The sequence below is a fragment of the Pongo abelii genome, chromosome 14, assembly GCF_028885655.2.
Source record: "Pongo abelii isolate AG06213 chromosome 14, NHGRI_mPonAbe1-v2.0_pri, whole genome shotgun sequence".
Taxonomy (NCBI): domain Eukaryota; kingdom Metazoa; phylum Chordata; class Mammalia; order Primates; family Hominidae; genus Pongo; species Pongo abelii.
Genome location: NC_071999.2, coordinates 96,911,769 through 96,983,857, shown reverse-complemented (window position 1 = coordinate 96,983,857; position 72,089 = coordinate 96,911,769).

The following is a 72,089-nucleotide window of genomic DNA, read 5'->3' as shown; positions in this document are numbered from 1 at the left end:
GAGGCCAAGATGGCCAACTAGACTCAGCAGCAATTGCAGGCTCCCATAGAAAAGAACAATAACAGTGTGCAAATCCTGCACCAGTAACTGAGGTATCTAGATTCTGTCATCAGAACTGACTAGGTGGCTGGTGTGACCCATGGATAGGAAGGAAGAGCAGTGTAGTGCGGCGGCCCACCTGAGGGCAACACAGGTCAGGGGAGCCCCCACCTGCCAGCCAAGGGAAGCAGTGGTTGAGCCTGCTACCCAGCCTGGGAAATCGTGTTTTTTCCACGGAACTGTGCAACCCATGGATCAGAAGATCCAACTCATGAGCCCAACCAAGCCACCGAGGCCTGGGGTCCCAACCACCGAGCGGTGCAGATTCTCAATAGCTACTAAGCTAGAATCTGCTTAAGCCTGCCCAGCTCCCAGTGGGAAGGACGACAACACCACAGCTGTGGCTGCCTGCTATCTAAGCACTTTGTGCTCTTTGCAGGAGGGGCAGCAGCCAACACTGGGACTGATAACTGCTTAACATACTAAGCTCCCACGGGAGGGGAAGGGTGGTAGCCATCTCTATAGCTCCACGCTGTGCTTTTGCTCTGCTGGAGCCAGGGAGGCTGGATAGCTTGGTCCCAAGAGGTATCCCCCACAGCCCAACAAACTGGTTGTGGGAGACTGCGGCCAGAGTGCCGCTTCAAGCCTGACCCTCCTCACTGTGCGGGGCCTCCCTGCAGAAACTCCAACAACTCCAGCCAGCGTCTCAGGGACAGAACTCTCATCTCCCTGGGCCTGAGCCCCTAGAGGGAGGGGTGGCCGCAGTCTCCATGGACTAGCAGACTTAGTCTTTCCTCCTGCTAGTTCCGAGGAATTTGCGCAGCCCAGATGAGTGGGTTTCCCTCCAACGAAGCACACCCCATCCACTAAGGAACAGTCAAAGTGCTCTGTTAAATGGATCCTGCTCCCTGTTCCACCCAACTGGGTGAGACCCTCCAAAAGGGGTTGTCAGACACCCTATAAAGAAGTGTTCCTACTGGCATCAGGTAGATGCCCCTCAAGGTCAGAGATATCAAAGGAAGGAGCAGGCACCCATCTGTGCTGTTCTCCAGCCTCCTCAAGTCACATCTCCAGGCACCTGAGTGAACCAGATGAATATGGCCTGAAGGGAACTCCCAGGAAACTGCAGCAGCCCTACAGAAGAGGGACCTGACCATCGAAAGAAAAACAAACAAACAAACAGAAAGCAACAACAACAGCATCAACAACAAAAAAATCCCAACAAAAAGCCCATCCAAGGGTCAGCAGCCTCAAAAACTGAAACTAGAAAAACTCATGAAGATGAGAAAGAACAAACGAAAAAATGCTGAAAACCCAAAAGGCCAGAGTGCCTCTTATCCTACAAATGATTGCAACACCTCTCCAGCAAGGGTGCAGAAGTGGACAGAGGATGAGATCGATGAATTGACAGAAGGAGGCTTCAGAACGTGAGTAATAACAAACTCCACTGAACTAAAGGAGCACGTTCTAACCCGATGCAAAGAAGCTAAGAACCTTGATAAAAAGTTACAGGAGATGCTAACTAGAATAACCAGTTTAGGGAGGAACATAAATGACCTGATGGAGCTGAAAAACACAGCACAAGAACTTCATGAAACATACACAAGTGTCAATAGCCAAATCGACCGAGCAGAAGAAAGAATATGTGAGTTTGAAGACCATCTTGCTGAAATAAGGCATGCAGACAAGATTAGAGAAAAAAGAATAAAAAGAAATAAACAAAACCTCTGAGAAATATGGGACTATGTAAAAAGGCCAAACCTATGATTGGAGTACCCGAAAGAGACAGGGAAAATGGAAATAAGTTGGAAAACACACTTCAGGATATTATCCAGGAGAACTTCCCCAACCTAGCAAGACAGGCCAACATTCAAATTCAGGAAATACAAAAAAAAAAAAAAAAAAAAAAAAAAAAACAAACTAAGACACTCCATGAGAAGATCAACCCCATGACACATAATCATTAGACTCTCCAAGGTGAAAAAGAGGAAAAAATGTTAAGGGCAGCCAGAGAGAAAAATCAGGTCACCTACAAAGGGAAGCCCATCAGACTAACAGCAGACCTCTCAGCAGAAACCCTACAAGCCAGAAGAGAGTGGGCACCAATATTCAACATTCTTCAAGAAAATAATTTTCAAACCAGAATTTCATATCCAACCAAACTAAGCTTCATAAGCAAAGGAGAAATAAAATCCTTTACAGACAAGCAAATCCTGAGGGATTTCATCACCACCAGGCCTGCCTTACAAGAGTTCCTGAAGGAAGCACTAGCTATGGAAAGGAAAAATTAGTATCAGCCACTGCAAAAAACACACCAAAATACAAAAACCAATGATACCCTGGGGAAACTGCATTAACTAGTGTGCAAAATAAGCAGATAGCATCATGATGACAGGATCAAATTCACACATAACAATATTAACCTTAAATGTAAATGGGCTAAATGCTCCAATTAAAAGACACAGACTGCCAATTGGATACAGTCAAGAACCATTGGTGTGCGCTATTCAGGAGACCCATCTCATGTGCAAAGACACACATAGGTTCAACATAAAGGGTTGGAGGAAAATGGAAAGTGAAACAAAGCAGGGGTTGCAATCCTACTCTCTGACAAAACAGACCTTAAACCAACAAAGATAAAAAAAGACAAAGAAGGGCATTACCTAATGGTAAAGGGATCAATTGAACAAGAAGAGCTATTTTAAATATATATGCACTCAATACAGCAGCACTGAGATTCATAAAACAAGTTCTTAGAGACCTACAAAGAGATTTACACTCCCACACAATAATAGTGAGAGCCTTTAACACCCCACTGTCAATATTAGACAGATCAATGAGACAGAAAATTAAAAAGGATATTCAGGACTTGAATTCAACTCTGGATCAAGTGCACATAATAGGCATCTACAGAACTCTCCACCCCAAATCAACAGAATATTCAATCTTCTCAGTGCCACATGGCACTTATTCTAAAATTGACCACATAATTGGAAGTAAAACACTCCTCAGCAAATGCAAAAGAAGGGAAATCATAACAAATTGTCTCTCAGAACACAGTGCAATCAAATTAGAACTCAGGATTAAGAAACTCACTCAAAACCGCACAACTACATGGAAATTGAACAACCTGCTCCTGAATGGCTACTGGGTAAATAATGAAATTAAGGTAGAAATCAAGAAGTTCTTTGAAACCAATGAGAACAAAGAGACAATGTACCAGAATCTGTGTGACACAGCTAAAGCAGTGTTAAGGGGGAAATTTATAGCACTAAATGCCCACATCAGAAAGCTAGGAAGATCTCAAATCAATGCCATAACATCACAATTAAAAGAACTAGAGAAGCAAGAGCAAACAAATCCAAAAGCTAGCAGAAGACAAGAAATAACTAAGATTGGAGCAGAACTGAAGGAGATAGAGACACGAAAAACCTTCAAAAAATCAATTAATCCAGGAGGTGGTTTTTTGAAAAGATTAACAAAATAGATAGACTGCTAACTAGACTAATAAAGAAGAAAAGAAAGAAGAATCAAATAGACACAATAAAAATCATAAAGGGGATACTACCACTGACCCTACAGAAATATAAACTATCATCAGAGAACACTATAAACATGTCTACATAAATAAACTAGAAAATCTAGAAGAAATAGATAAATTCCTGGACACATACATCCTCCCTGGATTTGACTAAACCAGGAAGAAGTCAAATCCCTGAATAGACCAATAACAAGTTCTGAAATTGAGGCAGTAATTAATAGCTTACCAACCAACACAAGCCCACGACCAGATGGATTCACAGTCAAATTCTACCAGAGGTACAAAGAGAAGCTGGTAACATTCCTTGTGAAACTATTCCAAACAATTGAAAAGGAGGGACTCCTCTCCGACTCATTTTATGAGGCCAGCATCATCCTGATACCAAAACCTACCAGAGACACAACAAAGAAAGAAAACTTCAGGCCAATATCCCTGATGAACACTGATGCAAAAAACCTCAATAAAATACTGGTAAACAAAATCCAGCAGCACATCAAAAGCTTATCCACTACGACCAAGTCAGCTTAATCCTTGGGAAAAAAGGCTGGTTCAACATATGCAAATCAATCAACTTAATCCATCACATAAACAGAACCAATGATAAAAACCACATGATTATCTCAATAGGTGCAGAACAGGCCTTCAATAAAATTTAACATCCTTTCGTGTTAAAAACTCTCAATAAACTAGATATTGATGGAAAGTATCTCAAAATAATGCTATTTATGACAGACCCACAGCCAATAACATACTGAATGGGCAAAACCTGGAAGCATTCCCTTTGAAAATTGGTACAAGACAAGGATGCCCTCTCTCACCACTCCTATTCAACATAGTATTGCAAGTTCTTGCCAGGGCAATCAGACAAGAGAAAGAAGTAAAGGATATTCAAATAGGATAAGAGGGAGTCAAATTGTCTGTTTGCAGATGACATGATTCTATATTTTGAAAACCCCATCATTGCAGCCCCCAAACTCCTTAAGCTGATAAGCAACTTCAGCAAAATCTCAGGATACAAAATCTCAGGATGCAAAAGTCACAAGCATTCCTATACAACAACAATAGATGGGTAGAGAGCCAAATCATGAGTGAACTCCCATTAACAATTGCTACAAAGAGAATAAAATACCTAGGAATACAACTTACAAGGGATGTGAAGGACCTCTTCAAGGAAAACTACAAACCACTGCTCAAGGAAATAAGAGACACAAACAAATGGAAAAACATTCCATGCTCATGGATAGCAAGAATCAATATCATGAAAATGGCCATACTGCCCAAAGTAGTTTATAGATTCAGTGCTATTCCCATCAAACTACCATTCGACACTCTTCACACAATTAGAAAAAAACTATTTTAAATTTTATATGGAACCAAAAAAGAACCCATATAGCCAAGACAATTCTAAGCAAAAAAAACAAAGCTGGAGGCATCACGTTACCTGACTTCAAACTATGCTACAAGGCTACAGTAACCAAAACAGCATGGTACTGGTACCAAAATAGATATATAGACCAATGGAACAGAACGGAGACTCAGAAATAACATCACACACCTACAACCTTCTGATATTTGACAAACTGGTAAAAAAAAAAAAAAACAAGGAATAGAGAAAGTATTCCCTATTTAATAAATGGTTCTGGGAAAACTGGCTAGCCATATGCAGAAAACTGAAACTGGACCCCTTCCTTACACTTTATACAAAAATTAACTCAAGATGGATCAAAGACTTAAATGTAAAACCCAAAACCATAAAAGTCCTAGAAGAAAACCCAGGCAATACCATTCAAAACATAGGCATGGTCAGAGGCTTCATGATGAAAATGCCAAAAGCAATTGCAACAAAGCCAAAATTGACAAATGGGATCTAATTAAACTAAAGAGCTTGTGCACAGCAAAAGAAATTACCATCGGAGTGAACAGGCAACCTACAGAATGGAAGAAAATTTTTGCAATCTATCCATCTGACAAAGGTCTACTATCCAGAATATACAAGGAACTTAAACAAATTTACAAAAAAAAAAAATCAAAAAGTGGGCAAAGGATATAAACAGATACTTCTCAAAAGAATACATTTATGTGGCCAATAAACATATGAAAAAAGCTCAACATCACTGATCTTTAGAGACATACCAATCAAAACCACAATGAGATACCATCTCCCACCAGTCAGAATGATGATTATTAAAACTCAAGAAACAATAGATGCTGATGAGGCTGTGGAGAAATAGGAACACTTTTACACTGCTGGTGGGAGTGTGAATTAGATCAACCATTGTAGAAGAGAGTGTGGCGAATCCTCAAGGATCTAGAACCAGAAATACCATTTGAACCAGCAATCCCATTGCTGGGTATATACCCTACAGAACAAAAATCATTCTACTATAAAGATACATGCACATGCATGTTTATTGCAGCACTATTTACAATAGCAAAAACAAAAACAGGGAACCAACCAAAATGCCCATCAATGATGGACTGGATAAATAAAATGTGCTATACATATACCATGGGATACTATGCAGTCATAAAAACGAATGAGATCATGTCCTTTGCAGGGACATGGATGAAGCTGGAAGCCATCATCCTCAGCAAACTAACACAGGAACAGAAAACCAAACACCATAAATGGGAGTTGAACAATGAGAACAATGGACACAGGGAGGGGAAATACACACACTGGGGCCAGTCGGGGGATGGGGGGTGAGGGGTGGGAGACTATTAGGACAAATAGCTAATGCATGCTGGGCCTAAGACCTAGATGATGGGTTGATAGGTGCAGCAAACCACCATGGCTCATGTATACCTATGCAACAAACATACACATTCTGCACTTGTATCCCAGAACTTAAAGTAAATTTAAAAAAATTTAAAAATTGCTACTTTTCTGTATAAGACTTGCAATACAATTTTTAAAAACTAGCTACAGATAATTACATGATAAAAATAAAGTTTGAATTTAAAGAATTTTTTTGAGTATGTTGGTAAATTTATTCTGGTTATTGCTTATTAAGTTTGAAGTTTCAGTTGTATAACATAAGGGCAATACATACATAATTTTGAAACTCAGACCTTGAGATGTATTGGTTGAGAATTAAAAGCCCCACAGAAGGACAGGAGAATAAAAAATTAGAAAAATAAAGTGAAATGAAACTTAGTAATAAAGGAATTTACTATAAGAGAAAGTAATTTGTCCAAATAAGTGCTTAAAATTATACTGTGTATTTGTCAAACATTTAGTCATTGGTGAATTTGATAATAGGAGTTGTAACCTGAGTTCATCTGACTACGCAAGAATGTTATAAATGCACATAATAAATCAAATGCAGATATCTTTGAAATATATGAATCCTCTCTCTTTTTCTCTCTCTCACTCTCTCTCTTAGGTTTTTCAAAGACTCTTAAGCAAGGAAGTTGATGATGAGGTTTTGAATGTAGAAAGCTCACTCTGACAGTACTGCACAGCTAAGCAAAGGCAGAAGCAGTCAAGAGGCTTAAGAATTCAACTAGGAAACTGACACGGCTTGAACCAGGTTTTCTCTCTGGTTCTAGTACACTCTTGCTGTCTGTCTTTCTTGCCTTCTTTCTACACATTTTCCTCTTAGGAAATCAAGACATATTTCACTACCTTGACGGGGTTTGAGATTGATAAAAAGAAATGGGAAGAGAAAGAAGATAATTTTTTTTCTTTTTCCAGTCCATGTAAAGATGATGCTCTAACCCTCCTCCCTTACAAGCATGTGTACCTATCAAAAGAAAACTTAGAAATTTGAACCTTGAGTTTACATTTAAGTCATAGCATGGAGAGGATTGAGAATGTGGCACAATGGAATTCTCATCCCTACTATCTCTAAATCTCTCAGCAAACTGAAGCTAGGTCTCTTTGCATGGTTTCCAGAGGAGTCATGATGGAATGCAGACAGAAAAAGGACAAAATACTCAAAATTTATGTCTTGGTTGTCACCACTCACTCATGGTTGAGACTCATTGTCTACCTGTGCAGATATATTATGGCATTGATGGAGGCTGGTGTGTAAGTGAAAAAGCCACAAATAACCATACTTCCCTGTTGACTTCTATTAATACACAGTCAATCTGTAAGTTATTCAGTAACACCACTGAGGGAGCAAAAATGTAGCCGAGACAAGAGCTTTTATGCCTCCCACTAAGCTGCACTTTCAAGGGGGCAAGGTAACCCTGAAGGTGGAGTTGGAAATTAGACATTTTAACTGAGGAACCATGCAGATTGTGCCCAAGAATCAGAGAAGTACATTTTCTGCTAATAAAGAAATGGAGACAATGAATCAGGGAAAATAACTATGATCCTGGGAGCTAATAAAATCACAGACTGCCAGTGCTAAGACAACATCCCACATCTTTCAACAGCCTCTAAATTCATCAGCAGGAGGCCATACCAGGTACACAGGATGAGCAAAACCAGAGACTTACACTCAGAAAATGAACTGTGACCACGTTTTCTTCTTGAAATTAGATGCCATATTAGGGAGTAAGAAAAGTTAGGGAGAAACAACCGTGATAGGAACTTGAATTTTCAATGGTTTAAATACTAATATAAAAGAGATTAAGTTAAACATTTTTTTAAACAATGATTTTCACTTTGTCTTTTCTTATAGGTTGGTGGCCTCTGATGAAGGTATTCCAAATATAGACATTAAAAAAAAAAAAACTTTTGTGTTAGTTATTTTAGTTGCTCGATCCTGCTATAATATGTTAGGTAGGAACTCAACAAATATAGGAAAAATTGAAGAAATGACGTGTGTCCTCATTTATATATTATTCCTCACTTTCTCGAGTACCTCTTTCAGGATTCAATTTCCTTTTTAAATTTTAAGATTTCTCTAGGTCCATGACTTCTAGAGATCAGCTGTGACATTAAGTTGTAATACTGTTAATATTAACTAAACATGCCTGTGAAAAGTCTAGCCAAGCAAAACTCACTTACCTAAGAGCTGGAGTAAGTTCCAAGTTTATACTTGTTAAAGTCAAGTGGCTATTAAGAAATCAGGAGTGAATCCAAATGACCATGTCATCATTTTAGGACCTACTGGCTTCTCAGTTGCCAAATATATTCATGTTCTTTCTATTGAGAGACACATTACTTCATCAACATAATTCCCATGTCTTGTTCCAGGCTTAGGACCAAGCCTGACTTTAGTTAAGAGGGATTTAAGATGCTCCGACAATCAGGAGACTCAGGAGCAAATTAGTCTTTCTACTACACTAATTCCAATTCTGTCTCCAGTTTTACATCTCTCGTGACCTTTACTCAGACCAGGTTCTCCTTCCACATCCGCTTTCGGTTATTTTGAGTGTCCAAACTCCTGCTTTTGCTATCTGATTAGTACCAGAGTCTTCTAAGGCTGGATTTCTGTTTTGCTCTTATTTGTCTCTCTTTCTAAGAATTGGCTAATTCTTCCTAAATACTGGCTCTGTAACTGGGATGGAAAACTGTGACAGATTTATCATTTGCTCCACTGAGTTTCAGAGTACTGCCTGTAGAGGCACCTTCACTACATTGTGTTGGGCAGTCAGGAGGCCAAATGTTTTCCTGCATTACCATCTGTTGTCTGTATTCTTCCTACTGAGTTTTACTTCAACTCATCAGGTGTCATTGACTCTTTATACCTAGAGCCAGTTCACAGTTCCAGGTACTTGCCTCTTCCTGTCTAGCCTGCACCACATGCTTTGGGACATAATGATTATTCATTTGGGAAAAAACTGTAGACCAATTAGGCTATATGCAGCTTTATATAATGGAAAATCTGCCTCAAGCTGGCACATACAGTGAGAAATGTATCAGTTTTCAAATTTTGAAGTGCAGGGATACATCGACTTCAAGGTTGAGATCAACTAATGATTCCTTATTTATCCATGTAGTTATGGAGACATGCAGTGCCAAGGTACAATTTTAAGACATCATTCAAGAATAAAAACTAGGTTCTAAAAATAAACTATATCAAGATTACCTACTTTTTAGAGAATATGGTGTCGTTTCTTCTTGTCATTAGTATACACATAAATAGTTGGAGACAGTCATGTCTATAACTCACATTTAGATTTACTGAATGAAATAAAGGTTTTAAAATACAAGAAGCCAAACTAATAGTAATGTAAGCACAGTTTTTATTTATTACCTTGACTTGGGAAAGGGTGCTTTAAAGATAGCCAATAGAAAAGGATAGACTCAAGTACCTTTTCTTGGGAATATTTATTCAGAAGGTTTTCTGAAAGAAGATAGTGCATTTTCCTTAGTTCTCAATCTACACAATTCTGTATTCAGGTACAATTCTTTGGATTCAGCATTTATTAGATTAATCCAGATCAACTGGCTCTTTCTAAACAGGACTTTCCAGGATAAGCTTATTTTTGATATAATTTATTTTTGCCTTATTCAATTTTACCTTTAAATGTACTGGTCTTAAACCAAAATTAATATTTATTATATCATCATTATCTTGTTTTCCTGTTTTCTTCAATTATATGTACTTCTCTCAAAACACCCATTGCCCAGGTCCCATCACATACATACATATTTTTATTTTATTTATTTATTTATTTATTTATTTATTTATTTATTGAGACAGAGTCTCACTCTATCACCCAGGTTGGAGTGCAGTGGTGCAATCTCGGCTCACTGCAACCTCTGCCTCCCAGGTTCAAGTGATTCTCCAGCCTCAGCCTCCCAAGTAGCTACTACTACAGGCACAAACCACCATGCCTGGCTTTTTTGTGTTTTCAGTAGAGTCAGGGTTTTGCCATGTTAGCTAGGCCTGTCTCAAACTCCTGACCTCAAGTAATCCACCTGCCTCGGCCTCCCAAAGTGTTAGAATTACAGGCATGAGCCACTGTACCTGGCCACACCAAATAATTATTTAGATTAAAGGTCATTGTCATATTTTAATTTCAATATTTTGAAAATAATAATGTTGACCTTAATAGGAAGATTTTTTTTAAAATTTTATCACAAAACTATTTATTAGGGGCTGGAGGCAAGGGCAAGAGACTTTCTACGAACGAAACAGTCTTGAATAGTCTTATGTGCAAAAACCACTTTCATGTGTATCATTACTTGTGATCTTTACAACAATGCCATAGACTAAGTTCTAAGTTTGGAAGTTATGTTGTATGACAATGAGATATAATAAAAAATGTGCTGGAGTTGAATTATAACACATTCCTTTACATCTCTAATCTGTCTCTTACCTGCATGGAGACTTCAGATAATTTTCTTAATCATCTATGGCAGAGTTTCCTCAATCTAAAATGGGAATCAAAACATATTTTGTTCCATTTCTAGGAGTTGAGTGAATCAACTGAAATAATAAGAGATCTTAGTATCAAGGTATTCTACTAATGTAAATAAGAGCTTTACACTGAAGGAGAACAGACATGCATGACTGAGGTAAATCAAGTGTGTTTGCTTATTTAAAGGATGCAAGAAGAAGCCAGCTAGTTGGGTTATAAAGCAGGGAAATCCACACTATTTTAAGTGATAGACAGAGGATTAAATTCATAGGCACCCTATAAAGCCCTCAGAAGTAAACACCAATTGCAAATGATAAGTCTGAGTGAACGACAACCATATCAGATCTTTTGAGAAAGCTCAAAGGCTTCCTTTTGTGGCCAGGCTTATACACAGATGGCTGCAGATATTCATTGCATCTACTGGGAGCCATCTTACTTTAGGCAGGTACACCTTATGGGTCTTGGTGTAATATAATAAACATTGTGAACACAGACTGGTTGACCACAGGGCAGTGCTCTCAGGAACAAGTGGTCCTCATTTATCCCCCAGTATTCCCAGTACTTGCTTAAACTTAGAACTGCCAAATTAGAATAGACTTAGTTACCAAGATGTCGTTACTCCATAGTCTCTTAGCTCAGCCCCAGAATATATTTTTCAGTTCACTACATTACTTAATACTTTCTGTGTATGTGATCTTAACCAATCTAAAGAATTTGATATTTAAACTTTCTTCTCTGTGTCAGGGAGTCAGATATCTAAATTAGGCCTCAAGGGTTTCAAGAAGCAGTAAGGGACAACTGTATCTAATATCCTGTTACCTAACGTACAGGATGACAGTTGCTGCTGAATTCTTGCCTATTATGACAATTAAAATACAGAACTTCTGGAATCTCCGTAATTAGGTAGGCAGCCATTTTATCCTATTCAGTTTATAATCAATTCCTGTTGTGCCAAATCACCAGAAATTGGAAGTCCATTGAAAATGCAAAGGGTTGCATATCCATCCAGATAAGGCTGCAAGATGAAAGATATTATAGTGATTAACAATATCGGAGTAACTCTACCAGAATTCTTGCTTCACATGTAAGATACTTACATGTCTTGAAATCCCAGACAGGAACCTCAGCTACGGTTCAAGTGAATGATCCCAATAGCCAACGCTAGTTCATTTGGGAGAGAGGGAGAACTGTGTTTCTGGACGTTGTGAAGGACAGTACTTTTATTCCTCCAAGTGAAGTCATTCTCCCTCCTCCTCCATTCCCCAGTATAATGAAATTTCACCATATCTGTCAAAAATATTTTCACTAATTGATTTGAGTAGTAATTTTTGGTCAGGTCAGCTATAATGAGGAAATAATACTCTAACTCCAGATTTAAGAGGGATCAGGGTCTTTAAAAAATTCTATATTGCTGATCAGATTAAGCCTATTGTGTAGCAGTTGAGATCTAACCTCTTTCTCCAGGCTCTTTCCTTGAATAACTATGCACTGTAAAGTAATTATCATCATTGGTCAAACTAACCATGGTCAGTCAGGTCCTTCCACAAATAGGTATTTTACTTGAGTTGCTTTTTTTGAGACAAAAAAAAAAATAAAATTTTATAAATGTCTATATTATTTCCTATGTTTTATTTCATCTTAATAATCTAACCAAAGCTTTACATTTTTCTGATTTTTTTCAGGTAGTTCTAGAATACTGCTAAGGAAAGTACATGTTTGCACTGATTTGGAATGATCTATTTACTAGTAAACAAGGGTTGGAATGTTATAAGGCAAGCCAGGCCACAGGACATCAATAGCAGAATTTTAGAGCTTCACACTGCATTTCAAACACTTTTGCCAGTGCATTTTTAATAGTAATGGTAGAGGTGTGTGTATTACTTATTGAGTTCCTACTATATCAGGTACTTAAATGTGCATAGTTGTTCAAGGAAACAGCCTTGTAGGAAGAGGTTAGATCTTAACTGATACATAACAGGCTTAATCCTATAAACAATAAAAGCATTTTAAAATAAATGATTCTTTGTATTTTCTTTTAAATTATCATGAAAACCCTATGAGTTATGTGTAAAATTATCCCCCCTTCCTATTTCCATCCCTTCTCTCTTATCCTTCCTTCCTTCCTTTCCTTACTCTTTTTCCATCTTTCTATCTCTCTCTCTCTTTTACATTTTAGTTGAGAAAATTTGGCCAATCTAGACAGCGTGTAAATAGATCTGATCTCTTTATACAACTATGCTTTACGGAAACTGAGAGGCTTAAATATTACTATGTGAAGGACAATGGTAAAAGTGAAGTGGATATCATTGAAAGGGTTCAAGATCTCCTTCGTGGGGGTGACTCTAGGAGCTAAAGCTAAAAATATTAGATTCATTAATAATCAAGGTGTATGTATAGATGATATGTATAATGATTGATATATATAGTTGTAAAGGAAAAATTCAGAGAAAATGTATTTATATTGCTTTTTCACGTTTTATTTTCAAGGGCATAAATTCTAATTAAACTAAATAAAATGAGTATTATCATTTCCACTTATAGCAATTATATCTTTGAGATTATTGTATTAATTCTAACAAAATGATTTATTTTTATTTATGATCAAGTTTATTGTTCTATTAATGGCTAGTAAAGCAAGAAATCTAGCTTGTTCTTTCCTCTTTGAAAAATCAAATATAAGGGGCATGAACTAAGTTACACTCATGAAATTATGTAATGCAGTAATAGTAATAAAAACGATATATTTTCAGTAGAGAAAACCTTACTAAAATATTATAGGAAAAGAAATTAGTAAACATAATGTAATTCCCTCCTGATACTGAATGCTTTACCTAGTAAAATGCCTAAAACATTGCCACAGAACGTTAATACCCAGTTTTGACTGTTCCAAAAATTCTAAAAAATTACGGATCAAAACACTGCAGTCAGCCATCTGTAGCAGAGCCTTTAAAAGCCTCTTAAACTGGCAAGAGACCACATTAATCAATTTGTGATTTATATTGGACTTATAATTGATTTCATTTGAAATCATAAATATAAAATAGTTTCCATTAAAATAGACATACACTCCTAACACTGCAATAATGCACTATTCTGACAATATGGAATTGAAGTTCAAGTTCATAAATGAGAGAGCTGGGTTCAAGTAGCTGACAAAATGCAGAATGAGATTTGTAACTAGCTCTTGAAGGTAGGACCACAAAGATGAATAGAGATAATTGAAAGTACTTTGCATCCCAAATAAATTATTTTAAGTACAGTTCTGGAGGAGACTCTTTCTTAAATGATGGCTTTTATTATTTAAGCATGATTTGTAATATAATTCTCTTCTGTTAAACGTACCATTCCTCTTTTGGGGCCAGTATAGAGATGATAAATTTGAAATAGTATTTTTATCGTCCTACATTCCAGCATTTTCTTCTGCTTCTACGTCTTAAATATTATCTGTAAACAGTCCCAATGAACAGGTAATGAGTGAGCAAGTGGTGATATTAAATAACCAAACAGAACTGTATTACATTAGAGTAGAAAAAGTTAGATAGATAATCCAAAAAATGGTAAATTTCACATATTATCACATTACTATTCAATAGTATGATTGAATTGTACAAAACAGAATGTTGAAAAGGCTCACAGTAACGAATATAGTCAAGAATATTTTTTAAAGAAGGATGATAAATCTAGGTAAAAAATGTGTACGGTTTCACTTCAAATTTTATTTCTAATCATCTTCTGACAGCATAAATGAAAAGACATTTTGAATACAGATGTGATGATGGGGTCTCTTAATATTCAGAAAATTTCATATTTCTTCAGAATGTCTAGCAATGAAAATGTCTGAGCTGCTATTTCCATGTTAGATCAAGCAGCTGCTACAAGTTGGTTCCGGTGTTTTGAGAGCCCCGTTTCCCTATCCTTTAGTGAACATCCTCCATGCTAGAGTCCTGGGAGCTGAAGGCCCTCTCTCTCATCCATCTCATGGAATTCTTAGCCCTTCTGCCTTTCTCCCTTGAGCCCACGAGAAGCCCTTCTGACAAGGCACTGAGTCTCAGCTCTTCAGAGAGCACCCGGCTCCCCTCTTACTTCGGCGGAATCCTCATTTCCTGTGCCAGTCCAAGCCTAACTCTCCTCTCATGTCCTGTTCCAAATCCAGCATAAGAGGACGTCTGTAATGGCCACTACCAACGGAAGCCCTTGGTGAGTTCATTCAGCATTAAGGGGAGTGAGAGATGCTTATTCCACAGGTGTGTGTGTGCGCGCATGTGTGTGTGTGTGTGTGTGTGCTTGAATGTGAGAGAGTTCCTCAGCATACCTCTTCTGAACTCCTGAGTAAGTAAATGAATTAATAGCATTTTTTTTTTGTCTGAAATCAGTTACTAACTACTGTTTAAACATTTCTGTGGGGACATGTACCTTGTATTCCAAGAAAATAAAAAAGTATAAAAGTTAAATTGTGATGTTTTACTGCCTTGGTACATCAGTCTATAGATACTACAAATAGATTATCAATTACAAAAGAATTACAACATTTTAAACATACTTAATATGTAAGTGGATATTATAAATTTAATTTTCACTGATGCTCTTTAGGGTTATCACTAAATGTATCATTTTTCAAGGAGGGGAGATATGTTATAACTCCTACTACTACTACTATTATTATTATTATTATAGCAGTGTCATCTAGTGAAATGAGCATGAATGACAAAAATAACCTACATTACTGGTTTTCTGGGAGGAATAACTGAGTGAATGCACCTAAATTTCCTCTCACAGTTCCTGGTATATTTGTCAATGCTCATGATAGATTTTTCTTTTTTTCTCTATGTGGACAATTATGGGTACTTTGGATTGTGCCATTCACTTACTTGCATATATTTTACGTTTTCCAAAATAAATTATTTCTTTTGGTAATCAGAGAAAAATACTCAGTACAATGTCTGGCATGTAGTAAGCACTCCACAAACGTCAGATATTGGTATTTATATTAATTATACATGTTATTTTCAATTTGCCTTCCTATCCAAGTATAGGTTGTGAGCATTTTCTCACTTTACTAAATATTCCTCAAAAATAATTTTACAGGTATATTAGAGATTTAATATTTCTTATTTATTTCAATTTTTAAAATGCCACAATGAATGTTCTCATACATAAATCATTTTGTAGTGTTCTGAATTTTATCCCTGAGGATAAAATTCCAAAAGTCAAATGGCTTTTTTAAAAATCATTATTCTCAGCATGAGAAATTCAGAAAGAATAGGAAATTTCTTCAATAAATTTTTATTTTCTGATAGTTGCTGAATATTGTATGTTTAAATTACATTTATACTCTAACTTCTTTCATTCTAATTTATCTATTTCAAAATAGATCTCACAGTTTTCTTAGCAGTCTATATATTTTAATTTTGGATAAACATGATTTGAGTAACTTGTTAAAAAACAAACAAACAAAATTCCCTCAAAATCGTGCACCCAAAATACAGTGTTTCAATTGAATATAAAATCTATCTCTAAGCTCCTTGTCGGACTAAGAGAAGAAGGAAATGTTATACTAAAATTTGATAAAGTGTTCAATAACAAAATAATATTAGGGTATTAGAGGAGACAATATTTTTATTGGGTTCAAGCTGCAGAGAATATTCTCAGGTGGACAGTGCCATAGGCCATGCCCAGACTGGCTGTGATCACTTCTCTCTAGACCTTCACACTATTGCTCGTGTGGCTGTATGGGCCCACAGGCTGGTCCTCCACACACAAGGTAGTTGCACTGTGATTGGCCACGCATGACTCCTAGTCATAGTTACATAATTTGTGGTCCATGAAGCATGAAATAACTGGAAGTAAAGTTAAAAGTTGTACCTGATATCTAAATCCTTTGATCCCAGTTGCAGTGGCTTGCTAGAGGCTGGAGTTTCAAGTGACACGGTTGAAAGAAGCAAGGCAAGCTCCTTCTTGGGAGGGGGATGTGGCAGAACTCCTTGGACAGGAGGAATGCCATTGCCACCAGCAAAGCATGTGTGCCCAGGAGGACCTGGGAGTCCTGAGAAGCCACACACAACCCACATTGCTGAGCCTCCTAGACTTTGTTGAGAATACACTCTTTTAGCTCATCCCAATAAACTGGAAGTTTACATGTGAGACTGCCGATTTTCTCCAGGCCTCCAACCAGGTCCACTGTGAATTAGTTCAGATGTGCTGCAGGATATAGTAAATGGTATAACACACGAAGTCAAAGGCAACAATTTTATATAACTGAAGCAAGAGTATACGTGTAGCTTTTTCTTATAAGGATCTTAGTAGTGTTAGATGACAAAAATAAATTTATGGACAAGTCCTTTTAGGATATACTAGATTTACAAGTTTAAACATATTTATTTATGAAGCATACAGGACTCTTGATATATGCTATTATATATTGTGATTGTACACTTCCAAAACTTTTAAAGAAAGTTCCTTCATCCCCACCCTCTGTTTCCACACCTCCACACCAAGGAATTTACTGGGATTAATATTCTATAGTTTATCATTTTGGGATTAATGCCACCTTAGGAAACATATTTTTCATATTTTGTACATTGTTACAGATAGTTGAAAAAAGCCTCATTGTTAAATAAGATGCAGTGTGTGTGTGTGTGTGTGTGTGTGTGTGTGTGTGTGTTTATATACACATGAAATGAAAGTGGGGTGATTGTATATACATATATACATGACATGTATATATATACATATATGTATATATGTGTATACACATATATACATGTATACACATATATATACACATATATATGTGTATACACTATATATACACATATATACGTGTATACACTATATATACACGTATATAGTGTATACACGTATATACACATATACGTATATACACTACACGTATATACACATATACGTATATACACTACACGTATATACACATATACGTATATACACTACACGTATATACACACATATACGTATATACACTACACGTATATACACACATATACGTATATACACTACACGTATATACACACATATACGTATATACACTACACGTATATACACATATACGTATATACACTACACGTATATACACACATATACATATATACACTACACGTGTATATATATGTATACGTGTCGTATACGTGTCGTAGACGTGTATATACGTATATATATACATATATATATAGAGAGAGTAGACATAGATACTACTGTAGTCCTACATTTATATATTTTCACTTGTTTTTAAAGAGATGGCTTTAAGTTCTATTAGTATAAATAATATATAAATTTGATATAAGATAAAGATTATATTCTTATTTCTGGCTGAAATCCCATTTATATTTGACTTACATATAAAAACTTAAAGAACGTGAACTATTGGTAAACACAATGACTTCTTATTTAGCAGTTATACAAAATATTTTTCTCTTAGGATAAGAGGCTGTTAGGATAGACAAGGGCTGATTTTGATCATTCAGCCCAAGATGGGAAGAGAAGATTTTGTGCAGGTGAATAGACAGACGGACTTATCTATCTGTTCTCTCAAGTGCACCCATGTAATGGTTTTCAACCATGGTTCAACACTTAAATCAGAATATTTGGGAGCATAACCAACTTTGGTATTTTTAAGCACTTCTTAAATGGTAGCAGTTATGTGCAGACAGAGGTGAGACGCTCTGAAAACAGAAGCTCCTTCTCACCAGCACCCTGTAATTCTGAAGGGAGGGAATGCTTACTTTACAGGCAAAGATGGAAATCTCGAGGTAGAATAGTTTTTCCTATTACACAGACTGGATCATCACATTTTTGTTGTTTGGGCATGAATCTATTTGACAGAGAAGCCCTGAAATTTTTTTTCTGCTAAAATTCAAAGCTTTATAACAATATTGACCTGAAACAAGCCCAGGGGGTCAGGGGAGAGAGAGTTCATGTATTTCAAGAAAAAGTATTTTATATACAGGAAAGGCGGCAACAAGGAGTAGAAAAGACCTTTGAATTTGGATGGAGAAGGCTGTAAGTCCGAGTCCCACCGCTGATTCCGACTAATTGTACTAATTGTGTAGAAAATCCCTAATGTTTTTTCTACTTCTAAAACTTCACAACTCTCATTTGGTTTTAGAACCCTCTTAATTCGGTTTTAATTTCCTTTTCTTTTTTAGCCTCACCTTTCTCTCTGCTCTCAAGGTGTTCCCTGCAATTATTTATTGTTTATTTTAATAGCCCTCTCTAACCTTTCCCTTTGTGCATTTAAACTTAGCTCTTGAATGTGTAACCCATAAAGTGACCTACTTGCTTTTAGTTGTAATTTTATACATAATCAGTTAATAATAGGGTTTTAGTATCTAACACACTTCCTTTTTTTGACATTTTATTCAACTGAATTTGGAAAGTTATTTCATCCAAATGAATGAATGGTAAATTTTCAGTTCTCAATGCTAGGTCAGGAAAGAATAAAAATTGAGAAAACATACCCTTTCCAAACGTTAATAAGTATATACTTAATTTATGTATCAAAGTAGGTATGGCTTTAGATAATGGGTATTTTAAATAATACCCTCCCATAATTAAGCTAGCGCTGGAACTTTCTCTCCATATAATTCCCAAACCCTTTCAATATACCATAATTCAACAATATCAACATGTTCATGTTCCATCTAAATAGATATCCTTCTTGCTGCTTGTGATTTAAAAAATATATTTCCTGTGGTTAGTTAATAAACATATGAACAGTTTCAAAAGAATGAAAATATAATTTTATATATTGTGTGGAAATCTAAGTACATAAAACTTAATGAATATGTAGCATCTAATGTTCAACAGGAAACACACATGTATCTATATCTAGGAACTAAAATTCACGGTGTATCATAGTGGGTTGAGACCTTAGAAGTCACATAATTCCAAACACAAATAAACTGTCTTCTCTGACATGTGAGCAATTCAATTTATCCAGTCAATAAAGAATAACGCAGAAATGGAGTGGGAGGTATATTTCCTCTCAATTAACTGTTTTCTGCTTGTTGGTTTTAGATTGTTTTCTAACAACTTGATGTTTCTAATAAATTGTATTCTGCTGTGTTCAATTGTGCCCCTTCTAATCTACACTGCTGACAGATATTTCTAAAAAGGCAAATCACATCATGTTACTTCCTAATTATTATCTTTATGCAGCATCTCGTTGCCTGAAGCATTGATTTTCAACACTGGCTACATATTAGACATGGAAAACAAAACAAATTTAAGAAAAAACTATTGATGACCAAGGTGCTTCCTAAGCCTATTCAACATGAATCTTTACTGTTAGAGCCTGGCCATAGTCATTTTAAAATTAGAATCCCCTGATGATTCCAAATACAGTTATTCTTGGGAACAAGAGGCTACATCCTCAAACTGATTTCTTCTGTGTGGCATGTAAGTAGGATGCTGTGTGGCATGTAAGTACATGGACACACACAGGCACACACAAATACATGCGTGCATGTGCCAACATCCTATATTCAGTTGCTTTTAAACTCCTTCATGTTTCACAAATGAGCCTCAGATGAGATTTAAAATCTGGGTAAATATGGTCAACAGAAGTTCTGGATCATCCAGCCACTCAGTCAGAGGCAAGTCCAAGAGGACTCTGCTTTGTTCAAATGGCTTGTTCTGGTAGAAAAGAACTCTGCCCCACCTACCCCTCCCCTTCCTGCATTGGAACCCACCTGGAGCCTCAATTGCACCAGAAGAGGTAGTGGGCTGACCAGACCATCCTGTGCACACTCAAGACAGCAAGTTGACTGGACTTGTAGAGTAAAGCTGCCTCCACACCCCAGAGAAGGACCATGTTATGTTTCCTTACTCTGAGCTGCAATCACCTGAGGACCAGATATGAAACAAAGCCCAGATGTTTGTTTCCAGCATCCAACATTTCACATGCTGCTAGAATTCTGCTAGTCCTGCTTATCTGCCCTCCTCCACAGATCAGTTGGAAAAAATATCCTCCAAGATTCATGTCCTGCTTTACTCTAGAACTAGCGAAGTGCTTTGTTAATAGTAGGCTATAAAATTTGTGGAAAATGAATGATAATAACAGTAATAATAGCTTCTTATGTATCAGAGAGTGAACTACATACACACTTTTAATATGCCATCTTCTATATTGTAATTTATTATAATTTTTATTTTTAAAAAGTCTATATGTGAGTAGTAGTATCTCCATTATGCTAATGAGAAAATGGAAAAATTTAGGAAAACGAGGTAAATTGTCCATGAAAATTATCATCATTATCATTGCAAACTAATATTGACTGAGTTTTCCCTCTGCTAGTCACTATACTAAGCGTCTTACATAACATAACTCATTTAATTCTTATTACTCCCATATAAGTTATGTAGTAATATTATCCCAGTTTTGTAAGTGCGGAAACTGGGACAGATAGAAGAAAACCTGCCCAAACTCACTCAGCTATTAACAGTCAGAGTTTGGGTTTAAGCACAGCCAGTTTGGTCTCTGACCAGTTCTTAATTATAATGTAGTGCACTGTTATTTACACATAGTACTCTGACTTTAACTCTCTTATTTTATCCACTATTTAATGAAATAGAATCATTATCTGACTCACAAAAATTATTCCTCTTCTGAAAATTGGAAGTAATCTTTCTTAGTCTTTCATGTAACACACAAAATCTAGATTTCAGAAATGAATATATGGAGAAAGAAATATATCTAGGGTATATTGAATTAAAAAAAAAGAACATGAGTTTTACTATGACCTGAGAATTGTAAATACATTTAATTAATAAAACCAATTGAATTAACAAAAGGATTTAAAAAGACTACATTGTATTAGATCCTTAGAGAACTTTATTCATTTGCACATTGGCATAAGCCCATTGACCTATATTTGGGGGGATATTTTAAGGAACGATCTCCGTGAGTCTCTGTGCTTTGCTTGTGCATTTTTGCTGTTAAGGTGGTTGTTTACGATATTAGAGAGTGTTTTCTTAATTGGAACCATTGGGGAAACATCTTTCTCGTCTCATTTTCACTGAAGATTGTGCCTCCCCTGAGAAAATGAGTTGCTTTAATCTTATGAACCTGTGAATCATGTAGCATATTTTGGTTACCCCTTTATTCTGGCTGGTAAAAATCACACAGGCAAATTTATGACATAGTTTAAACAAATATTTAGGGAGTTATAGCTCAAATTTGGTATATTAACTTCAAAGCAATCTGTATTTTGCATTCCTACATTTATTTCACTATGGATGTTAAAATTTCTTGTAAGCTAAGGCTATGTAAATGTAATTATTAGTGTCTATATTGGCAGATAAATTTGCCTCACTCTAGTTTTCTTTGATTCTATTACACTGGAAATAGCACAGTTTATTTTTTGGAGATTGAAAGCACTGAGTATCTAAAATGGAAATAATCAAAATATGAGGATTCTTAAATTTGCAGGATATAGGAAAAGGAAATGTTATTTTGCCTGGAGGGACTAAGTATGCAAGTATGACAACTATATTCAAATAGTAATAGCTGTGACCATCAACTGGATGTTAACGTCTAAGTGCACAAACTCTGGGGCCAGATCCTTGGGTTCAAATCCTGCCTTTTCTTGTTATTGAAGGAACCAAATGAGTTGCTGAATGTCTCTGTGTCCCAGTTCTTTTGTTTGTATAATGGAGATAATAGCTCCTCCTGTATAGGGTTTTTGTATCAATCAAATGAGTTTACCTATATAAACTCCTTAGAACTGTGTCTATAAGCACTATAAAAGTGTTGGATATTATTATTTTTTGAATTTTTCCCACCTGTTGATATTATCAGGAATGATGATATGAGTATGGGTAGAAAGGAATGAAGAGGAGTTAATGTTTTCAACAAATAGAGAAGAATTACTGGGAGGTCTGTTAATTATTGCTTCAGGGAGCTATAGCCAAAGTAAGTCCTTTAAGACAATTTGTAATTTAAAGCATGGGTCCCCATCACTGGGCCTGTTAGGAACAGGGCCACATAGCAGAAAGGAAGCAGCCTGACAGACAGCATTCCCACCTGAGCTTGGCCTACTGTCAGATCAGTGGTACCATTAGATTCTCATAGGGGCTCGAACCCTGTTATGAACTGCACGTGTGAGGGATGTAGGTTGAGCAGTCCCGATACGAATTTTACTAATGATGATCTGAAGTGGAATAGTTTCATCCCAAAACCATTCCTCACCAAATCTCCCCTACTGGTCTGTGGAAAGTTGTCTTCCATGAAATTGGTCCTTGGTGCCTAAAAGGTTGGGGTCTGCTGATTTAAAGGACAAAGAAAAAGATTGGAAGTCACAGTAGGACCAAGCACGACAATATTTCCACCCTCAAGTTCTGACATACAGAGGTAAGAAGAAAGTCTAGCGTCCACCTAAGGGGGCTACAGGGAAACAGTATTCTCTCAGAAACCAGTTTTCAATTAAGAACTGGTGATGCAAAATTAAACAAATTTGAAGATTGTAGGTATTTAATATTACCTAACTACCTACTCAAAGTTACAGTTTTCAAACTAACTTTCATGCTAACCTGTCATTCTCTGTGTTGACAGCTGCTATAGGTGTGTTTCTTAATTATTTCATTTCTTTAATCCCTCTTTGGTTTTCATGTACATTTCAATCTTCTTCTGAATAATGGCTAGCTGCTTAAGTTTTTCAGGTGTTAACTCTTCTGACCTTTTGCTATTGTTGTGTTTGGTGCGCCATATAAGTGGAAACCACTGCTTATCTTGTATAGTCAGTGCCAATGTGAAGGAAGCTGTTCTTTCCCAGTCTGTATTGGGATGCCAAAAGGGGAATTATTGAGATTATTGCTTGAATTTTATCCACTTGAGGAGAAAAACATATTACTCTAAGAATTCATCATCTTCTAGATGCCAGACCTCATCAAAAACACTACTCAATTTAGAAATAATTGTGGAGTAGAAGAGAAACTAAGAAATTGCATTATTGATTGGGAGGCATTTAACATCTTCTTCCCTTTTCACACCATAGGAAGCTGAGGGTAAAAAAAAAAGCAACTATGGGTCCACATTGATTTTATTTGGTGTTTGGGGCATTAAAAAATCAGAGATGCTGAAAATATTTAAGACACCTGGAGGCTATACTAATCAATATCTTCCATTTCATTGTAATGCTTACTAAATATATCCTTAAAGCCATAACTCAATTTTAGGTATAAGCATGAACACAGCTCCACCCAAGAGGGCTGCAAGGAAAAGGTATTCTCATGGGAGCTAGGTTTCAGTTAAGGTGAAAAGGTGGTAGAAAAACTAAAACGTATTGGAAGGAAAATTATAGGGACTTGTTGGTGATTCCACAAGAGTTTCAGAGGGAAGAGTGGAAAAGTTTTACAGAGCTCAGGTTAGAAATACACAGAAGAGTAAAGTGGTAAAATACAACAGATGCTCTGGGAATTTTGGGCTTCTGGAAGTCAGATATGCATGGCAAAAAGGCATGATGGAATTAGTCTTGAAAATTGTTTAAAGGGAGGCAATCTATCAATTCAAGGTAGATTGAATTGGCTTCATGAAATGGGGCTTCTGAACAAACTACTGCCTCCTGGGACCCTGGATCATGGATAGAGAGGAGGAAAGACAATTTCACAAGGAACACTTGGTAAGGTGAAGACATCTGTTATATTGTTTTCCTAGGCAGATATAGAAGGTGTGGCAGCACCAGAGAAACCTGCTAAGTGATAGTCCTTCGGAAGATTTATTTTTTTTCTCTTCTGTTCATGTTGTTAAAATTAGAGAGACAGCTGGACATCGTGGCTCACATCTGTAATACCAGCGCTTTGGGAGGCTGAGGTGGGAGGATTACTTGAGCCCAGAAGTTGAAGACCAGCTTGTGTAAAATAGAGAGACTCCAGTCTCTACAAAAAGTCAGAAAAAAAAAAAAATAGATGGTGTGATGGCTTGAGCCCACGAGTTCAAGGCTGCAGTGAGCCATGATCATACCACTGTATTCCAGTCTTGGTGACAGAGCGAGATTCTGTCAAAAAAAAAAAAAAAAAAAAAAAGAATAGAAAAGAAAATGAGAGAGAGCATACATGAAATGAATTTATCCTTTAACAGGCCAGAGACACATGGAATAAATGGATCTATTACTGAAAACTTGCCCAATTATGAAACACATGCTTTGCTCTTAGTAAGTTTCCCGTCATTTGGAAAGAAAGCTGAGATGTGTAAGGAAAAGATTTAAAAGCATCAGATAACAAAAGCTGATAGTATTCGAATAATAGCACAGACCATGGTTCTGAGGTGTGAAGGAATTTGCACAACAGAAAGCCTGAGAGGTTAAAGTGACTAGACTACAGAGACACAGTTGTGAAGGAGCTAGAGGTGTAGTCAGAGGCTTTATCTCAAGAGTGATTTTAAGCCACTGACACATTTTAAGTTAGTGGGTTAAAATAATGTTTGCTTGGTAACGAGAGAGAAGTGTAGGTAAAGAAATTATAAGGCTGTGGCAAGTCTAGCATATAGGAATTTGCAATAATTGTGGAGTGCAACTACCATCTCGGATTATCCTGTCCAAGTATCCATGTCTTATAGGAAGTCAGTATATCCTCCACAATTTCTTTGAACGCTTATGTTCTGATAGTCATATTTGGATTGGATTTCTGACTGCTTTTGGATTTTTGGTCTGTCGCATTGGATTTCCCATTGCTGAGTCCTTTTCTGCCCTGAACTATATGTATAACAGCTCATTTTCCATGCTTTCTTCAATACAACATTCCCACAAAACGTTTTTGATTTGGTAACTTTTGCAGGGGTTTCTTTAGTGGTAGGAAAAGTGGCCCATCACACAATAAAAATAACTAATTAAAATTAGACACCATTGTGTGTAAGAGTATTGGGCCATCCATCCCCATAGCCAGGAATTTTATATTAAGAGGTATTTCCCCTATCTGCTACAGATTGATTGCATCTACTTCCTAGCCCTCAGTACTCTGCTCATATCTCCCAGTTCCTCAGAGCGCTTTCAAACTTCTGAATTTAGATTAATTGCATATGCAGAACAGTTTAGCTGTCACTCTGTCACTACTATATTATCTCCTTCCCCTCATGGAAATATTTTTCTGAAAGAAGAAATCAATCCACAACAGAAATAAATTATAACAATATTGTAGTGCACAGAGGATTTGTGTGGCTTTAAACAGCACATTTTTGTACCTGTAAAAAACCACAGGCAACTATTGTCCATTTTAAAACAGGGTTCTTAGTTGTTCTGCTGTTATGTTGTTTGAGTTCCTTATATGTTTTGGATATTAAACCCTTATCAGATGCAGTTTGCAAAAAATATTCTCCTATTCTGCAGATTGTCTGTTTGCTCTGTTGTTTCCTTTACCATTTAAAAGCTTTTTTGTTTGATGTAATGTCATTTATCTATATTTATTTTGGTTGCCTGTGCTTTTAAGGTTTCATCTAAAAAAAAAAATCCTTATCTAGACCAATGTCATGAAGTTTTCCCTATGTTTTCTTCTAGTAATTTCATAGTTGTCTCACATTTAAGTCTTCAATCCATTATGAGTTGCTTTTTGCATACGGTAGGAGATAGGATAGGGTCTAGTTTTCTTGTTCTGCCTGTGTATATCTAGTTTTCTCAGCACCATTTTTTGAAGAGGTTGCCCTTTCTGCATTGTGTGTACCTGGCACACTTGTCAAATATCCACTGGTTGTAGATGTATTTGTTTATTTCTGGATTTCCTATTTCATTCCACTGGCCTATGTGTCTACTTTTTGTGCCAGTAGCATGCTGTTTTGGTTACTAAAACTTTGTAGTATGTTTTGAAGTCAGAAGAATGATTCCTCCACCTTTCTTCTTTTGCTCAGGATTTCTTTGTCTATTCATGGGCTTTGTGGTTCCATATGAGTTTTAGGATTTTTTTTATGTCTATCAAGAATGCCATTGGTATTTAGATAGGAATTGCATTGAATCTGTAGCTTGCTTTGTATAGTATGAATATTTTAAGAAATATTAATTCTTCCAAAAAAAGAAGACATACAAATGGCCAAGAAGCATATAAAAAAGTTCTCAACATCACTAATTATTAGCAAAATGCAAATCAAAACTACCATGAGATATCTCCTCACTACAGTCAGAATGGCTACTATCAAAAAATCAAACGGTACACAAACAAGCACTAACAGGGCTCTGGAGAAAAGGGAACCCTTACGCACTGCTGGTAGGAATGTAAATTAGTACAGCCATTATCAAAAACTCAGAAAAAAAACAGAACTACTATATGATCCAGCAACTCCACTACTGGCTATTCATCTAAATTAAATAAAATCAGTTTGTCAGTGGGATATCTATATTCATGTTTATTACAGTACTATTCATAATAGCCATGATATGAAATCAACCTAAATGTCCATCAATGAATAAATGGATACAGAAAATATGGTATATATACACAGTGGAGTACTATTCATCCATACAAAAAATGAAATCTTGTTATTTGCAGCAACATGCAAAAACTTGGGAGACATCATGTTAAGTGAAATAAGCCAGGCACAGAGGACAAATACTGCATGATCTCATTCATATATGGAATCTAAAAAGTTGTTCTCATAGAAGTAGAGAGTAGAATCGTGGTTAACAGAAGAAGGGGAAAGACAAGCGAAGGTGGGATGGTGAAAGATTGGTAAATGGGTACAAAGTTACAGTTAGTTAAGAAAAATAACTTCCGGTGTTCTATTGCATAGGAAAATAACTGGCATTAACAACAATGTATTGTACATTTCAAAATAGCTAGAAGAGAGGTTACTGAATATTCTCATCACAAATAAATTATAAATGTTTAAGGGAATTGATATGCTAGTTACACTGACTTGATAATTATATAATTTATACTTGTATCAAAACATCATGTTATACCCCATAAATATGTACAATTATTATATGTCAATCACAAGTTTCAAATAAAACCCCACAGAAAACTAGTGCAGTTTCCTGAGAAAATAAAACATCAAAGGAGGTTTGTAATAGAGATTGGGAGTTGCATTCAAATGGAATAAATCATATATTCTATTTCTACCCACAAACATCTGGGCAATTTTCCAATGCAATAAGAATTCAATAAATTTATAAACTATTACTAGAGCATGCAGGCCTCTTGTTTTTAAGTGTGTATAAAGATTGTTTACTAGCTGGAAGAGGTAACTCATTCCTGTAATCCTAGAATTTTGGAAGGGTGAGGTGGGCAGATTGCTTGAGCCCAGAAGTTCAAGATCAGCCTGGGTAACATGGCGAAACTTGGTCTCTACAAAAAATGCAAAAACTAGCTGAGCATGGTGGCAGACACCTGTGGTCCCAGCTACTCACAAGGCTGAGGTGGGAGGACTGCTTGAGCTTCAGGAGGTGGAGGATGCAGTGAGCCAAGATTGTGCCACTGCACTCCAGACTGGGTGACAGAGCAAACCCTGTCACAAAAAATTAAAAAAAGTTGAAAAATGATTTTTTACTGGTACTTAAAATGTAAAAAATTAATAACTACAATTTTTGTAACTATTTATTTACTGATTTTTATTCTCCAGTCCAAATATAGCACATGGGGAAAAAAAGATAGATGAAGAAATATAAAACCAGACTTTTAAAAGAAGTTTGCTTTTAAGATCTGCAGCTGAGATGTGAGATAGAGGAGCTTAGCCTAAAGGAAATGCATTTGTTTCTATGTCACTGCTCATAAATCTAGTTATACTTTTCTTTTCTTTCATTCTCAACTTTCCAGATGAGAAAAGTTTTACTAAGATAAGAGAATATATTTTTTATGTATCCTTTAGAGCAGCTTTCTGGATAGAAATATAAGCAGTTGCATTTTTAAATCACTGGTTTTGTTAAACAAACTATAGTAATCAATAAATTCACCTACCTTTGCTTAAACTCAGCATCGTGCAAAGAAACATATTTGGTTTCCAATGCCAACTATGCTTTTGAGTTCTTGAACGAGCAGCCATTGATTCTAGAATCAATCCTTTGGGCTGCTTTATTGGAGTAGTCACTTAAGGCTCAGACACTTTGTTTTTTCCAAGTTCAGGATTCATCCAGGCAGGTTTTAGGAATTACTTTGCATTATATTGAGTATACTCACATAAATATGTGGCAAATAAAATATAATTTGTAATTCATTTCTGATAAAGTTCATCTGAAAATAAATTACCCTTGAACAACATGGGTTTGATCAGCATGGGTCCATATATATACAGTTTTTTCAATAAATATATTGGAAATTTTTTGGAGATTTGTGACAATTTGAGAAAACTCACAGATGAACTGCATAACCTAAAAAGTCAGAAAATTAAGACAAAGTTAGGTATGTCATTAATGCATAAAATATATGTAGATACTAGTTTATTTGTTAAATTGACTATGTATTTGTTAAATTGACCAGTAAATCTTCTGGTCAACAGTGGGCTATTAGTTCTAAGTTTTGGAGAACTCAAACCCACTACTGGCTATTTGTCTAAATTAAATAAAATCAGTTTGTCAATGAGATATCTATATTCATGTTTATTACAGTACTATAATAAACTCAAAAGATATACACAGATTTTTTACTGCATAAGAGTGGCGCCCCTATCCCTGCATTGTTCAATGGTCAACTGTATTGCTATTTTACTCACTATTAAAATTATCTCATAAATATTGATGAAATCATTGATTTAACTGATAATTTATTACACATGACATCAGAGTCAGTCCACAAGGGGGCTCCCTTGCTCTAATTTTCAGAATTTTCCCTTAAAATGGATTACGACACTTTGGAAGATTCTTTATTTTTGCAAAAGAATTTAATAAACCAATTTTAAATGCACCAGAAACTCTGAAATATATTAATGGGTCACATTAACCTGAAAGAAAGAAGTACAGCCTCCACACTCTCTGGGGCATGTCATTTTCCTTAGTGAAAAACTTTCTTCACTGAATGTCATCTTGGTAGTCAACTACGACAAAGTTGTGCTTCTTCTCTAAGTTGTGCAAAACCAATTATATCATTGATTGCCTAAACACTGCAAGACAAATAACATAAATGCAATGCTTAAGATCTGTAAGACCGTCAGGATTTCCAAATGACAAATGCTATTTCAAATGGGCAGCCACATAGCACGCAAAACTAGACTTTTGGTTTTTAAAAACATTTTTATAAAATCTTTCTTAAAAAAGAAAAAAAATCCTATTTATTCCTTCAATAAAATAAGATTTGAAAGCATTTGAAAATATCTAGTCAACTAAGCATCTATTAGTTACTTTTTCAGGAATGCCACTGTTTATTCCATTTAGTTCAAAAAAATATTTGAGTGCTGGTTTCATCACAAATATTGCTTTGAAAACCAGAGAAGTTTTTAAACTTCTCTGATACCCCAAGCAGCTCACAGTTTCCAAGTGGAGAGTGAAACAGAAACAATCATACAGCAAAATGATGGGGGTGCTGAATAATACAGGAGGTTTTGCATCTTGATAAGCCAGAAAAGAAGACTGAATTTATCTTAGGTTTAAATATATCTGAATATAATGCATTATTTGATCTTTTTTAAGGGAAATACTTGCTGCTTCTTTTGCCTTGTACCAGTTGATGTGCTTCATAATATTTGCACATCCTCTTATATCATCCTCATACCGTGCAGTGGGTATGACCATTAGCTTCCATTTCAGGTCTTCGAGCACTATTATTTCCCCTGTCAACAATGGAGGACTGACTAATCTCGACGCCCAATTTGGCCTCTAGGTGGTGCACAAGTCTTTTTTGTTGTAAAGCTGACATCACACCTCTAATTAGTCTCCCTTTTCTTAACAAAGAAATTTCTCAGAAAACACTACTATAGGCTTTCAAGTCTCACAAGATTCCAGGAGTAGCAACCAATTCACAGGAGGAATAAAACACATGATGGGAAGGTTTTTGTTTTTGTTTTGAGATGGAGTCTAGCCCTGTCACCCAGGTTGGAGTGCAGTGGCGCCGTCTTGGCTCACTGCAACCTCTGCCTCCCGGTCCCTGTTCAAGCAATTCTCCTGTCTGCCGAGTAGCTGGGATTACAGGGGCCGGCCACCATGCCCAGCTAATTTTTGTATCTTTAGTAGAGATGTGGTTTCGCCATGCTGGCCAGGGTGGTCTCAAACTGACCTCAGGTGATCCACCTGCCTCGGCCTCCCAAAGTTCTGGGATTACAGGCGTGAGCCACCGCGTCCAGCCTGATGGGAAGTTTTGTGTTACCAAGAGCAACACTAAAATCACTGAAATGTTTTTAAAAGGGGGGAAGGATAGAAACAGGGTAGAAGAATGTGTGCTAAGACTGGCGGAAAGGGAAGTGGGGAGCTGTTTGTCAAAGAGCACAAAGTTTCAGTTGTGCAAGATGAATCAGCTCTGGAGATCTAATGTACACAGAGTGGTGACTATAGCTAACAATACAGTATTGTGTACTTGACATATGCTTAGATCTGAAGTGTTCTCACCACACACACACACACACACACAGACACACACACACACACACACACACAGAGTAACCATGCAAGTGATAGATATGTTAATTTGCTCGATTGTGGGATCATTTCACAATGTATATGTTTATCAAAAGGTCAAGTTGTAGATCTTAGATATACACAATTACTACTTGTGAATTATACCTCTGTAAAGCTGAACAAAAAGAGGGGTGTTGGGGGATATTGAACTTTGGGAATGATAGATGTGAGCTGACCATGGAAGGTAAGCTCTAAAACGTCAAGGATCTTTGTCTTTTTCATTCCCCATTTTTGTATCTCTAGCACCTAGTTTATAGTAAACATTCAAAAATTACTTGTTTAATAATTTGCATCCCTAACACATTTCCTTTTAAGACTCAGAGAGTGAATATGTTTGAGTTTGTTGGCCATACAGATTGTATAGCAGCTATCCAACTGCAGTTTTCATGAGAAAGTAGCATAGCCAATATAAGAAAACGCACGGTTCTGTTCCAGTAAAACTTCTTTTACAAAAACAGCTGGCTAGCCTACTAGCGGTGGCTTGCCAAACCCTGGTCTGGACTCTTCTACTCCTGCTCACGCAGTTCCTTGGGTGTTCAACATTTTAGAAATTGATACTTCAAGCTTGTGAAAAAGAGATACTAAGGCTGTGTGGAACCATGCCTTGAAAATTACATTAGAACCTTTTGACTTATATGGGAGATCAACAGAAATGATGACTTCATGATTCTTATCTATGTTTCTCTCTTTTGGAGGTTGCGATTCTTTTGTGAACACCACTAATTATATTGGAAGAGTCTCTCCAATCCCATATTTCATGTTGATCATAGCTTTGGGAATAAGTAGTAATCTCTCATGGGGTAGAATAAGTAGAGGTCTTTCCCATCTGCTTGTTTTCAGTTTAAATGTTTATTTGCCCTATAACTGTAATATTTTCATTACCAGAATCACTTAGAGAAAAACATACAATAAAAAAACTGCCTCAAAACCTTGCTCTATTTATTTAATTCAGCAAGAAAGACTGAGCCTGAGGATACGTAAGTTTTACTGTACTTCTTAAAGAACTAAACTTTAGTTCTTTGAAGTTTAGTGGCAAACCCTGCTTTTGTGATTTTATGTTCTCTCAGCCCCTGCATCCACACCTTCAATCCCTGCATGTCACTGTGGTAAGTGTTGATGAAGAAAAGGTGCAACGACCACAACAACAACCGTCCACAGACAGAGATACCCTCAAAAAGAGAACAAGGATGCACTAAGATCCTCTGCTTCTAATTTATTAATGTTTCTTACATTGTATTGGTTAAGTTTTCTGTGTCAACTTGTCTGGGCCATGGGATGTCCAGGTATTTATTTGAATATAATTCTGAGTGTTTAATATTTGAATTGGCAGACTAAGTAGAGGAGATTGCCCTTTCTAATGTGGGTGGACCTCATTCAATCAGTCGAAGGCCTAAATAGAAGAACATGGCATAAGTTCTACCTAGTAACAGAGACTTCTTCACACCTGAAGACCTTCAAAGTGGGATATCAGGTTATTTCCTGCTTTGGACTGAAACTAAGCCATAGGCACTTGTGGGTTTCCAGCTTTCCAACTCACCCAGCAGATCTTGGGACTTGCCAGCCTCCATAATCATATGAGTCAGTTCCTTATAATAAATTTCTTTCTACATCTTATTGATCGTTTCTCTGAACAACTCTGACACATTATCTCTCTTTAAATATATGTATGTTAAATATACATATAATATATATATTAAATATGTATATATATACACGTGTGTGTGTATATATATATATATATAGTAGCACGTTCCCTTATATATATGAATAGAACGTGCTACTCCCATAGCTGAGGATACACAACGAGAGGAAAATGTGGTTGGCATCCCAAATTGGAACATCAATGTTTTCCTAGTATACTCTGATAAAGCCAAATTATAAATTATAAATATGTTTATTTAACATATTTTTATGTGTTTATAGAAAATATAACACATAGAAAATATATATGTTTATAGAAAATAAACATTATAAAAACATTTTCAAAATAGAAGAACATTCAACCTTCCACACGATTTGCTAACAACTCTTGGGAGACCATACGGAAGCAGTTTATACATCATGATCTCCCTCTTTCTTTTTAGCTTGTTGCCCGATTTCTTAAGGTTTAGACTGATTTTTTTTTAAAGTCTCTGGCTTGTGGATATACGCTGATTTGTTTAATTTATTTAATGGAAATTAAACAAATCAAATAAACAGAAAGACATTGAAAAGCACCGACATCAGTGATGAGCTTAAAGAAACCAAGATATTTGGTTGACATAAGGTGCTATTGAAATATCTGGAACGAGAAAGCACTTTGTATTTCAAGGCTGTTTAGAAAACAAGGCATAAATCTTTTCTTGATAAGAGGAACAAATCAATAGAAAACAAAACACATTTATATGTTTCTGATAGCATTACAAATGGGGACTAGAACACATAGGTCAATCTGTTGTTCAGGAAAAGCCATTCAGCTCTGTTGTGTACAAAGAATATAATTCAGGAATTTTGATAATTTTTGAAGTACTTCTTTTTTTTAAGTATCTCTAACCCCTCCTCTATGAGTTGAAAATTTGATAGATTTTCTTACTTTTAACAGTTAGATTTCCCTGCAAAGTGCTGAAACAAACAGAAAAAGAACACAGTGTCTCTACTTATAATTGAGGAAAAACTATGTTGATATTCATTGTCACTAGACAAAGTCATTTTTTTAAGAGCAGGTAAACAACTAGAAAATATGGAACTGTAGCAACGAGGGAAGAAAATAACTGTGATCCCACATATTGAATATTAAACCAATAGGTAATGATAAAAGAGTTATGAGCCTATAGATTATGCAGTGAAGCAAATTTCTATCAGATCTTGACTTGGTTTATACCTTTGTTAGTAAGAAAAATAACAAAAAATTATCTTTACATTATACTCTCTTCTTCTATTACAATGGAGAGTTTCTTTTCTTCTTGTATAGTTCTACTGAAAAATCATAGTGATTTGCTACTTGAAACAGAATTAACATTGTGAAAGAATGAATTCCTCACTAAAACTTTTTTAGCTCCATACTGTCGATAGACATAATGTGTGTGATTCTGAAAGCAATTGCACATAAAAGCAGAGAAAGGCTTGTGTCCTACTTTCCCTCTTCTGAGGCCCAGTAGAGCTCAGCCTTGCAAAGCCAGCCTCCATCACTTCACTTCATGTATTTACTTGTTTTTAAATCTATACATAATAATTTTACATACCTACAGGGTGGAATGTGATACTTCCATACATCTGTAGATGGTATAATGATTAAATCAGGGTAATTAACATATTCTTTACCTAAAACATTTATTAATTCTTTGTTCTCCATAACCTCCTTTTAAAGTGGATTTCGGGAGGCTGGGCGAGGTGGCTCACACCTGTAATTTATGAAGGTAATTTTTATAAAGGTAAAATTTATAAAGGTAATCAGAAGAGTGGGTTTGCAAAACCATGACCAATTCTTAAGAAGTTCTCTTCAGAAATCAGAAAGGTGACTGAAAGAAGGTCTATATGGAGCAGTTTCAATATGCTAGAGGAACATCTGAATGATCTCTAACTTACTGATTTTGTAATATTATTCACAGAAAGGATATTATTTATGTAATGGCTTTTTTCCCCAAAAGGGTGAAACTTTCCACCTATCTTTACAATGTGGCTTTAGTAATAATAACTAAATTCCCACATTTAATAGAAGTGGAGGGAAACATACAGGCCCAGGATCCATCTTCAGGTGGTAACACGTCTACATTCATCAGTCCTCTGCTATATATAACGGCTACCTTATTATACCAGAGTTTGTGTAGACACCTATAGGATGCTGCGGGAAAGGGGATGTTAGACTGAGCACAAGGAAACCTGAATTCTAGTACTGTATTCACCTATTTTTGGACTGTGGATGACCAAAGGTAACTGAAACCATGGAAAGCAAAACCCGTGGATAAGTGGGGAACTACAGTACAGGTTCTTCTAACTTGTTCTGTGACGCTTGGCAAGTTTACTAATTTCTATGAGACGATCAATTTTTTTTTTCTTATTTTAATAAAGGGCTTGGTCTTGTCTTCGGTAATGGTTTTCAATCTTTGATGTTCAAGGTCCCTGAAAGTTCTTCAGAAGTGTCTTGAAGATGAGCCATTCTGGGGGAAAATACATCTGGTCCGCTTGAGCCAGAGCGATTCTACTTGTAGTTATTTTTCATATTGGCATCTATAAAATATATAATTGGAATAAGCAATTCACTAGTAAAACCTTCTATAGTCACTTTTTCCATAGTCTCTGAAGTCTCTTTAGCTGTATGAATGTGTTAATTATTTCCTATATTGATGAATTTAGAAATAAAGTAAAACAATAATAAAAAACCAGTCCACATAGTACTTACCAAATGCAAAGACTCTTTTTAAGAGCTTTAAATAAGGTAACACATTTATATTTCACAGAAAACCTATAAGAATAGGCTTTGAATCTATAAATTACCTTGGACAGTATGGCCATTTTCATGATATTGCTTCTTCCTACCCTTGAGCATGGAATGTTCTTCCATTTGTTTGTATCCTCTTTTATTTCATTGAGCAGTGATTTGTTGTTCTCCTTGAAGAGGTCCTTCATGTCCCTTGTAAGTTGGATTCCTAGGTATTTTATTCTCTTTGAAGCAATTGTGAATGGGATTTCACACATGATTTGGCTCTCTGTTTGTCTGTTATTGGTGTATAAGAATGCTTGTGATTTTTGCCATTGATTTTGTATCCTGAGACTTTGCTGAAGTTGCCTATCAGCTTAAGGAGATTTTGGGCTGAGACGATGGGGTTTTCTAGATATACAATCATGTCATCTGCAAACAGGGACAATTTGACTTCCTCTTTTCCTAATTGAATACCCTTTATTTCCTTCTCCTGCCTGATTGCCCTGGCCAGAACTTCCAACACTATGTTGAATAGGAGTGGTGAAAGAGGGCATCCCTGTCTTGGGCCAGTTTTCAAAGGGAATGTCCATTAGTATGATATTGGCTGTGGGTTTGTCATTGATAGCTCTTATTGTTTTGAGATACTTCCCATCAATACCTAATTTATTGAGAGTTTTTAGCAACAAGCGTTGTTGAATTTTGTCAAAGGCCTTTTCTGCATCTACTGAGATAATCATATGGTTTTTTTGTCATTGGTTCTGTTTATATGCTGGATTACGTTTATTGATTTGCGTATGTTGAACCAGCCTTGCATCCCAGGGATGAAGCCCACTTGATCATGGTGGATAAGCTTTTTGATATGCTGCTGGATTCGGTTTGCCAGTATTTTATTGAGGATTTTTGCATCGATGTTCATCAGGGATATTGGTCTAAAATTCTCTTTTTTTGTTGTGTCTCTGCCGGGCTTTGGTATCAGGATGATGCTGGCCTCATAAAATGAGTTAGGGAGGATTCCCTCTTTTTCTACTGCTCATCATCACTGGCCATCAGAGAAATGCAAATCAAAACCATGATGAGATACCACCTCACACCAGTTAGAATAGCGATCATTAAAAAGTCAGGAAACAACAGGTGCTGGAGAGGATGTGGAGAAATAGGGACACTTTTACACTGTTGGTGGGACTGTAAACGAATTCAACCATTGTGGAAGTCGGTGTGGCGATTCCTCGGGGATCTAGAACTAGAAATACCATTTGATCCAGCCATCCCATTACTGGGTATATACCCAAAGGTTTATAAATCATGCTGCTATAAAGACACATGTACACATATGTTTATTGTGACACTATTCACAATAGCAAAGACTTGGAACCAACCCAAATGTCCAACAATGATAGACTGGATTAAGAAAATGTGGCACATATACACCATGGAATACTATGCAGCCATAAAAAAGGATGAGTTCATGTCCTTTGTAGGGACATGGATGAAGATGGAAACCGTCATTCTCGGCAAACTATCACAAGGACAAAAAACCAAACACTGCATTTTCTCACTCATAGGTGGGAATTGAACAATGAGAACACATGAACACAGGAAGGGGAACATCACACACCAGGGCCTGTTGTAGGGTGGGGGGATGGGGGAAGGATAGCATTAGGAGATATACCTAATGTTAAATGACGAGTTAATGGGTGCAGCACACCAACGTGGCACATGTATACATATGTAACTAACCTGCATGTTGTGCACATGTACCCTAAAACTTAGAGTATAATTTTAAAAAGGCATTTAAAAAAAAAGAAAAAGAATAGTCTTATACATATTCCCACTTGCAGATAAGAAAATGGAGCGTTTAATTTACTTGCTTAAGTTCAAACCCAGGCCTGCTGGGCCTATATTCTATCTCTTAACCCTACCCTGTTGCCAGGACCCGGCTGCATTGCAGCAGGACACATATAGAATGGTGGGCACTGGAGAGTACATTTCTAACCATACAGGTTTATTTAACTCAAGATTTTGTTTTTGTGTTCTTAGGGTTTGTGTACATTATTTACATTAGAGAAAACAAAAATGGAAAGATTTGTGTGTGGAGCCATTTCTCTATGACATAAACATTTGACACCATTTGTCTCATCTTTGCTGCAGCTGAAGGAACAAATGTTTGTGAAGAAGCAGCTTTGAAAATCGAAGATAATTCGGTTGAGATTTTCATAGATGTCTTATTTCAGACACTTTAAAAAATCTGTGTGACCTTGGACGAATTATTTAACATGTCTGAACTTATATTTCCTCATCAATTCTATCTTGGGATTATATTTGAAAAGTCCACCTACTGAATTTTCTATAATAAAATGAGATATAAAAATATACACTATAAATTGTAAAATTTTAATATTTCTTATTCCTTTTCCTCCTCTCCTCTTCCTGTTTCTATTCTTTTCTCATTTTGATTATGATGGTGACATGGCTAAAAGTACTTTTCCTACTTACCAGATATTTATCTTGAATGGATCTTGTTTAAAAGCACTTAATTTATCTTTCAAAGCTTTTCTTGCTGAAGATACTAATGCAAAGTTTGTGTGTTAGAGATAATTTGGATATCCTTCTAGCAAACTAGTCAGCTTCATGTCCTCTTCCAAGTCACTGGAGAAAACATCTGAAGAGTTGTATTAAGGCCATGGGCTTTGAATCTACTCTTTTGAGCCTATTTCCTCCTCTTTTGTTATTCAGAGATACTTGACAGCCATTTAATAATCTCAAAAGAAAAACAAAGTTGGTGGATTGATAATAGGTCCACAGAGAACTTTTGACATCTTCCTAGGATTCCTAATATCCCTCTATTGTTGAAGAGTGCCCATGGTGTGAGGGCTTAGCAATAATTCATGCCATGCCTTACCCTTTTTCCTTTGATTATGCTTTCATTTATTTTTGTGATGTGCTCCTCTTTCTCTTATTCCTACTAATTCTTCAAGGCGAATGTTTTCCTTTCTGACCATCCTTAGATTCTCACAATTCAGGCATGGTCTCAAGATTGAGGCCTCAAGATTCCTGGATGGCCTCACAATCTTTTTGTCACATTTCCTTTATTGAACTTGTCACATAGTATTATAATTACCTTATATTGAATATTTCTCCTGAAACTGGCCATTTGCTTCTCAAGAGAAATGACTATGTCATAAATATATTTGTGTATTCTCTTTGCATCACATAGTGCCTGATACCTAATGGAAGATCAGACAATGTGTGAATTAGTTAATGGTTATGTCAAAACCCAAACCTGTTACTGGCACCAATTCTGCTTGCTTATTCCATTGCTCACTCTAGAGCAAGCATAAATGCTCTGGAGTTGTTTTATTTTTAGACTACATTCTACTTTACAATGTTGGCACTGATGGATGCCAGACTATTTAAGAAAATAATGTTTTTTGTGCCTGCTCTGATGGCACTTGAACTTTTTATTAATGATTTTAATAAAATTGAAACAAACAACCAGTAAATAATTGGTGATTTGAGAAATTCCTGACTTCCCATTTTTTTCAGTAATTTAAATTATTGATATTATTTGCTATAGTGCTGGCAATTTAACCAAGTGTCCTGCCAAGTTAGTAATTAAAATATAAATTGGTTTTATGAATCAAAGTACTTCCTTTCTGGATAAATAAATCCTCAGAAACACTGGCAGTTGGCATCAACTGTATTTGTAAAGTCAAATGAGAAAACATTAGTTGCAATTGTAGAAAGACCAACGATTAGAGGTGTTCAGGTTTGTATTGACAGAATTACTCTAAACAGAGATAGTCTAGTCTAAACACTATCATCTATTGTGATAAAATTTGCCGGAAACTCTGCACTATCAAGCATTGTTTTCTTCATATTCATCCATTTTAAAAACCAGACAATCCAGCATCCAAATGCTTGTGTTTATTTATAAATCTATTATTTCAAACTCAGGGAAATAAGCATGTCTCCTAATGGTCATGTTATCTTTCTATCTGTGTCACGCTTACTTTACATAGATGACAGGTGGTGGATGTACTACACTAAAAACATTGGATGACCTCAGCATCAGATGTAGGATGATACTGCCTCAAAACGTTAACTTTAAACACTCAACATTCGTGTTCCACAGGGAACTAGGTAGAGTTTCCTTTCCTCCTACCTGTTAGATAATGGGAGTGGGGACAACTTTGAGGCATTAATTCCTTAGAAAGAAAACCAGTTTCTAAAAGGAGGAGTACTAGAGAGTGAGTAGAGAGTGAGACTTTTCAGAGGGGCTTAGGGTAGGGATTCCTACTGAGAATATGGAGATGTGAAAAGGGAATGAAAGCTGTAAGTATCAGAACACGAGACACGATTCACCACCATATGAATATAGCTGCTTTTTAAATTTTCCTAACATTTCTATACACCCTTACTAAGAATAGAAAGGGGGAGAGATAAGTGACAGAACGGGGGATCTTTCTCTCCTTTTCAGTCATATCCTTGTTGAGGTTGATTTGACTGAATATGACTCTTGTAAGAATGGTTCTAGTTCATGGTGTATGGATACTTTCCTTCCCAAAATATCATTTAGGTCTTACCTTTTCCTTCTAGTTTTGCTGAAAGTCAATTAGAACATTCCAACTACCTCTCCTTTTAAATAAAATGAGATTCAGACCCTTTCTTCTAGTCATTAATGTGCTATCTCTGGTGGTCTGGTGTCTCTTCTGCAAATTGCAGCCTAAATATGGAGTGAAGAAACTGGCACTCTTATAGTGAGATTGTATGCAGGGCTTTTATACCTGGACCAGAGGTTCTCTATCCGTACTCCTTTATTTAATCTTTTATAGTTTAGGACTAGTAACCCGTGCACATAGTATATGATTTGGTCCACGTGTGTTTAAAAAAATGTTTCTCAAATTGGTTAGGCTAGGAAAAGTGATGAAATAAAAAATTAAGTTCACTTCAGAAAACAGAAAGGGAGGATCCCGACTGGACTATTGTCATGGGCCCATTATCTGGCAACCCAAGTAGACATAGGTGATTAGATTCTAAGAGTGAAGTATGAATCCCAGAATAAAAGTGTTAAGGAAAATAGTCCATCTCTGTTATTTATCAAATGTTGACATCTTGGTGCAATAGCTCTGGATGTAGAACCAGCTATGTTCACCTGGCTACAGAGACTAACACCCTAGAATAATGTGCTACATGGCTAGGCCACCCGAAGCCTTCAAAATGCCAGAGGCAGTGTTTGTATGTAGGGAGGGGTGCGTGTGTGTGTGCACGTATATGCGTGTGTGTGTGCATGCATGTGCACACATTATATCGTTTTAGGTAGGTGTTGTGCTCTTACAGGAAGAGAGAGAAAAACAGAGGGATAGAAGACAATGGCAGAGAGAACAGGGAGCAGCAGATTCCATTGTGAGGTCATCATAGCTGGGTGCTAAAGGGATCTAAATATTGAAGTGAGGAAGACAAATGATAGAAGGATGAAGGTGCTTTTCTTTTCTGCTAGTTTAAATTTATCATTATAGCTACGCAAATGCTATCATTCATTCTGGATCTTAATTAAAGAGAGAGAGAGAAAGAGACAGTGACTGGTTGTGGGGTATAGCAAAGAGAGCTCAGTAATTTGAACTCGAATTGCAATGTTGGTGGATAGAGGGTAAGAATTCACTCTCTCATATACCCAGAGATACAGAACTGTTCATGCAGCCGCAGGATAGAGATGTCATTTTTAGGTAACATAAATCTAGACAAATGGGAGAGATGGCTTGCAGTATCGAAATCAGAAGTAGTTTCAATAGGAGGAAGCAATATTACATTTTTCCTTTAAAATAGGCTGTATTTACTATTTAAAGAAAAATGTTTATTATTATTAATAATAAACTAGGTGAAGAAACGCATATTCTTCGGGAAACCGGTCAAGTTTCCTATCCTAAACTATTATATTTGTCCCCCAAAATTTCTTAACAAACTCCCTTAAGGTCAAATGGAAACCTCCTGAGGTCTCAAGCCATCAGAAGCAACATATATGTGAAGGGTTATTTCAGAAAGGGGGTTTTGGAAGGAGTTTTGGAAGAGGTAAGAAATATAGAAGGGGAAAGGGTAAAATCTATGCACGATATGAAATGACTCCACGCCAGTCTTTCAAAATGTTAGTGAAGGTAATACACTCACAGAATGTTATAAGCAAGTTTTTTGAGGGAAGGAAAGTGTTGAGCTTCATTTTTAACTTGATGCAGGTGAAATCGTGTCAGCATATTTGGAGCAGAAGTACACAAAAAGGGTGAGAGAAGGAAGTGTACAAAATTTGAAAAAGAAGCTAGGTGGAGATGGATAGCGAGTTCGAGTAGGACACGACATTGGATTTTCAATCCAAATTTAATCTTATCTCCAGTGGGCTCTCAGCTGACAGGTGGTTGACAGTAAATTTGGAGTCACATACTTATTTTTGTTTCAAATGTATGTGTATGGATGTACACTTATATGTAGCTGAGGCCTTCTTACTAAATACAAAATATCTCATCATTTTCATGACACTTATATTTTATTCTAAAAAACCTAAAAACATAGAAGCAAACTTAATTTTAATTTACTATTTTATAAAATAAATGAGGCATGTTTTATCTTTCAATTTCCCTATTTAGATTTGTTTTCAAATTAGTTTGGGATTACATTTCACATTGTAATAAACAACCATGCATTTACATAGTTATAAATCTGATTATCTCCTTTGCAGAAATTCCTGGAAGTGTTACAATACATAACATTTTTTAAGTTCTTGATGTTTATTGACAAATTACTTTCTAGAAACTTACTGCTTTCTACTCTCACCAGAAACTGGAAACTATTTTTATCCACTTGTCATTGAAATGGGACACTATCTCATTCTGATATTTGCTAATTTGGTAAATTAATATGTTTAAATTTAAATTTAAATTTAAATTTAATTAGTGTATTAATAAGCTCATGTAGTTTGAGTGAGTTTGTTAGTTTTTCAAATGGTCTTGGTAGGTTTCTAACAGATTTGTGTGAGCTTTTGTATATTAATGGATAACGAATATCATGAAAGGTTTCAGATATATTAAATAGGGATATCTTCATATAACTGTCTTTGAAAGGGTTTCTGTCAGTCTTAAATGAATTAACTTCTTTATAACCCCTGGAAGAGTTCCTTGCATTTAGAAGTATTATATGTGTTAGCTTTTTATTGCTGTTAGTACTTCACTTACAAATTCATCAACTATAAAAAATAATTCGCAGATTCTTACAGCTAAAAAGAGCTTAGCAATTATGAAGAAAAGTGGTAATAGAAATTTTTACTGGTGGATCGCTTATTCTAATGATATAAAATGCATTTTTTAAAAAGAACTACAAGTATAACCCTTCTGGCTCAGGTGGGCAGGGGTTCCAGGGTACCACCAACTTGACTTGGCTTTTCCTTTGTTCCAAGAGTGACCCATCTTCAAAGCATCTCTGAAGGGACTTTAGCGCCATTGAACATCAAAGACTGAATACTGTTACCACAGACCAAGTCCCTTATTTTTTTAAAATGACACAACCATCCCAGAGAGGCAAATTAGCCCTTGGTTATACAAGAAGTTGTAAAAAGCAGCATATCTCTTATGTCTTTTCTTTGCAGTTGCTACAGAGTAAAAGAAAATCAATTCGGTGTATTCTCCAGGAGTATGAAGCAAAACAGCCCTTATTTCAAAAAAATTTTGGAAGGAAGAAAATCAAAATGATTTGTGTGGTTATTGTTTTGTAATACTGATGGTGAAATGCATGTGAATTATCCAGACACATCTTTATTTCAGCCATCCTAAAATTTTTACTAGAATTACACATTAAACTCTAATTGCATAAATGTAATTAAAATACCAGCTCATCAATGATTCATATTTAAAACACACAAATCTTTCAAAGAAGCATCAATTATATGAACTTACATGACAAGAATAAAAAAATGACAATTAGATATCAGAAGAAATCTCAAAGTCACATGAATAGTAACATTTTTCTTTTCCTAAGGAAGCTAAGAACATTTATTATTACCTGATTACTAACCTTTTATTTTCATGACTTAGAAGAAAACTAGTTAAGAAATCATAGTATTTTTGCTTACTCTTCCCAAACACAGTGTGTCAATAAACATTTATTGCTATATTTCTTACATAAAAGGCATATTTTAGGTGACAAGTGTTTGTTTTAATGTTGCATACATACACAACAAACAAAATGCTAATTTTCAGCAAGTTTGATATGCTTTATTTTTGCTTCCTCCCCTGAATTTGCTTTGTGAGACTATTATACAGGTTATGATTTTTGGGGCCTTGGAAACCTAAGTAGGACTTTATTCTTTTCTTTGAATTTGAGAGTTTAACTACATGTACATAACAATGTGCAGTCCATCTTTATGCAAATAGTCTAAAAAGGCAATGTGCCTGAAGGGCTGTTTTATGGCATTATTTGGTTTTATATCTTTGCAATCAACACTATGCAGCTAACATGGCCATGTAAATTCATGAGAGATTTTTCTATTGAAACCCAAACAAGGTCACCTGCTTTTGAAGATCAGAGTGAGATATAAGTGACACTGTTTCTACAATGGTACTAAAAAACAATGTGTAAAGCCTCTTTTTAAAAAAAAAATACTATTGATTTCGTCTGTGAAAATATGTCATTGATTTTTGTTTTTTTTTTTTTTTGCAAGTTTGGATTTTCATTGCTAATTCTAATGAGGGAATTTGGGATGAGTTCTGCAATGAGGTATTTATATTTATTTCCTTTTACATAATATTCCCTAAAACATTTAAAAAGTTTCAAAACCTGTTTTCTTTTCAATGGCCACAAATTTTTCAGGTACCACATTTATGCATGAAGGTGAGTTTGCATCTTATATGACTTTATGTGTCTTTAGGATACATTCTATGATATATGCTACAGGATAGATTTGTAACATTTACAAAAATCAACTGGCCAATATACTTAATGAGATTTCTTTTCTTTTGTCTTTTGTTTAGAGGTGGAGTGACTTCCTTTGTCTCTCCTCTTCTTTCCTCTTTTCATAGTGTCATTTTTTTCTTAAATGTATACAAAATGAAGTTCACATTCACTTACATGTATGCTTTGTATTGCACCAGCATATGGGTTTCTGCTAATCTATCTACTGAATGTGTGTTTTGCCCCATCTTATGTGGGTAGCTTTTAACAGACAGCATAAACTAGCTTACCCAGTGATTAAGCTCAAGACTTTCTCCTTATTATCCTGGTGTACTTATACACTAGAATGCTCATCTATTATCCCACAATTGTAATACTGATATTTCTAATAGTACCTATGCTAAGCACTTCATGGATTATCTAGTTTATTCTCAATAATCTTATGCCAAGGTACTATTATTTTATAATCTTCTCTACAAAAAAACTGAGGCAGAGCATATATAAGTAGCTTGTCAATGTCCAGGATGCTAGAATGTGGCAGAGCTGACATTATCAATCACGGCTTTTACCCTCATCTACTGCATCATAAAACATCACCTAAATTCATGAGCCCCAGGCCCTCAATTACACTTAGAACAAAACAAATTGTAGAGATGGGAAAAGAGAAGGGCCACATTGAAATTTAAGTGTTTTTTGCCAATTCTGGTGAGTTCCATAGAAGTTCTCACAGTGCTGACAGAGCCCTTACAGGAGAATGAGAAGCACTTGCCTGAGTGTCAGAAATGCTGGGATTGAACTTTCAACTCATTTTTTAATAATTATAAGGAAATGTTGGGGTAAGGCACTTCACCTTTTTGAGACTTAGTTGAGAATAAAGACCTTTACTTTTTCCCATCTAAATCATAAGGAAGTTATGAGGCAATAAATATATTAAGTGCAGGGCAAAGTATAAAGTATAATATAATTATAAGGGATTACAGGTGAGAAAAAAAGTCTCTTTAAAAGATGATTTGAAAAAGTGCAATTTTAGAAAAGTACAGAGATTTACAGAAGTGCATACTCACGACCAAGGATTAACTATATTTATATTTTGTCATTTTTGCAATAGTTTAGAAATAAAATAGGATCCCTTTTTTTCCTATCTCAAAGTTCATTTCCCTACCTTCCCACTCTGAGTGAACCAATGTGATTAATTTGATGAGTGTTCCATTAGACTATGTTTGTACTGAAATTCTGTTTCTATAAGTAATGTGTTTCATTATGTTTTTACAAAGTTATATAAATGCTGTCAGTCTGTACAAAGCAACTTATTCTTGCAACTTAATTTTTTATTCCATGCTGTGTTTTTAGCTCTTCTCTGTACATTTCTATACCTCTGATTGAAGTGTATGAACATTTCACAAATATTTATCCATTCTCCTACTGATGAACGATTGATTAATCCCAAATTTTGTTATGCTTTAACATGCGTACATCTCCAGATACACCCACGGAAAAATCTCTCTTCATTTACCCTAGATTGGAGGCACACCAAGGTTTAAGGCCCAGTGCCCTAATGTGATAAGCACACCTCATTTGAACTAATGTTTCATGTTTATTTTCTTGTTTTCTGCACTGAATCTTTTGTAAGTGTCACATTTCTAAAAGGCACAATGAAACAAATATTCTGAGTTTTAGTACTTTGGTTTAATGGGATCTTGAAAGATCTCTGGGTAGCAAAGAAGTAAGCACTTAAAGTCATCTGTCATTTGGTCACTGGAATTCATTTTTAAAAACACGCATTTAATCATCAAATTCTTTAGTGTAAAGCATTTCAATTAAATTGACATTCTATGACTACCAAGTAGAAAACAAATTCTTAGTAAGCCTGAAAGAACCTTCAATGGTCTCAACACCTATTTTCCTCCTTAATCTCTTGATTTGTGCCCCTGACTATGTTTTATCTACACTAAAACCCTTGCAGTTCCCAATCTGCTCATTGTAGTTTAATATTTTCATGCTTCGTTAATGTCACTGCCTCTGTCATCTTTGAAAAGATGATAGTTTTGTGCCTGCTGAACATATATGAAATGCATGCAAAAAGAGTTTGTTGAAACTCTTTGCTATGACTTGCTTTTCCCGCTTCACATTCTACCTGGCCTCTAATTTAACATTAATTGTTTTGGAAATCAGAGTCAACAAAAAGACCCACAAGACTTAATGGGGTCCCATCAGTCATCGTAATTAGATTTGAAAGGCTGAAAGCGGGCGGCATTGTCATTCATAGCCAAACAGTCCTATTGAGAGGTCTTGGACTATCTCAGGCCAGCTGCCAGACCACTCCATGCACTGGGTGTGCTCTGTTGGGCAGGGACTGGGAGGGAAACTACCTCTCCTTCCCTTAACCAAGCATGTATTTGTTAGCAAACCTCGCTGGGAATATGTCAAGCCACATCCCTCCTGGGGCAGCTGCAACTTCAGGGCTTCACAATAAACAGTTCTGAAAACCAGATATTATCTGCAATTTAGCGTACAGCGTGGAATTGTGATACATAATTCACTATGCTTCAGAGTAGTGCTGCAAGAAGATAAAATCAGGGTGTTAATTCCCAGCTATCTCTCTCAAATTTTAAGAGAGATGCTATTGACTGTGCTCTCTCCCCAACCCCGCCCATAAGTCGCATGTTGAGGTTCTTACCTCTAGTACCTCGGACAGTGGTTATATTTGGAAACAGGGCCTTTAAAGAGACAGTTAAATGAAAAAGAGGCCTTTAGTATGGGCCTAGTGTAATCTGACCAGACCTTATCAGATTAATAAAGTTAAATACACACAGAGATACCAGGGATGCCTTAGCGCAAAGGAAAGACCATGTGAGCACACGAAGAGAAGGCAGTCATAGGCAAGCCAAAGAGAGAGGCCTTAGAAGAAATCAACCTTGTCAGCACCTTGATCTTGGACTTCCAGCTTCCAAAATTGTAAGAAAAGAAATTCCTGATGTTTAAGTCATCCCATCGGTGATATTTTGTTATGGAAGCCTGTGTTAGGCATTGCTGTAAAGAAATACCTGGGAGTGCATCATTTATAAAGAAAAGAGGTTTCATTGGCTCACGTTCTGCAGGCTTTACAGGAGGCATGGCGCTAGCATCTGCTCAGCTTCTGGCGAAGGCTCTGAGAGCTTTCATTCATGGCAGAAGGCAAAGGGGGAACAGGCACATCACATGTGGAAAGCGGAAGGGGAGAGAGTGAAGGGAAAGGAGCCACACACTTTTAAATTACCAAATCTCATGAGAACTCACTATCAGGAAGGCAGCACCAAGCCATGAGGGATTCGCCTCCATGATCCAAACACTTCCCACTAAGCTCCATCTCCAGCACTGGAGATTACAATTCAACATGAGATTTGGGCAGGGACAAATACCCAAACTACATCACAGCCCTAGCAAGCTAATACAAGGTAACTGGGATGTCATCCTGCACTTTTGAAAACTTATTGCACTTATTCTTTTAGAAGTCTGTTTCGAAAAAAAGAAAAAAAAATTCTGTTTCATTCATTAGACAGTGAACCTCATTGACACTTTCCTGACTATTCATTGTAAAATTGCATCTATCTTTCCAATGTTCCCTACCACTTATCATACTCTTGCAAACTACATGTTTTTCATGTATTTGTTTATTATTTGAGACCCTTACTGTGCTTTCCCCTGCTCTATATTCCATCACTTCACTAGAATTTAAACTGCTGGAGAGCAGACATTTGCATTTGTTTTGTGCATTGCCCAGTGGCCAGTACCTAGAACACTACTCAGCTCAAAAAGGCTGTAAATAACTATTTACATAACAGCAAGAACAGTTTAAGAATTAGGTAATCTTCAGATTTCTATGCAGAGCAAATACATGGTGTGACATAGGTATATAATTTGTAGATATTTAACAAACGTTTCTTGAGCAAACACCAGCAGATTTCAAATATTTTCTTCAGAAAACTTAATAATTGCAGAATTTTCATTCTTTCCAAATTCTGTTTTTACTTTAAAAAATTTTACATGCTTCATTTTAAATTTAACAAGCCATATATATGTGTGTGTGTGTGTGTGTGCAATGCTCTAGACATAGTGCTTAAAGTTTTACTAAATTTGACACATTTAACTCATAACAATTCTTTTTTGGATTTTTGAAAGCAAATTGTAAAAGGTAGAGTTGGTGGGAGAATCTGGGAAGAAAGGATCCTAGTTTGAGCTCTGGCCTGCTAAGAAAGAATTCTAGTATGAATGTGAAGATCAATAGAGCCTTTGAAACTCAGATTAGAGCAGACCATAGGAGAAGCGGGGGTCATTGTTGCTGACTGGATTTAGTACACAGGGAATGTGTAACCCAGGGTTATGTTTTAAAAACCACTCAATCAGTGGCATTATTAATGGTAATTTTCATGCGCGTCCATGTGAAGAAACCACCAAACAGGCTTTGTGTGAGCAACGTGGCTGTTTATTTCACCTGGGTGCAGGTGGGCTGAGTCCAAAAAGAGAGTCAGCAAAGGGAGATGGGGTGGGGCCATTTTATAGGATTTGGGAAGGTAATGGAAAATTACAGTCAAAGGGGTTGTTCTCTGGTGGGCAGGGGTGGGGGTCACCAGGTGCTCAGCGGGGGAGCTTCTGAGCCAAGAGAAGGAAATTCACAGGGTTAATCACTCAGTTAGAGTGGGGCAGGAACAAATCACAATGGTGGAATGTCATCAGTTAAGGCAGGGCAAGGGCATTTTCACTTCTTTTGTGATTCTTCAGTTACTTCAGGCCATCTGGGCGTATACCTGCAAGTCACAGGGGATGCGATGGCTTGGCTTGGGCTCAGAGGCCTGACATTCCTGCCTTCTTATATTAATAAGAAAAATAAAACAAAATAGTGTTGAAGTGTTGGGGTGGTGAAAATTGTGGGGGGATAGTATGGAGAGAGAATGGACGATGTTTCTCAGGGCTGCTTCAAGCGGGATTAGGGGCAGCATGGGAACCTAGAGTGGGAGAGATTAAGCTGAAGGGAGATCTTGTGGTAAGGGGTGATATTGTGGGGTTGTTAGAAGAAACATTTGTCATTTAGAATTATTGGTGATGGCCTGGATACGGTTTTGTATGAAGTGAAAAACTAAATGGAATAAGAGAAGGAGAAAAACAGGTATAAAAGGTCTAAGAATTGGGAGGACCTAGGACATCTGATTAGAGAGTGCCTAAGGAGATTCAGCATAGTCCTGTCAGCAAAGATTATTTACTTACTTCAAGAGTTAAGAGTGGCAGTTTGGGGATAGCACGAGGAGATATCAGCTGTGATGGCTTGGAGAAACAGTGTAAACTGGCAGTGTAAATAAGAGCAGAGCATGTATGAGTAGTTGAGAACGGAGAATAGGAGTATGAATAGACAGAAAATAGTAGGGATGACAAGTTTTTTTGGGGGGCACAGTCTAAGTTGGTCTGGTGTCTGGAATGAGACTGGGGCCTAATAAAAAGGAGCTCAAATGGGCTGTACCCTGTAGCATTCTGAGGACAGGTCTGACTTCTGAGACAGGAAAGTGGTAAAAGTATTGTCCAGTCCTGTTTAAGTTGGTGGCTGAGCTTGGTGAGGTATGTTTTTAAAAGACCTTTAGTCTGTTCTACTTTTCCTGAAGACGGAGGACCATAAGGGATATAAAGGTTTCACTGAATGCTAAGAGCCTGAAAAACTGCTTGGCTGATTTGACTAATAAAGGCTGGTCTGTTATCAGACTGTATAGAGGTGGGAAGGCTAAACTGAGGAATTATGTCTGACAGAAGAGAAGAAATGACTGCGGCGGCCTTCTCAGACCCTGTAGGAAAGCCCTTTACTTATTCAGTGAAAGTGTCTATTTAGACTAAGAGATATTTTAGTTTCCTGACTCGGGGCATGTTGAGTAAAGCTAATTTGCCAGTCCTGGGTGGGGGCAAATCCTCGAGCTTGATGTGTAGGGAAGGGAGGGGGCCTGAATTATCTCTGAGGAGTAGTAGAATAGCAGATAGAGTAGCAGATGGAACACTGAGAAGTTATTTCCTTGAGGATAGATTTCTACGTTGGAAAGGAAATGAAAGGTTCTAAGAGGCGGGCTAGTGGCTTGTACTATAGCATAGCCTGCCTTTGCTGGTGTGTGGCGATCAGGCCTGGTGGAACTGCCATCAATAAATCAAGCGTGATCAGGGTGAGGAACAAGAAAGAAGGAAATATGGGGAAATGGGGTGAATATCAGGTGGATCAGAGAGATACAGTCATGGGGGTCAGGTGTGGTATCAGGAATAATGTGGGAGGCTGGATTGAAGTCCGGGCCAGGAACAATGGTAATTGTGGGACTTAACAAAGAGTGAGTACAGCTGAAGGAGCCAGGGAGCAGAAAGTATATGCATCAGGTATGAGGAAGAAAATAGATTTTGGAAGTTATGAGAAATGTAGAGAGTGAGTTGAGCATAGTTTGTGATTTTTAGGGCCTCTAAAAGTATTAAAGCAGCGGCAGCTGCTGCACGCAGACATGAGGGCTAGGCTAAAACAGTAAGGTCAAGTTGTTTGGACAGAATGGCTACAGGGTGCGGTCGTGGCTCTTGTGTAAGAATTCTGACCGCACTAACTACGCCTAGGAAGGAAAGGAGTTGTTGTTTTGTAAGGGATTGAGGTTTGGGAGATTAATCAGACATGATCAGCAGGGAGAGCACGTGTGTTTTTATGAGAATTATGCCTAGATAGGTAACAGATGAGGATGAAATTTGGGCTTGACTGAAGTAATGGGGGCTGTCTGTGAAGCCTTGCGGCAGTACAGCCCAGGTAATTTGCTGAGCCTAATGGGTGTCAGGGTCAGTCCAAGTGAAAGCGAAGAGAGGCTGGGATGACGGGTGCAAAGGAATAGTAAAGAAAGCATGTTTGAGATCTAGAACAGAATAATGGGTTGTGGAGGGAGGTATTGAGGATAGGAGAGTATATGGGTTTGGCACCATGGGGTGGATAGGCAAAACAATTTGGTTGATAAGGCCCAGATCCTGAACTAACTTGTAAGGCTTGTCTGGTTTTAGGACAGGTAAAATGGGGGAATTGTAAGGAGAGTTTATAGGCTTTAAAAGGCCATGCTGTAGCAGGCGAGTGATAACAGGCTTTAATCCTTTCAAAGCATGCTGCGGGATGGGATATTGGCATTGATCGGGGTAAGGGTGATTAGGTTTTAATGAGATGGTAAGGGGTGCATGATTGGTCGCCAAGGAGGGAGTAGAGATATCTTATACTTGTGGGTTAAGGTGGGGGAATACAAGAGGAGGACACAAAGGAGGCTTTGGATTGGGAAGAAGGGCAGCAATGAGATGCGGTTGTAGTCCAGTAATAGGGAAGCAGACAATTTGGTTAAAATATCTCAGCCTAATAAGGGAACTGGGCAAGTGGGGATAACTAAAAAAGAGTCCATAAAAGAGTATTGTCTAAGTTGGCACCAGAGTTGGGAAGTTTTAAGAGGTTTAGAAGCCTGGCCGTCAATACCCACAACAGTTATGAAGGCAAGGGAAACAGGCCCTTGAAAATAAGGTAATGTGGAGTGGGTAGCCTCCGTATTGATTAAGAAGAGGACGGACTTACCCTCCACTGTGAGAGTTACCTAAAGCTCAGCATCTGTGATGGTCTACAGGGCTTCCGAGGTGATCAGGCAGCATCAGACTTCAGCCATTAAGCCGAGAAGATCTGGGAAGGAGTCAGTCAGAGAGCCTTGGGCCAGAGTTCCAGGGGCTCTGGGAGTGGCTGTCAGGTGAGTTGAACAGTCCGATTTTCAATGGGGTCCCACACAGATGGGATGTGGCTTAGGAGGAATCCCGGGCTGTGGGCATTCCTTGGCCCAGTGGCCAGATTTCTGGCATGTGTAGCAAGCTTCTGGGGGAGGAGGTTCTGGAGGAACGCCTGGTTGCTGTGGTTCAGGCATTTGGAAGTTCTTGTGTGCTGGAGATGTGGCTGGGGTTTGTCTCACAGTGGAGGCAAGGAATTGCAACTTTTTTTTATTATTGTACACCTTGAAGGTGAGGTTAATTAAGTCCTGTTGTGGGGTTTGAGGGCCAGATTCCAATTTTTGGAGTTTTATTTAATGTTGGGAGCAGATTGGGTAATAAAATATATATTGAGAATAAGATGGCCTTTTGACCTCTTAGGGTCTAGGGCTGTAAAGCATCTCAGGGTTGCTGCCGAACGAGCCATGAACTGGGCTGGGTTTTTATATTTGATGAAAAAGAGCCTAAATGCTTCTGATTTGGGATAAAGAAAAAGGAGGATTAACCTTGACTATGCCTTTGGCTCCAGCCACCTTTTTAAGAGTAAATTGCTGGGCAGGTGGGGGAGGTTAGTCATGGAATGAAACTGTAAGCTGGACCAGGTGTGAGGAGGGGAGGCAATAAAAAGATTATAGGGTGGAAGAGCGGAGGCTGAGGAAGAATTGGGACCTAGCTTGGCCTGGCAAGGAGGGGAGAGGTCAGATGTGTCTGTAGAAAAGGAAGATTAGAAAGACTCAGCGACGCTTGGGGTTGGGACTGAGGGGACAGGCGGGAGGGAAAGAAGGAAGATTTGGGATGAGTTACATTGGGAACAGAGACTAGGAAGAGACTGATACGTAAAAGAATGCCTGGACGTCAGGCACTTCAGATCATTTGCCTATTTTATGACAAGAATTATTTAAGTCTATTTGGAACTGCTGTCGAGTTTGTATTGGGGTCAAGCGGCATTGCAGAAGAAAATAAGATGCTTAGATTTTAGGTAAGGTGAGAGTTGAAGAGGTTTTAAGTTCTTGAGAATACAGGCTAAGGGAGAAGAAGGAGGAATGGAAGGTGGAAGCTTGCCCATAGTGAAGGAGGCAAGTCCAGAGAAAAGAGTAGAGACACGGAGAAGGGGTGGGGGTTTCTTGCCCTCCAGAAAAGCAGAGAAAGGGTTGGGGCACAGAAATAAGAGATTGGGGGTTCTTGCCCCCTAGAAAAGCGGGACTTGCCACTAACGGTGAAGGAGAAGGGGTTGAGGGGTTCTTGCCCCTGCCCCAGAAGATCAGAGAAGGGATAGAGACACAGAGAGAAAGGGTTGGTGTACTTGCCCCTCCCCCAGAAAAGCGGGACTTGCCGCTAAGGGTGAAGGAGAAGGGGTTGAGGGGTACTTGCCCCTCCCCTAGAAAAGCAGACAAGGGGTAGAGACACGGAGAGAAGGGGTTGGGGTACTTACCCCTCCCCCAGAAAAGCAGGACTTGCCGCTAAGGGTGAAGGACCAAGGCAGGAGTCCCTGCGTGGTCTGACAACTTTGAAACGTGGGTGAATAATCAGAGAGGCGTCCCTGCAATGATTAAACACCAAGGGAAGGCTGCCTTCCCAGTCCGTGACCGGCACCAGAGTTTTGGGTCCATGAATAAATGTGTCTCTTTTGTCTCAACCAGAAAATGAAAGGAATCGAAATTAAGAGAAGGGAGAGATTGAAGTGTGGCGCCAAGATTGAAAGGAGAAAGAGGTTGAAGAATAGTGAGGGAGGTTGGAGAAGAGAGTAAAAAGAGGCCACTTACCGGATTTGAAATTGGTGAGATGTTTCTTGGGCTGGTCGGTCTGAGGACCTGAGGTCGTAGGTGGATCTTTCTCATGGAGCAAAGAGCAGGAGGACATGGGATTGATCTCCCAAGGGAGGTCCCCTGATCTGAGTCACGGCACCAAATTTCATGCGCGTCCATGTGAAGAGACCACCAAACAGGCGTTGTGTGAGCAACATGGCTGTTTATTTCACCTGGGTGCAGGCGGGCTGAGTCTGAAAAGAGAGTCAGCAAAGGCAGATAGGGGTGGGGCCATTTTATAGGATTTGGGAAGGTAATGGAAAATTACAGTCAAAGGGGTTGTTCTCTGGTGGGCAGGGGCGGGGGTCACAAGGTGCTCAGTGGGGGAGCTTCTGAGCCAGGAGAAGGAAATTCACAGGGTTAATCACTCAGTTAAGGTGGGGCAGGAACAAATCACAATGGTGGAATGTCATCAGTTAAGGTGGGGCAGGGCCTTTTCACTTCTTTTGTGATTCTTCTGTTACTTCAGGCCATCTGGGCGTGTACGTGCAAGTCACAGGGGATGCGAAGGCTTGGCTTGGGCTCAGAGGCCTGACAGTAATTTCCATTAGATTTATAACTATATGGTCACTTTTAATTTTTTTTGGGACATCAGCTTAGTGCATCCATGTGTTAAGAACTGTGAAAATTCTGAAAACTTACTCAGTTTGCAAGTGAACAGGTTAGACTGCCACAGTTTTATACATACTGGCAGGAGACACAAGATTCCTGTGTCAGAGATACTGAACTTTATTACTCGTGGCCCTGAAGTCAGCATGAGCTCAGGTTTGCATCATTCTCCTTCCTCTGCAAGCCCATGGGGTCAATGTGGAGGCCCAGGTGGATGTTGCATATACACATTTGTGCCACAGATGAGGAATTCCAAGGTTAGGAGGTGTCCATTCTTATAAAGGGAACTTCTAGCAAACCTGCCCAGCCCTTTCCTTGGAGGGAAACATTATCTGTATTATCCTAAAGAGCAAACAAATCTGCTCTTGGTTCCAAATAGAGACACTATCTCTTTCAAGACAATGCCTATGCAAATATCGTAGAAAAGATAGTCTAGGAGAAACAAGCTGCCACAAGAACTGCAAAAATGCAAACAGCGTATAAAGAATTGTCTCCCAACATATTGATCTTTTATATTATTCTCTTTATGTGTTGTCATAAAAAGTTGAGAGACTGCAATCCTGCACCTAAAATCCTCATTTCCCTTCTTTTCAGTGTTCTTCATCTGGTTTTTCAAAATTCATATACTATTTGTACAGTTTCTATTGAACCTCACCTGAATTCCAGTTTTATTTACTATGTTAAATGATTCATTCAACAACTATTTACTGAGTATATATTGAAGAGATAGCTGAACTCCCATGTTTGTTGCAGCACAGGTCATGATAGCCAAGAATTGGAAGCAACCTATGTGTGTATCAGCAGATGAATGGATAAAAAAAATGTTGTACATATACACACAAAGTACGATTCAGTGATCAAATGAATGAGATCTTGTCATTTGCAACAACATAGATGGAATGGAAGTCATTATGTTAAGTGAAATAAGCCAGGCACAGAAAGACAAACATTGCACATTCTCACTTATTCATGGGATGTAAAAATCAAAACCGTTGCACATCATGGAGCTAGAGAGTAGAAGGCTGGTTACCAGAGGCTGGTAAAGGTGTTGAGGGCATGGGGGAAGGTGGGATAATTAATGGGCACAAAAATATAGTTAGAAAAAAATTAATAATACCTAGTGTTAGATAGCACAACATGGTAACTATTAGTCAATAATATTTTGTACATTTTAAAATAACTGCAAGTATAATTGGATTGTTTGTAACACAAAGGATAAATGCTTCTGGGGATGAATACTCTCATTCTCCACGGTATGATTATTATGCATTGCATGCCTGTACCAAAACATCTCATGTACCCCACAAATATACGCACCTACAATGTACCCACAAAAATTAAAAATTAAAAAATATATGCCAGGCACTGTACTAGCAATGAGGAATACAATAGCGAACAAGACAGATGAAACCTTTTTTATCTTGGGGGTGGGGAGGTCTGGAAAATTTAACAAAGAAATAAATTAACACTGTTATAATTTTAGAGACTGTTAAATAATAGTAAGAAATAACAAAGAGTTATATAATAGAGAATGACTTGGCAAATGGTAGCATTAGATGAGAGATATTGGCAAAATGTCCTCTGAGAATATGATTTTGAAGCTGAGATTGGAAAGATGACAAGAGGGTGGCAGAGATTAGGGGTAAAGGACATTTCAAGAAGAAAGAAGAGCTAGTACAAAGATTCTGTTTTGGAAAAAGTAGGGTGTTTGATGAGCAGAAGGAGGGCATCTGTCGCTGGAACATGCTAGGAGAGGTAAAAATGATCAGAAATGCAGTCCACAGTAGACAGAACCAAAAACAGGTAGGGTTCTCTTGTAAGCCATAGGGAATAGTTTAGATTTTATTATAAGTGTTATGGAAATAACTTTTCTAGGTACATTTTATACATTTCATCTTGAGCTGGCTTAGTCTAGGGTAATGGGTTTGAAAATGGAGGAGGGTAGACAACTTTGAGAGTTTTGAAACTAGAGGCAATATAATGATTTTATGTGTCTCTGCTACTTCATATACTCAAGTTCAATTTTACCAAGATTATTTTGTTTTATAAAACGTAATTTGTCATATTATCTCAAGTACATCAGCATAAGGAAGGAAACCAGAGATAATAGAATAGTCTTGATAAGAAAAGAATATTTTTGATATAATTAAATGATTAACAGTCTCTAACAGTAGTAAGGAGATTGAAAGTGTAATAACTCAGCAATTTCTGTTTAGTAGCTCTTATTTGGTTTTACAAATGATATAATGACTGATATGGTTTGATTTAATGGTTTGATACAGATATAATGATATAATGATATGATTTGATACTGATATAATGACTGATTTGTAGCTCCCATAATTCCCACTTGTTCTGAGAGGGACCCAGTGGGAGATGAATCATGGGGGCGAGTTTTTCTCATGGTATTCTTATGATAGTTAATGGGTCTTATGAGATCTGATCATTTTAAAAATGGGAGTTTCCGGCCGAGTGTGGTGGCTCATGCCTGTAATCCCAGGACTTTGGGAGGCCGAGGTGGGTGGATCACCTGAGGTCAGGAGTTCGAGACCAGCCTGACCAACATGGTGAAACCCTGTCTTTACTAAAAATACAAAAATTAGCCAGGCGTGGTGGCGCATGCCTATAATCCAAACTACTTGGGAGGCTGAGGCAGGAGAATTGCTTGAACCTGGCAGGGGCGGAGGTTGCAGTGAGCCAAGATCGTGCCATTACACTCCAGACTGGACAACAAGACCAAAACTCTGTCTCAAAAATAAATAAATAAATAAATAAATAAATAACATAAAATAAAATAAAAATGGGAGTTTCCCTGCACAAGCTCTCTTTTTGCCTGCTGCCATCCATGTAAGATATGACTTGCTCCTTCTTGCCTTCTGCCGTGATTGTGAGGCCTCCCCAGCCACTGGAACTGTAAGTTCAATGAACCCCTTTTCCTGTATAAATTATCCAGTCTCAGGTATGTCTTTATCAGCAGCATGAAAACAGACTAATACAATGACTATCATATACATTTAGGACAAAGCAACAATTCTTCTTAATATATATGTCACTACAGCCATGAAATTTTAAATATTTCTTAAATCTTCTTGGGTAGTCGGCTCTCAACTGAGGAAATAAATCTTGTTTTCTAAGATTGTTGCAATATGCACAGGCTAAAATATGGGAACAAGATTAGTAGCAATGAAGAAATAAAGGTGCTATCTAAAAATATATTTACCCCAAATATGGAATTGACAAGGAAACCTTAGATTCTCATTAATATAGTCTTCAAATATTTAATGTTGAATATATTCTGTAACAATTTATGTTTTTTTCTTCATCTTGATTTGAAAACACAGATATGTGTCCAGAGAAACAGAAAGCTAAAAACTTTTAAGTGAAAAGAATTTGTTTCATTATCTAATTTGGTTTAGTCTCTGTAAGTGGTGACTTTATCCAGAAGCAAGATGATTGCATGAATTTAAGGATTAATTATTCTAAATATGGTCCTAAGTGGCAGAAACATGTAAGATAAATGTTTTAAGGTCATCATTGTTATATACCATCCAACAGATTTTATCTGTTAACACACTGATAACCTATTTAGGATTTAAGTATAATTTTCAAAATTTAATGTGGACCTATACGATTCAATTTGTTTTCAGTTTGACATATTCTTTTAAAACATGATATGAGGGCATAGATACAGAATAGGCAGATATTTATAAATGTTGTGCCAGGATCTTGAGAAATTTTTAGTTCCTTTATATAGGAAGTTCCTTTATATAGTTCCTTTATTTAAATAGCAAGAGTTGGTTTGATAAACTGTGTCCATCAGCTACAATTAATGAAAAACATATTCAGTCATCTTAATGTTAAAAAAAAAGGAAAAAAAGAAGCTACTTGTTAATATCTTGAAATGCTCCTGAGAAGTATGAGAGAAAACAATGATACAATTTATTTAAAAAGTATTTTAGCTACATCTATTATATTTAACAGAATTAACCATATAAACATATAAGAAGAAATCCACTTCTATACTTCTATAGTTTATTGCTAATATTGGGCCCAACCAAATAACTCTTTGGGCATTAGAGAAACTGACTTTACATACTTTTTTCTTTTTCCTTTGCTTTGCTTTTAAGGAATTAGATCTTTCGCAGTAAGAAATACCCTAAATACAATTTGTTAACTGATTTCAAAAAAGGCTACAGTGGTGACATTTTTTCATACACTACAGTGTCTGAGAAACCTGATAAGCCAACTGTCCATCCACACCATATAGGTACAAGGCCACTGATTCTTGGTACATTAGGGTTTACTGTCCACTGGGCTTTGATTTATGCACCTTTGCCTAATAGTACCTTCTGTATTATCTACATATCTGTTGGGTAGCTAGTCTCTCTCTCATACTCTGTTTTTCTCTTTTATTTTAAGATGCTTATTATTGCATCCTCAAGGTTTTTTTTCAGCATTCAGTTTGTAGTTCATTATCCAAAGTGTTGTATAACATAAAAGTTAGTACCAGCCGCCACGTACATTCTGTCCCACAGATTTACATTGGATTACAAGTCATACTTTGTTTGTAAATGGGCTGAATTTTATTAGCTTGTTTCAATGATTTTGTCCCCTTATTCAGTATGAAGTATGACTCACAAGTGACATTACTGAACCTTCTTATAAGACTTTTCATTGCAATGTGTTCTGGGGAACATAATGTGAATACTACAGAAACTGCCTTATTTACATCTTCAGCCTTGTTCTTTTTTATTGTTCTATGTTCTATTTTTTTGGTACAGGTATCAAAGTATTTTTTTTTGGTACTGGTATCAAAGTATTTTCACTACCTACATAGTTTTAAGAGCACTACCTCTCTCTTTCAAATTTTTTCTGCCTGCAATTGTAGGTCAAAAAATTTTGACCTACAATAGCTTCTGACAAATTCCATTCTATTTTCTCTTTTATCTAAAATGAAAATTATTTTGCACCCAGTTCAACAGAATTGCATTTTCTTGGCTTAGTCTGTAGAAATCCAACTTGCTAATGGTTTTATATATCTTTCTAAAAACAATTTCGAGGAACAGATGGCTACAACTGCCCAGGTTCAGCAGCCAAAACCACTACTCAACCAGCAACAATCTTTGGCACTTATACTAGTTCCTTGTTATGAGATCCCTGGGAACAGGTTGATAGAATTAGGACAATTCCTGTATATTATAGTCTTTTAATTCTGGTGTTTTCTAAAATAAAACACACCTACACTGTCCATAGTAACATTTATAATTTGAACACCATCATGGCCATTCCCAATGGGAGAACTGTCAACATGAATCTTTGATAAGAACATGAGGACTTTTATTGTTGCTTTCCTAATCGGAGATAATTACTGCAGCAAATAAATGTTCACAGGGAATTACAACCTAGGTTATTCCAGACTTCCTTTGGTTTAATGTGATATGCTTCCAGCAGAATAAATTACATTTCACACTAGTGAAATGTAGCAGAATTTCTACAGACATACCTGCCACCCATTTCATTATCAGATTCTATTTTTCAATTGCTCTGTCTATATTGAGAGCCAAATTAAATAAATTCTCCTTACAAAACACATTTATTGAGTGCCTGTTTTAAGAAATATAATGACACGTGATCTACTACATAAAAAAAAAAAAAAAGCCCACAGTGCTGTTAAAGCGTTTTTTGGGCATTATTTCCTTTATATTGATGCAATATCTGTTGGATATCCTCCTTCTTTGTGTGACATGTTTTAACACTGGCTAGGATGTTCCTCTTTCAATATTCTCCAATTTGGGGGAATATTATCCGTGTGAATTTTCTTCTAGACAGACAAATGTGATTATGATCAAATTTAACAGAAATATTAAAACAATGTGGAGCTGCAGGTATATACTTGTGTTTCACCAGAATGAGGCAAACACAACTGGCAAGTGATCAAATTCAGAAGCCTTCAATGAGTTTCCTTACACGTTTCCTTGTCCTGTTATAATACCACCATCAGTTCTGTTGCCAAGTGGCTCCTCCTTGGCATAACACCCATCACAGTATGCCCTCAGAAATTTCTTTATTTGAACCCTATACCAATATCTGTTGATCAATGACCATTTTCGCTCAGCACAGAGGAACAGTGCCCTGCATGAAGGGTAGTGAGAATAAAAAGGGTCTTACCACCTTTGTCATGAGGGTGGCTTTGCTCTCTCCATTCCAAGTTGTTCTCTGTTCTAGAAAGCAGATGTAGTAGACATCTATTGTTTTTGCCTAAACAGAATCCCTTTTTCGTTTTTTTGTTAAAAGTACTCATCCCTAATATTACATCATTCTGGAAGGACTGAAAATAACAGAACTGAGCACCATGATCAGACCTGGACGATCAGATTATTTCATTCCTCAGCAAACGGAGATCGGTCTGAAAAGTGGAAATATGAGCTCTTCTTTGGTGTTGGCATGTGGACCCTGAGAGAAAGAACTTTAATTTTTTTTTCTTGGACTGCAATAAAGTATAGCTGCCTAAAATATGTTTCCTGACACTTGGAGGTTTGTCCACAATCGGTGAAATAAAGGCAAGATGTAACACTGGATGACAAAAGAAAATGAACAAAAAAGAAGCAAGTATATTGAAAATGGTGCACATTGTATTATGGTGGTGTTGAATCCGAGTAGAATTAGCAGAGGCCCTTCCACCCTCTGATCACCCCCACTGTCTTTCCCAAGCCCAGGAATCCCTCTTCCCTTTTTTTCATTCCACTAAGTTATTTTGAGTTACTGTTTTGTAAAATTGCATATAAAAAGTGTTGATTAATACAGAATAGTTAATAAGGTGATATTATTTTTAAGTAATTAATAAGAACAATAATAGCTAGTATTTCACAATTACTGTACATTAGGGGCTTTTCCAGAGGTTTTATAAATGTTAACTTAATCTTCACAATAAACTTATCAAAAGTTTAAGGCATAGAGAAGTTAAATAAATTGCCTGAGTTTTCAAAGGCAGAGCTGTGATCTGCCCCCAGGTATTCTGACCCCCAAACTGGCTCTCAACCATGTTTACATGATGAAAAGAAGAGGCGACAGTTGTATCAGCTCTAAAGGCCTCACTTTTGGTGAAATGGGACCTAAAATTGATTGCATACTTGATTACTTGCTGTCAATACTGAAATTGGCACTTCATAATTTTAATACTACTGAACTTTCACCATAACCCTGTCCTATGAAGATGACTTGCAAATGAAGAAACTAACTCTTCAATACTATAAAATATATCCAAGAGTCACAACTAGTGAGAAAAGGACAGGATCTAACTAACAATGTGAGGCTGTGTCTTCACATTGATTCAACAGAGTATCTTATAAATGTTGAGAGGAGAGGTACTTTAGGTCATGGGTGTCTTTCAATAAGTGCTTTAGAAAACAGGTGACAACTGATTGGGCCTTGAGGTATGAATGGATTTGGCCAGGCAATTAAACAGGAAAGCAGATACTCAAGACGGATTAAGACAGCTTGAGAGAAGCAAAGTGAGAAAGTGTAAGACAATTGATACTGTCCATGGATTTTAGAAAGTGTGAACTGGAGTGATTGTGATGAAGCTTGAAAGATTGCCTGGGGCCAGGCTGTTGAAGGCTTGGTTTGCTTAGATAAGTCAAATGCAGTAGACAATGGATAGTCATCACAGATTTTTGTACATGGGACTTCACATACATTAATTGAATATCCATCATGTACAAAATATTGCTCAAGCAATGTAGGGATCAAGGGAATAAAAGCTTATTCTTATATTATAGAGCATACAACAGCCGTGTAAATATGCATGGTATAGAGAAATCAGTTCTATGATGGATGTACCAGCAAAGTTGCAGAGCATTATATAGAGTTGCTTTTGATATGAGCCCTAGAATAAATCGGGATAGAGAGGGAGTTGGGGGGAATTTGAGATAGTTTTTCAAAGAAAATAAAATATGGGGACAAAAACACAATAGATAACAATCAGTGATAAGCTATATTTTCAGTTTTAAAATTATTTTTACAATTACCCCTGTTTTGAGTATATATTTTGTCAAATCATTCTAATAAATATTTGCTGATAACTGTGTGGAATACATAAATAAATGTTAGGTAGAAATTTGGAAGAATCACTACATATTTTCAGTTATCATTCTCTGTGTAAAGGCATGCTTTAAAAATATGAGAAGTTACAGTGCCTTGGATATTATTTTATTTTCTATATTTTGTCCCATATTGTATTGTCTAATTTTCATTGAAACCACATAACATGCTTGAGTAGGCACGTGGTAACTTCTCAATAAATATTTGTGGAGTGAATGGATTTTATACATCTTTTTTCTCTAAACAAAAATGCGTTTAGAATCATTAATGCACACACCACCATAAATGTTTACTATAAATATTTTAATTTATTTTCTTTTCTCTTATTTTATACCCAGAATTGATTGCTTTTCAGCTCATAAGTGAAAGGTCACCACTTAGAAGTAGAGGAAAATGAAATTGGTGACTCATAAACACATTTATTTAAATGGAATTGGGGTAGCAAAATGTAATTCCATATATAGCATTGTGAATTATTCATGTTTTTATAGAAGTGGGCCATGAGCATTTGATGACATTTTGTAAATTCTAACATTTTTATTATGCAGAATCCCATTGTGCTGCAGATTTCCAGTGACTTCACAGGTGTCCTAAAACCCGTAAACATCATGACATTACCCTCTCAGTACATATTGTTTTAATTACAATTGTATTTTCAAATAGCCTAATTAGTTGACACATCTTTGAATTACTCAGAAAACCAAATAGCTGAAGTATTTTTGGTTATTGGCTTAGTAGGAACAAACAATGATTATAATGACAAAAATGCTAAGAGAAAATGGAACAGAGCTGACTTATTTATAAGACTGTTGATTTGAATTCAGACTGATTCCAAATTGTTAAAGTTACTAAAAGCAATGTCAAGGTTCTGTAATCCTCAGTGGTTCTTAATTATATAATTGACCTTATTCTCCTAACATGTGTAGAAATGCTATTTTATATACTTACTAAATTTAATTGGAAAGAGGAATTAAATAAAAAGAAAACAGGGTCGCCAAAGCTCAGCTACTTAAAGGAAAGCCTCTGTTTACACAGATCTGATTTACATATTCATCCTAGTGGTTCTATCACCATCACATTTATTTTTGGTGACTTTCATTCTTTCCATCAACAATGGTTATAGTTGGAAGAGTGAAGACACAGAATAAAATGAGATGCTCACTAAGAGTAAATAGAAACTAGAAGAAATAACTATTTGAACTTATCTTCATATATCTGTTCAATCATAATGACCCAGATATCATATATTACTTATGCTAGTTTAATAACTGGGACAAGTTAATGTCAAGAAACTTGGAATTCAGTAAGTAACTCTTTCAGTAAGTTGAACTTTTTCTTTGTTTATAAGGCTGAATCTATAATGAATAAATGTATTTTCTGTTTCCTAAGGATGGCAAATGCATATATTTATTAAGTTTGTGACTATTATTTTGTTACTCTGTATACATACATACAGGTATTTTCTAAGAGCATAGTTTAGGAAAAGAGCACAGTACTAGAAGTTTTGGTTCATCAAGTCACGTTTCTATCAGACCAAACTTCTCTGGACGTCAAAAATGCAATCCATAAAAAAGCAAGCATAATTGCCATGCTCGTGGGGTGGCTGTGAATTAATAGATGGCAAATCACTTTTAAAAACAGTTTTATAAGTTATGCAAATTCAAGGTGTTAAGAGATTGTTGTATAAAAGTGAAAGATTGGCCTACCATACCGCAGAAATGATAAATTTTAATGTAAGTTTTATGTTAATGATCTTTAGATGTTTAGCAGGCAAAGGCCTAATCTTTTTGACCTATTAATACCTCCCTTCATGCCAGCTTAAAATAAATTTAAGAAGGCTTATGAATTAAAAAAAAAAGTAAACCTAACCTTGCCTTACCTTGCTTTCTTGAACTTTAATGTTATCACACTACATGCCTTTCTAGAGCACAGCCAATTGATGTTTTTTTGAAATAATCAGAACATAGACCATATTTTCTAAGAAATGGCAATATTGGCATCTCTCATTTCAATAGTTTAAGCCACTTGTTAAAGAAGAAACAGCCATATGAATCTTGCCTTTATAGAAAAATGAAGCTGTTTAAATTCAGGCAGAAAGTCCAGTGAATAAAGCTTTATGTCACTAAAAACAAAAGAAAAAGAATGGGGGCTAGAGAACAGCCTTAGTTGCAAATTATTTAAAATAAGTGTAGCTACAAAAAAGTATTTTTATATCATGTTTTTCCATGAATGTTTGAAATGGTAAAGTGATCCAAAAGCAATTGAAAATACTTTCAGAAGTAGGGTTGCTAGCGAGTTTTCTTGCAGCTTTAGTTAATAATGTAAAATGTCAATATTTGCAGACAAATTTTCAAAGGCGTCAAACGGCTCTATGAAGTCCAAGTTCTCGCATGACATTCTAACTCAATTTTTTTTTGATAATAGATTACTTTTATGGCACTAATCTGCATGACACCAAAACAGTTTCTTGATTAGTTCACACGCCAGTTGTCTTTTTCTGGCTATATCAGCATGTTCTTACAAGTAAGTGAATCTCTTATCCAGTATTCCCTCAAGGTTTATAGGGGTTTTACAAACTTTTTCAGTGATCAGCAGGTCACATATAATTTGAGAACTTGATAAAAAATTTTGACCACACTGTACAATAAATACACACACAAATCTCATTCTGTGCCATCTCCTGAGATTCACAAACCTGTAAAGTATACTTTAGGGTAGGAGTAGAAAAATATTTCTTTAAAGGGCTAGACAAATTTTGGCTTTATGGGCCAAAGCATCTCAGTTGCACTATTCAACACTGATGCTGTAGTACACAAGAAGCCACAGGCAATAAGAAAACAAATGAGCATGACTATGTTCCATTAAAACTTCATTTACAAAAGTAAACAATGTGCCATATCTGGTCATGGGCAACAGTTTCCTGATCATTGTGTTTGGGGACCACTGACATCAGATCAAAGACTCATTGGAAGGGCATAGTTTTAACTGTTAGGATTTCAGCCATCTTGTAGTTCATTTTTTAGCCAGTACTTCCAGAACCAGTGTAGTTCATTTTTTAGCTCCTGAGATTGTAGGATGTCCCCTAAAATTTTATTCTGTATATTTTTTCTTTGACTGTGAGTGCATTCACCTAAATCAGAAATTGCATTCTTGCTAGAGACTGAATTGTGCCTCACCCACTCCCAACCCCACAAATTAATATGTTGAAGCCCTAACCATCAATTTTATGATATTTAGACATGAGGCCTTTAAGAGGTAATTAGGTCTAGAGGAGCTCCTAAGTGTAGGGCTCTCATGATGCTGTTAGGCTCTTGTAAGAGGAGACGCAAGAGAGCTTGCTCTCTTCTCATCCCCCGGCTTCACCATGCATTTAGAAGGCAGCCTTCTACAAGTTACGAAGAGAGCTCTCATCAGAACCTGACCATACTGACACCCTTATCTCAGAATTTTGGTCTCTGTAACAGTGAAAACATAAATTTCTGTTATTTAAACCAGTCAGTCTATGGTGCTTTGTATGGTAGCCCAAGCAAACTAAGACAATTCTCCAGCCGTTGTTGTTACTGGTCATGGTCTTGGACCATGAAGATGAGGGCTATAGCATTTTGGATAGCAGAGCAGAGAGCTGGAAGGAGACATAGGTTTCCTGATGATTTTGTAGAGTGGATATCGTATCATTCCTGGACCAGAAAAGCTATGGATTTTATGTTACAGAAATAATCCTCTGTCTTGTTAAATTACCAGATGATTTAGTAGTTATTTCAGTTTTTCTCTTAGGTACAATGAAATCCAATTTTAACTAGTAAAGGAAATATGAGTGGGTTCCTCCCACATTCTTCAGTGTATGCGCTTGTGGTTATTTGACCTAATCTCTTCAAGCAATTTCCTCAGAATTTTGTCAAGATTCACTTGTTGGGGCCCAACATCATAGATGCATTTAAAGTTGTCATGCATCTTGGGATGGTGATGAAAACCAGGCAATCTGACCTGTGTAACTTTTAATCCATATCCTGACAGTATCTTACAATATGTGTAATATATGATGGATATTAGTAGGACTACACACACTGATACAGTTTGGCTCTGCGTCCCCACCCAAATCTCATCTCAAATTGTAATCTCCACATGTCAAGGGAGGGACCCGGTGGAAGGTGACTACTAGATCATGGGGCAAGATCCCCCATGCTGTTCTCATGATAGTGAGGGAGTTCTCATGAGATATGATGGTTTTAAAAGTGTCACTTTCCCCTGCACTCTCTCTTTCTCCTGCCACCTTGTGAAAAAGGTGTTTGTTTTTCCTTTGCCTTCTATTATGATTGTAAGTTTCCTGAGGCCTCCTCAGCCATGCAGAACTGTGATCGATTAAATGTCTTTCCTTTATAAATTACCCAGTCTCAGGTAGTATCTTTTTAGCACAGGCCCAGAGGACTAGGAGGGGAAAAATTGTTTCCTGGGACAGGCCCAGGGACCTGCTGCTCTGTGCAGCCTCAGGACTTGATGACCTGCATCCCAGTTTCTCCAGCTCCAGCCATGGCTAAAACAGGCCAAGGTACAGATTGGGCCATTGCTTCAGAGGGTGCAAGCCCCAAGCCTTGGCAAATTCCATGTGCTGTTGGGCCTGCAGTTGCACGGAAGACAAGAGTTGACCTTTAGGAAATTCTGCCTAGATTTTAGAGGATGTATAAAAATGCCTGGATTTCCAGGCAGGAGTCTGCTTCAGGGGTGGAGCCCTCATGGAGAACCTCTGCTAGGGCAGGGCAGAGGGGAAATGTGGGGTTGGAGCCCCCACACAGAATCCCCACTAGGACACTGACTAGTGGTGCTGTGAGATGAGGGCCATCATCCCCCAGACCCCAGAAAGGTAGATCCACTGACAGCATGCACCATGTGCCTAGAAAAAACTGCAGGCACTCAACACAGCCCATGAAAACAGCCTTAGGAGATATCCCTTTCAGAGCCACAGGGATGGAGCTGCCCACAGCTGTGGGAGTGCACCCCTTGCATCAGTGTGCCCTGAATGTTAGCTATGGAGTCAAAGGAGATTTTGGAGGTTTAAGATTTAATGACTGCCTGGCTGAGTTTTGGACTTCGATGGGGTCTATAGCCCCTTTGTTTTGGCAAATTTCTCCCATTTGGAATGGGGACATTTACCCAATTCCTGTACCTGCATTGTATCTTGGAAGTCACTAAATTGCTTTTGAATTTACAGGCTCATAAGCGGAAAGGACTCACCTTGTCTCAGATGAGACTTTAGACTTGGACTTTTGGGTTAATGCTGAAATGAGTTAAAATTTTGGGGGACTGTTGGGAATGCGTGATTGGTTTTGAAATGTGAAAAGGACATGAGATTTGGGAGGGGCCATGGGTGGAATGATATGGTTTAGCTCTGGGTCCCCATCCAAATTTCATCTCAATTGCAATTTCTATGTGTTGAGAGAGGGACCAGGTGGGAGATGATTGGATCATGGAGGCGGTTTCTCCCATGCTGTTCTAGGGATAGTAAGTGAGTTCTCATGAGATCTGATGATTTTAAAAGTGGCAGTTTCCCCTGTGTCTCTCTTTCTCCAGCCACCTTGCGAAGAAGGTGCTTGCTTCTCTTTCGCCTTCTGCCATGATTTTAAGCTTCCTGAGACCTCCATAGCCATGTGGGACTGTGAGTCAATTAAACTTCTTTCCTTTATAAATTACCCATTCTCAGGTAGTATCTTTATAGCAGTGTGAAAACTAACTAATGCACATCTTTTGTGATAAGCTTGTCCATGAATGTAACTGATGTGGTCCTCACCCTTTTTGTTAACTATGCTTCCCCATGACTTTTGCAATCCCCTCTGACCACCTTTCTGGTACGATATATGGTCTCGTGCCAGAAATAGCAACCTGGGACCTCACAAGATTTATTTTTATCTAGACACTATAGAAAAAGACCAATTGAGCTATTGTACCACTTAGAAAGTTTCTGTTCTTTTTATACCACTGCCTTCTCCTGTTAGTCTACATTAATTTGTCTGCATTTCTCCCTGGTACAATGTCTTGTTAAAGCCAGAAAGGAAAAGCTTTACATGAGGCATCGTAGAAATAGATGACTTTGCAGTTAAGGAGACTGTTTGCAGCTGCTCTTGAATCTACCATTCTCCTAGGTGGGGCAGAGTGGTACAACCTTATGATGTCCATAGTAGCAACCATTGGAATAAGAAGCTAGAATTGATGGCAGTTAGAAGAATGTTGTTCAAAACCCCTCATTTTCATTCCTTCATATTAGTATCTGTCATTAAGTCCCAGCAAAATTAGAGTCCTTCTCTTTCAGTTTTTGCCAATTGTTAACTGAGCTACTGTTTTGGATGCGAAGAATATCAAGGGGTAAAGATCAGAACGCCTTTGTGTAATTGCTCTTTTAAAAGTCCGTCAACCACTCAATTACTTCCTCTGCCTAAAGGTCAGGTAAGAGGTGAATTCCAGTTATGAGGTCACATTCTGAACATTCATGGTGGTGAAATGGGTTTCTTAATCAGCAGCAATGGAAACATGTATCCCCAATGCCAAGAATAGACCATGAGTACCCCTAAAACTCATTGCATACAAAATTTTTCTTGACAATCTACCATTCTTTATTTCCCATTGATAATGTCCAGGAATTGGTACAAGTTCAGTATTTCCCTATAAGACTGTTCATCAGAGGCTCTTGTCCTTACTAGGCTGGAATATTGGTTTCCTATATGTCTCTCATCTTCTTGAACTTCCTCCTATTAGTTTGCACTTCCTTATCATCAGTACTACTGCAGGCAGAGTCCAAGCAAGGGCTGGGAATGACCTAAGAGAATTATCCCTGGTGCTGTTGCTCACAAGAGTCCTTTTAAATTAAAATGTATTTACTTCAAACATGAAATTCACTTTTCTAGACCATTTCTATGGAAGCCTTCAGCCTCCAGAGTAATAAAGAGTGACAAGAAACTAAAACCCAAACCACACTTTAACCTTTCATGTTTATTTCCTTAAACACTTACAGGTCATCAAATGCCAAAAATTCTTACAGGCAATTCCTGTTCCAGAAGGTTTTATCCCTAACACTGTCTCCAGTCACTCTCAGATTAAATCACAAAATCAATGAGACAGATTCTTAGGAGTATGCCAAAGGAGTTAGACCAGGCTCACAGGGTTGATCCAGGCTTAGGACAAAAAGGAATTCTTGAATCCAGCTACAATTACTTTCACTTAGTTTGACTACCCAACCAGGAAATAAGCAATAAAAAAAATACAGGTGGTAAATCCTACCCCTTCCTATACTTCCCCTGTTCCTCCTCACGGCACACCTAAAGTTTGGAGGTCTTAGTAGTCTTAGTGGTCTCAGAGGGAGATGTAGGTGATTAGAGAAGCCCAGAGACTAGGTCTAATTTTATTTTATTTTTTTCTAGAGTGTGTTTTTGCCCTAGGGTCCAGCATATTACAATAGAACTATTTCTTGCTGTGCTACAGGTATATGCATGTTTTATTTCTTGATCTTCCATCAAAACCACACAAGCTATCAGTTTGGCAACACTGGTATTACCACAGCTCAGAGACTACCTGAAATTGTACATAAAATTTTCTGTATATCATTACATATTTATTTTTTCTGAAGAGAAATGTCATCCCTTTCATCAGACTCTAAAAGTGGTTTGTGATCTAAAATTATGGAAAGAAAGCAAACAAAACCCCACTATTACAGAAAATGCCATTCAAATGAGGAAATAAGTGATATAGTAGCTACAGCATTTATTACAAAACAATTGAGATAAGATACCAAATTATTAATATTAGGAACATTTCTAATCAAATTCTTATTGATGAAAATGTAAATTTACCCATATTAGTGAATACCAAGGACAATTCTATTTTTAAAAACTTATTTATCCAATTTAATATTTAAACAAGTATTTCTGTGAAGCTTTCTACATGAAGAGAACTAAATCTGGTTAAATGTAAGATGCAAAAAACAAATCCCAATTTGACTTTTCTTTCATGAATGCGATTTTAAAGTTTACTTGATATTATAACCAAATATTGTAGTTTTATAATCATCATTCATAAATTCCAAAATGAATTATTGAGAATCTAGTAGTTATTCATTAAACAAGTATATATCGAGCGCCTGCTGAGGGCCAGGTCCACTTCTCTGTCCAGGAAATTCAATGTGGAGAAAGACAAGTTCCTTCTCTTATGGGAGGTTAGAAGGAGGAGGTGATAGATTGGATATAGAAAATTTTAAGAGACAAAAAAAAATTAAAAGGTAATTTTGGTCTACTAAGAGAATACAGCAGAGTAATTTGCAGGAAAAGAGTGATATAGGGGAGAAGGCTTTATTAGGTTAGATCATCGGCAAACGTCATGCTATGGAGATGGAGAGTAGAAGGATGGTTACCAGAGTCTGCAAAATCATGTGGGCAGGTACTGTGGGTGGAAGGAGTGAAAATGGTTAATGGGTACAAAAATATAGTAAGAATAAGTAAGATCTAGTATTCGATAGCACAACAGGGTGACTACAGTCAACAGTAATTTATTGTGTATTTTAAAATAACTAAGAGTATAATTGGAATTTTGTAATACAAAGAAATGGTAAGAGAGGTGATAGAAACCCCATTTACCCTGATAAGATTATTACACATTGTATGCCTGTATAAAAATTCTCATGTGCCCCATAAATATACACATCTGTTATATACCCAATAAAATAAAAAAAGAAAATGTCATGCTAGGTCAATATCTGTATTTAAAAGAGCTGCTGTCCTCAAGAAACCCACAGACTGGAGAAAGACATAAACATGAAATGAAAAATAGTATAATAAAATTTGGTAAGTGGGGTGATTGAAATATGAGCTATAGAAACCTAGATGAGGAAACCAGGAATTCTCCAAGTGTAAGAGTCCTATGTGTCTGTTTATCTATATGTATTAGCTTCTTGAAATAGAGTTTTGAAAATAGTGAGATAAAATGTGCAATATAATTTTAAAAATACTATTGTAATATAATTAAACTTTCTATTTGTTATTTCAACTTGTTTATAACACACTCATCCTACAAATTAGTTTCTTATGAATGTACTTATCTAAAGTTAGTTGCAGACAGAAGAGTTATAC